Source organism: Eptatretus burgeri, chromosome 6 (genome assembly GCF_056783735.1).
Source record: "Eptatretus burgeri isolate ZD-2024b chromosome 6, Ebu_testis_v1, whole genome shotgun sequence".
NCBI lineage: Eukaryota > Metazoa > Chordata > Myxini > Myxiniformes > Myxinidae > Eptatretus > Eptatretus burgeri.
Genome location: NC_140966.1, coordinates 81,538,381 through 81,610,469, shown reverse-complemented (window position 1 = coordinate 81,610,469; position 72,089 = coordinate 81,538,381). Strand labels below are relative to the sequence as shown.

The window sequence follows — 72,089 nt, the reverse complement described above, 5'->3', positions numbered from 1 at the left end:
TTAGGAGATGCGTCTGATGTATAAACGACGAAAGTGTTCATCATTAGTTAGGTCATCATTCTCAACCCCCACCCTCGCATCCCGATGAAGGCAAATAAGCCTGAAATCTGGATAGGTGGCTCCGTTTGATGTTTAACTGATGTTGACCATGTCATTTTTGTCTGACAGAGTCACCAGGCCGATGCCTCTGAGTTGGAGGTGATGCTTTGGTGTAGGACAATGTGTTCATTGGGGATTGAGGATGTGCTCGTCACACTCTGGCATTGCTGTGTGAAAAGAATAGTTAAGCATTTGCACAGTGAGTTATGGCTATCTTTGTGATGTTGCAATGTTCATCCATTATATTTGGAGCAAAGACGGGCAGTAGTGAATTAGATAGCACATCGAGTGGAAATAGTGAGAAACTACAGGGTTGAGTATTTAGTCATTTTTAGCTCACCTGGAACATAGTTCAGGTGAGGTATTAGTATCATGCGGTGTCTGTCAGTCAATCAGTCAGTCAGTATGTAAACATTCAGATCCTCTCCGAAACTACACTCATGATTTCGATGAAACTTGGCCACAACCTTCATCGCCTGTGATGTACCAACGTTTATTCATGGTATTAAAAAATCAGGGTGTAAGTGAGTTTATGGGGGGGTCAAAGTGGGTCCAGGTTTGCTCCCCAAAAATAGGTATTTGCTTTGTTCTCTGAAACTACACTCATGATTTCGATGAAACTTGATAACATCCTTAATTTCGATGAAACTTAACCACAACTTTAATTTCGATGAAACTTGAGACCACTACCTTCCTCACCGGTGATGCTAAAACGAATCGTCCTATTTTCACCAAACTTTGTAGAACTTCTGAGGAGCAATGCCTCATGCATGATGCCTTGCAAATCCCATCAAAATTGCTTCTTTAGTTGGTTAATTTAAAGGTCAAACGTCATTAGCATTCTGGGATCGCTACTTTTCACTCCTCAAAAAGTATTCACGTGATTTAGACGTAACTTGGTAGCAATCAGATCTGTATGGTGCTTTCGCAAGTTTGTTCAAACCATCGGATAATTTACATATTTTGTGGGTCATCCATGTCCACCAGTGGCTCCTGGATCATACCAGGTGAGCACCCAGGGTCATTGCCCATATTTTCAAAATTAATATACACGATAGAAAATTTAAACTGTCCAATTCCAAGCGAGCTAGCCCACTTTTTCTAACCTGAAGACAGAAGTTGCAAAATCGGTTCAATGTAAACACTGTTATTACTCCTACCACCGAAGGTGAACAGAGGTCATGTTTTCACCCCTGTCTGTCTGTCTGTGATCAGGATATGTCAAAATGTTATAGATGGATTCGGACAAAATTTTGTGGACGTGTTGGGTGTGTGACAAGGACGAATTTATTGGATTTTGGTGAAAATCTGGATCATTCCAGAATATTTTTTTTAATTCTTCAGTTATTCTTCACCATTGAGAAATGGGGCCAAAAGCGATGTATAGTGCACTATCTCAAAAAGTTGTGAATGAGTTTTGACAAAACTTGGTGGATGAGTTGGTTAGGTGACTAGAACAAGCCGTTTCAATTTTGGTTCAGGTCCGGATACAGATCCGGCCTATTGGTGGGAAACAAAATGTACGCTGTTCAGCTTAGCGGAGGTATGAGCTCCACCGAATACTTTGTATTATCATCCCAACATATAATGTATAGCATGTACTGGTGAACAGAGCTATGTTCTGAAAAACATTGAAAGGGCATGTGCTGGGCTCTCTTGTGGTCACTGCTAAATATAGCCAAACATCATCTTGATGGTCTCCAGAGATCAAACTAATCAATGGTAACAGATAGCAGCTTAGATGTACACACATATATTTCATGACTGCAACCCTTTCAATGAGCAATCCATGTTATTTGGGTCAGTGGACGTGGATGAATAACTTGATGTGATGAAGTTGTGACATACACATGATGTATTCCTCAGTAAATCTCAGGTTGTCTGTCACTTTGCTCCTTTGATCTTATGACATCGTTTCATAATGGCCGTTAAGCAATGAATCATTTTTACAGCAAATATACTGTAATGAAGCATTGCAATCCCAATTAAAAAAAGTAGAAAGGATTTCAAAACGCAAGCCTGTCTGTGTCCACTTTGTACTCGAACTAAACTTGACGAAAACAACAGCCAAAAAAAAAAAAGTAAAATTTATTAACTATTGCTCTCCAATATTCTCATAATGGTAAAACAGTTATGGCCAAGACAGACACACTGAAGCTCAAATGGTGAATAAATAAATAAATAAATAAAACTGACCGTCTCGCATTGACGCGTGGCCGACAGGCTGATAAGGCTGAGTTGTACTCACTGTGACTTTTCCCTTTGAAATTTTGACTGAATTATTAGTTAGTGTTACGCATATTATCATAAGAAGAGTTTGTTGAAAATTTGATGACAAAAGCTCAAATGGTTTTAAAAAAAAAAAACAGAAAAGGTTGTGCCCTGTGGTCACACACTGTATCATCAGTGCAGCATGAGGGTATTAATGCTACATGTGAGGTATTTTGCATAAATTATGACAGTACTACTTGGTATATTGATAAACAAGATATTCCACTCAAAAACAATTCCATTCACATCATAATGCAACTGTTGCCGAATTGCAACACAACTATAAATAGGATTGCCTCAAGCTTCCTCTTTCGATTTGATGGTTCAACTTGATGTGAGAACTTGTCTGAAGGTGTGTCATTTTCGGTTTCCATTGAAATCCAGGCAGATGCTGCAGGATATTCTGATAGCTGCTCCAAACTCTGTCGTACAGTGTACCACTACCAGAAACTGCTTGAAAGTTTTTATTGTAGTTCTCCCAGGCAATGCCAGCTTATACACGAGGGAGCTGTGTTTTGCCATCTGGACTTGTGTTGTTCCTTTCTGTGACTGTTATTGCCAAATGCCAAATACATCACTGATGCTTCAGCTACATGGTAGTTCATGCACTGTCCACAAAACGATTGAACATCTTGATTGCCTTTCTCCCACCAGTCACACTCTTGAGGCCCATTCAAATTGTCAAGTGAACTGACTCGATGGCATCGTGATTGGAGCATCTGCTCTGAGTCTGGGAGGTCAGCATCGGTTGGCATCCATGAGGTGGGGGAAATTTCTCCTTCATGGCCCTGCTGAGTGTGAAAAGAAAAGTGATATCATAAAGATGGCATCGCTGGTACCCCAGGAAGTTGCATCACTTCTTCCATGCTTAGTAGCAGTTTGTCTGAAGTCAAGTCTGGTGTTGTTTCGTGTATTTGTTGGTAATCGGCAAGTGTGTGTGTGTGTGTGTGTGTGTGTGTGTGTGTGTGTGTGTGTGTGTGTGTGTGTGTGTGTGTGTTTCAGCTCCCCCATGAGCCTTTCATCCTGATTACCTAGTTCCATCAAGACTAGAAAAGAACACTTTGTAATTGTCACACTAAAATTGCCCAAAACCAGTCCATCGGAGTTCACTTTTCCCCACAATTTCACTTCTTCTCCTGTTCATCTCTTTCTTTATAATACCCAACTTTCCCGGATTCATTGATCTTACATTCCATGGTCCAATTGTGTGAGTGTTGGAGAAGCTCAGAGTTCGACATTCAGTTCTGGCGACCTCAATGACTGGATTTCCTTGCGGGTTTGTACCAGTCCCGTCATAACAGCCAGTCCTACTCATCAAAGAGTATCATAAAGTGTGCAAAATGGGAATGGGACAGTCAGATCAGACAAAGTATGATAAAATGGCCACTGCAATTATAGAGATGAACTCAAGGTCCTTCTGGGTTGAGGTTACAAAGTATAGAAAGAAACCAAATGGGCACCCGAATGCATTGGATTGTATCAATGGTCAATAAAATATTGCGGAAATATGTTCTATGAAATTCGAAAGGTTATATAATAGTGTGGATTTTAACAAGGTAAGTTTGGAGATACTTGTGAAAAGGATTGATTGTGCAGAGTAGGAGTTGCGTCAGTGTATTTGATATGCATAAGATGATAATGTCAATTATGATAGGAAAATAATGAATGTTATTCAAAAGTTAAATTATTTCAAAACATGATGATATGACAAGAATAATGTCCAACCATAATATACATGCAAAGGATAGAATAAGTGAATATTTGGCAATGGTATTTACTTTCATTCTCTGGCATGGGATGTCGTCTGACAGGCTGCTCCAAAACACAGTGGTACTGATTCCAAAAGGCCGCAGGACTAATTTGGGTGTTTCTAGTAATTTTTGTGAAATAACACTAAGTAGTATTGTTACCCCAAGCACGCGAAGCAAAAAGCGGGGTTAAGCAATTGGTTCATGTCGATTCTCTGTCTGTTACCAGTTTATGATAGTCAGTTTGTGATCGAGGAACAACTTATTTAAATCGAATGTGATATTTTTTTAACACAAGTCCGACCATGAATACGACAACAAATTTCTCGTTTTACCATACTCTGGCTCTGAATTAATCCATATCGCACATGCGCAGAGAGGAGAGATCATTGATTTACTATGTCTGCCTGCATGGCAGTCTAACAAAATTGAAAATCACTCCAACCAGGAAACTTACTGTTTTTATGGACGTTATAAAGGACACAAACAACAGGCACGGAGAACTAATGTTATCTGTTAGATTGGGTGGTCTAAGAGACACTGGTTAAAATGGTGGTAAAACCCAGAATGAATTTATTTATACACCTTGAAACATCTTTCAACCTTTATTTTAAATTTAGTTATATACTTGAAGAATGTCGAACACAAATTGCATTCATAATATTACCACGAACCACGCTATATATCGATATATAGCATTAGAGGGAGTGGCATGTGAGAGGGTTAGGGTGAAGATGCTGATTGGCGCTGCATTCTATGGTGATCAATAAAGCCTTCATCTCCGAAACTGCGACTCAACGTCATCTTATTATGGTGTACAAGGGTGATGTATAAAACTGTTTCAGTAGTGCTAAACTTCCTGGATTGTTAAAACGATCTTTAAAATGATTATTTTATTAAAATTGAAATACTAGTCCTGAATACAGCACGTGGTATCGTGTTCTATGAACTCTCTAGTTGCGAAAGTGCTGGAGCTTGTTATTATGAGTAGAGAAAAGTTAAATTCCTCTTAATATTATTTCGTGTTACCTGTTGGTGACTTAATTACCTCAAATAAGGTCTGCTTCCTCAACGCACACCCGAGCGGAACCGTAAGTGCAGCATTGGCTAATCAGCGGAGCCAATCAGTGGGCCAAAACCTCCGGTATATTAATTATGCACAAGGTATGTCGGATCAATTAAAGAAAAAACACAAACATGGCAGATTTGAAAGATAATTATTTATTTACACAAAACCAAGGCAATAATTATGAAACACGTATTTACAAAGCAATGAATCAAGCAGGTATTTAGAAGTAGGCAAAGATACGGAAGAGCAGACTTACCCATAATATGTATTCCCCGTATGCAGACTTACTTAGATAACAGACAAAATATTTGAGGGCATGTTTAACACCAGGGTTTTTTTTTTACAACTAAAATGGCCGCCAGTCAACCAGTCAGCCATCTTTGATCAGATTGCAAAACAAAGTGAGGGGCAGGTGTATGCCATCATACGCTGTGGCTGTGCCAAGTTTGAACAAAATCAGACCATGTATGTTCGAGAAATGGTTGGGGACACATTAAAGTAATAAAATGGCTACCAGTTGGCCATCTTGGATCTGATCTCAAAAAAGAAGACATGCATATGCATGGCATCATTCATTACACTGGTCAACAATTTTTTACTTTCTGAATGTTGTCTAAATTTCTACAAGTGAATTATCTGTGTAGCAAGTTTGAACAACATCAGAAAATGCATGTCCGAGATACGGTTACATGTGTTCAACAGCGGGTTTTTACAACTAAAATTGCCGCCAGTTGGCCATCTTTGATCACATCGCGAAACAAAATGATATCCATATGCATAACCATCATGTGTTGTATTTGTGCCAAGTAGAATAAAATCGGTCCATACATGTCCGAGATACGGTTGCAGACACACGCACGCACGCACAGGCACGAAAATCGAGACCAAATCCATAAGCCCCTGTTTTGGACTAAGTCCAATGGGGGCTAATAAATGAATATCACGTTATAGGGGAAGGAGATCAGGCAGCAAAATAGGTTTGAGTATCTGGGAGGAACGGTGACCAGGTATGGAAGGTACGCGGCAGAGGTGTGGAGAAGGATTCAGGTGTGTGCAAATGCTTGGAGAAGGGTGGAGGGATTAAATGGCAGACACAAAGATATCAAGGAATTTGAAAGGGAAAGTTATGGTGACTTGTGTAATGCCGGCCTACCTTTATGGTCTCAAAAAAAAAATGGTGGATAGAAGTCGGCTGGATGAACTGAGGGAGGAGATTGGTGTGCAGAAGAGTTTGACAGGGAGATTGGTGAAATGCTGGCTGAGATGGGCTAGACAATTGGTGCAGGTGGGGGAAGAGAGATGGCAAAGAGAGCGGATCGGTTGAGGGAGCAAGGAAGGAGGAAAAGACATCTCCATACATACTTGACATCTCCACACATGACACATACATACATACACAACTCCATACATACTTGTATATACATAAATGTAAATACACATCAACAACCACGGTTGAGATGGGAGGATTGTGTGAGGAGGGATATCCGTAAGGTCGGGGTGGATGGAGAGTAGAGATTGTTGGCTGAGAACAGAGGGGGGTGGAGGAGTATCGTGATCAAGGCAGGGCAGAAGTGTGGTGCCAACAGACCTCACCCCTTCTTAAGTGAAGAGGAGGAGAATAATATCACCTCAAATTATTTAATGGACTTTAAAAAGGTTAATCCTGTTGCACTCTTTGTTTCACTCCGAGCCAAAGTTCTGAGCTACTTATACCGCTCACCACAAAATGGTGATGCAACATCGAGTGGCGGTGGTTGTATTTGTCTAAAAAGAGTGTGGAATATTGTGCTTGAGAAATAAAAATGGCATCAACATTATGCATGCCTGTTCACCCGTCATTTCAAAAGTGAATGTTGAGTTTTCTTTCAAAAGTGTGGAAAGATTAACGTTTTAAAAAAGAAATTACATATTTGTTTGAAGCCAAAGCAGCACCACAGGCATGACTCCTTCTCCCTCTCTTTCTCCCCCTCTCTCTACAGCCTGGAAGATGTAGCCTTACTGAACAAAAGTTAAGTGAAGTGAAGTGAACAAAATGGTGGAGTTTTTAATTTTGAAGCCACTCACTGAATGCCAGAAGCCCCATCCTGAACGGACAGACACACTGGAGGAGAGTGTTACCGTGTAGACCAGCAGGGACCGTGGAAATTCCAGGTATTTCAATTTAAAATGTGACTTCAAGATCTCAACCCCCCCTTCTCCTCTCCCCACCACCTCCACTCTCCCCTCCCTCTCCCTCCCTTATCCTCTCTCCTCCCCTCTCACTCTCTCTCTCCCTCGAACCCACCTCCATCCCCTCCCCTCTCCCCCCCAACTCCTCTCCCCCTTGTCCTCCTTCCCGCATTGTGCCCGACCAGAAACGGTTATTAAAATACATTCTCCCTTTTAAAACTTCATTTTACGTCAGATTTTCTTCCTGTTTTTTTATTTTTTGCAGCCAAGTCTTAAACCACCTTCACGACTATGAAAAAAATAAATCAGATATTGAATTGGAGTGAAAATAAAGCAGTGGGAGAGTCATAAAGTGCAAGCTTAACAAAAGAGGCCAATATTGTTGTGGTGCCGGGTTCGGTGGTGAGGACGACCGCTACATGGAGCAGTTGGGCCGTCTCCTACCGGACACCGGAATTGAAGGTTGTAACCTTAAGATAACTCCGAAGGTCACGGGTCCCTTAGTGGACCGTGGACGCCAATATTTCGACGGAGTGGGGTAGGGTTAATTGTCTAATTCCAATTTACCTAAGTACCCACACCCTCTAACTACCGGGGAAGCCACACCCTCGGCCGAATGTCCGAACGGAGTCGCTGTTACCGACTCGGATCCGGCGTAACCGAGCGGGGATTACCAAAGCCTGCCGGACCAAATTAACAATTTACGGCACAAATGGCCTCCCTATTTCTCAAGCCCACACCGTGCTGGGTCAATATAGAAATGACAGGCAACGAGCTGGTACATTTAACACGGGGTTTATTTATAATGGGCAGAGGGAGACAAAGAGCAGAGTTACACCGAATATAATAATCAAATGTACAATGATGCAAGGCACTTAAAGACTGGGTCCACAGACAAACACACACACATACACACATCCAAAAAGAAATGGACCCCACCGGGTCTTTATTCGGTCCTCCAGCCGAGGAGGATAGTTCAGCTGGGGGGGACAGAGTTCCGTGGTGTACTTGGCCGCGTCGTGTGGCTTGCCAGCCTGCCCCTGTGGAGCCCGGGATTCTTGGCGGGGAAGTCGGACGCTCCGACCACCAGCCTGCGCGCTCCAACACAAACCACTACGGAGGGACTCGAACCCGCACGGTCAGCTTTGCACCAAGCGCCGAGGAGAAGACCAGGGACGAAGACCGACAACCATGACAAGGAGCATCCAGCATGGCAGAACACAGGGTGGGGGGGGGGGGTGTCCGACCAACCACCTTTTCCTCGCGCACCACTCGATTCTCTTCTCCCCTCCCCCGTGCGGGGTGGGGGGGGGGGAGAATCCGCTCTCTGGAGACTCGCCTCCAGATTGGATGGGGCGTTTCGGGTCTTGTGGTGGCCAGTCGTGATTGGAGGAGGGTCACGGTAGGCAGGGAAAAACACGCCCCTTATGGGCGGAGTCTCTGTGACTGTTTTGGCGCTTCTCTCTTCTTTGTCGCTTAGTTGAGACATTCTTCTTTCCCTGGGTGTTCTGGCCTCCCATTGGCTGAGGCGTGCGTGCGATGCTCGCGCTTCACTCATTGGGCAGAGGAAACACTCCATGCCCTTTCTTTGGAGTGGGGCTCCGATCTGAGGCGATGGAAGCCCCGCCCACGTCTGTGCTGGGCACGCATGCGTGCGAGGAAGGCCGATGGTGGCAGGAGCGAAGGAGGATGTTGTTGTTGTTGTTGATGGATATTAATTCTAACTAAAAAAATAACTCAGCGCACATACACTTAATCATTCATTAAACATAGGGACGGGACCCTAACTATAAACACATACTTATCGAAATAACTGAACTGCGAGGACTCTGGCTGTTGTGTGCAAATGGCTGTGAGATTAGTAACAATATAGCCTCAGAGCAGTGAAGCGAACAAAATGGTGGCGATTTCACTTTGAAGTCCCTCCCTGAACGGGGGGAGTGCCTTGCTGAGTGGACAGACACACTGAAGGTGACTGTAATGGTGCAGATAAGATGATGTCATTTGTGAATTTTTTTGGGATTTGTATAATGATTTAAATTTGTGTTCTCATTTGAGCGAATGTTTTCATGCTTTTTATGAAGAAAATAACAAAATGAATGAATATTTTGAGGATGGCCATTATTCTGTTTGCAGAGATTTAGATAAATGTAAACACACATAAACATACATTCATATACATACACACATAACAAACATGTAAACACGCATACATACATATGCATACACACATAACAAACATGTAAACACGCATACATACATATACACATAACATACATGTTAACACGCATACATACATATACATACACACATAACAAACATGTAAACATGCATACATACATATACATACACACATAACAAACATGTAAACACGCATACATACATATACATACACACATAACAAACATGTAAACACGCATACATACATATACACACATAACAAACATGTAAACATGCATACATACATATACATACACACATAACAAACATGTAAACATGCATACATACTTATACATACACACATAACAAACATGTTAACACGCATACATACATATACATACACACATAACAAACATGTAAACACGCATACATACATAGACACATAACATACATGTTAACACGCATACATACATATACATACACACATAACATACATGTTAACACGCATACATAAATATACATACACACATAACATACATGTTAACACGCATACATACATATACATACACACATAACATATATGTAAACACGCATACATACATATACATACACACATAACAAACATGTAAACACGCATACATACATAGACACATAACATACATGTTAACACGCATACATACATATACATACACACATAACATACATGTTAACACGCATACATACATATACATACACACATAACATACATGTTAACACGCATACATACATATACATACACACATAACATATATGTAAACACGCATACATACATATACATACACACATAACAAACATGTAAACACACTTACATACATACATACACACAAACATACATGTAAACACACTTACATACATACATACATCCACACATAAACATACATGTACATACAAATCTACACACACACACACACACACACACACACACACACACACACACACACACACACACACACACACACACACACACACTTCCCTTATTTTGGTATGATCTCACGCCATCTCTCTATATTCCATTATACCAAATTTACATTTATCTATTTTTAATTTAGGTTTTATCGGCCACTAGTGATATGGTTGTGGAAAGATATACCCCTGTTAGACAGCCGGCTTAACACCCATTCCCTCCTCCTCCCTCTCCGAAATGGCCAACGATGCAACAACGAACGGCAGTTTTTAGTCGATTTCGAGTGCATTAGGATTTGCCTAAAGTACCCTCCACCCAGGACCGATGTTGCCTCCTGCCGGTTCAAGTTCAACCCCGCACAGTAATCTTACTGTCTTGACCGGGGGGGTGGGGGTGAGGTAGAGAGGGGGGTGAGGTGAAGAGGGGGGTGAGGTGAAGAGGGGGTGAGGTGGAGAGGGGGTGAGGTAGAGAGGGGGTAAGGTAGAGGGGGAGGTAGAGAGGGAGGGTGAGGTAGAGAGGGGGGTAAGGTAGAGAGGGGGAGGTAGAGAGAGGGGAGGTAGAGAGGGGGTGAGGTAGAGAGGGGGAGGTAGAGAGAGGGGGAGGTAGAGAGGGGGGGTGAGGTAGAAAGGGGGTGGCGGGTAAATTTGACCTTCACTGACCACTCGAACAGGCACATCCGATAATTTTTTCTGAAGCACAGACCGGGAATTACAGGATACCACGTGTTCTCCTGTACCATGATGTTAATGGTGATGTTAATCGTGGTGATGGTGGTGATGATGGTGATGATGGTGATGATGGTGATGATGGTGATGATGGTGATGGTGGTGATGATGATGGTGATGATGGTGATGGTGGTGTTAATGGTGATGTTAATGGTGATGATGGTGGTGATGATGGTGGTGATGATGGTCGTGATGGTCATGATGGTGATGATGGTGGTGATGATGGAGGTGATGATGGTAATGGTGGTGATGATGGTGGTGATGATGGTGGTGATGATGTTGATGATGATGGTGGTGGTGATGATGGTGGTGGTGATGGTGGTGGTGATGGTGGTGATGGTGGTGGTGGTGATGATGATGGTGATGATGGTGATGATGGTGATGATGGTGATGATGGTGATGATGGTGGTGATGGTGGTGATGATGGTGATGATGATGGTGATGATGGTGATGATGGTGATGATGGTGATGATGGTGGTGATGATGGTGATGGTGGTGTTTATGGTGATGATGGTGGTGGTGATGATGGTGGTGATGGTGATGGTGGTGATGGTGGTGGTGGTGATGATGATGATGGTGATGATGGTGATGATGGTGATGATGGTGATGATGGTGATGATGATGATGTACCCAAAGTTATACGAATCGCCCAAAGCCGATTCGACCAATCAGCGCTCGCACACCGCATGACGTAGGGTATATTGGACAGGGTTTCCCGGTGATGTTGAACCGCCGAAGCGAATTCGTGCCTCGGAGTGGGAGCGGGTGGACGTGATTTGAAGCCATTTTTTCCCCCGTACAGCACATGGAGCCTCCTCACCTCGGAGTGCCCGATGGTGGCCAGCGCCGGGCCTCGAGCGACTCGGTGCGACACGTGTCGTCGCGACCTCTACATTCCCGGATCGTCACGGATCCAGCCACAGGGAACGGATATTACCGTGGCCGCCTCCTGGGCAAGGTGGGTTCGCCGTTCGCGGTTCGCACCTCCCAGTCCCAGGTGATGTCCCTAATTAAATCATGGCTGCTTGCGGGCTCACCTGCTTGCATTTAATTTCGCTTGAGCGAAGAGCTCTCTCGGTGGCGTGCTCGCCTCAACGCTTTCGTGAATGCTTGCACGGAGTGCTGCATCCTGGAGCACGACGTTGGGGGGGATATCAAGTTTGTTTAGCGATCTGCACAGTGAGATGAATGGATATGTCGCATTGTCGTGTACTACTTGGGCCGCTCCCCGACGGATTGGGATATATCATGGATGTTACTACTTTAACGGCCCCAAGTAATTATTATTCCCACCTCTTGGGAATTGGGATTGTCCAGGGAAAGTTTTTATGCCCCAGTCTTTAACGAACCGGATGGACAGTGAGCATTCGGGAATTGTTCAGAATGCCGGCGATAACTCCCCCCACGCTTTGCGAAAGACACTGTGAGATATTTAACGTTCACCGAGTGATGCTGGTAGATGGGACACCCGGCTTAACTTCCATCTGGTTGGGGGGGGGGGGTGCTTTGGGCGATTTTTGTTTTGTCATCCTGCTCAGTTTTATTGAAGGACTTTGAGGATTTAATTTATTCTTTTTTTAAAAATGAGCTTCGATGCAGGAGGAGGTCATTTGGCTCACCAACGTGTGTGTTCCTCTTGCCAACCTATGGTTGTGTCTTTTTACCCATTTAAAGGTGATCGTCAAGCAAGGAAGCAGCATGAACCATTTTTATAGTCGGTCTGACTCGCCTGGGGTTTGAACCGCCCACCCCCCAGAGCATGAGTGGAGACTGGAGACTCCACCCGTTTCATCACGTCATCGAGTCTGGAAATTGATCCTTTTTATTTTTCTTTTTTTAAATTCTTTTTACCTCCACCACCGAAGGTGAAAGAGCTTGTTTTCTCCCTCTCTGTCTGCTTATTATATGTTGGTCGGTCACGTCTGCCTGTTGGGTCGCCGAAATAGGTGACCCTTATTGTCAGTAATTCTGTCTGTTTGTTTGGATGTTTGTACGTTTGTCATCAGCATAATTGGTAGTAAACGTTGGCGGATTTTGACCAAACTCGGGTGGTAGGTACATCTTCTGACCTCGTGCTTTGGAAATTGTGATGGTTGCTAGGGACGCTTTGGTTCCCCAGCAACAACCGAAAAACCTTCAAAATCGGTACCGTTCGCGCGAAATCAATTCCGAAAGCCATTGTCACACGTAGGGTTATGAAATTTGGCACGAATGATCTACAGGTGATGCTCTATCCAATAGATTCCGGTTTTTGTGATATATGGAATACTTTACCCGCAGCGCCCCCTACAATTAGGGTATGCGCGAAAATTGGCGAATATTGAAGGCCCCATAGCGACCAGGTGAGTGCATCGATACGAATGAAACTTTGCAGGTTCATGGTACTCAATGAGTACTACAACTTTGCCTCAGGACATATTGACCGATTTCGCTTAGGTCAGGGGTCAAAGGTCAATTGGTGCAAAAATCGACAATATGCAAGAGCTGGAGGTGCCTTCGCGCCAAATGCTACTCCTCCTAAGGTTATGGTCGGATGGTCATGAAAATTCGCACTAATCGTCTGGAATACATTGTGCACAAACGATCGAGCCAGATTTTCGATTTCGATCTTTGTTCACCCACAGCACCCCCTCGAACTTTAGGGATTTCAAACCGCATTTTCGGTACTTTTCATTCAAATGGATACCGAGTAGTTATCAGTAGATGGAACTGGATAAGATTTGGTATGCATAATCTTAAGGTGATTCCCTATCCGCTATATGACATCCATTTTGCTCTATATCTTATAGTTTCCATGCTCGGCGACCCATCGCCGTCTACCGGCTTGTTTGTTTGTTTGTTTGTCACATGATTTTTGGCCACAGTTTTCAAGCAATCGTTCTGAAGTTTGTTTTTTTGTGTGTGTAGGAGACTGACCAAGGACACCAATGCTTGATTTTGGTGAAGATCCGAATCTGGATCCAGATCTGAGAATTTTTAAAGTGATTCTTCATCATTGAGAGATCAGGCCAAAAACAATATTTAGCACGATATCTCAAGTTATGGATGGATTCACACGGAACTTGGTGGACAGGTTGGGAGTGCCACCACGAAATATAGATTCAATTTTGGTGAAGATCAAAATCTTGATCTTTTTTGAGAGTTGTTAAATTTTAACTGATTCTTCACCATTGAGAGATGGGGCTAAACATGATATTGCATGATATCTCAGAAAGTTGCAGATGGATTTGGATGAAAATTGGTGGACATGGGTGTGTGACAAGGAAGAATTTATTCAATTTTGGTGAAGATCTGAATCTGAATTCAGATTCAAGAATTTTTTTCCCAAATGATTCTTCACCATTGATAGATTGGGCCAAAAATGATATGTAGCACAATATCTCAAAATGTTACGGATGGATTCACCCAAAACTTTTTGGACCGGTTGGGTGCGTGAAACGGACTAATTGATTCAATTTTGGTGAAGATTCAAATCTGCATCCAGATACGAGAATTTTTATGCCTCCGGCACCCTTGGTGTGGAGGCATTATGTTTCTGGGTTGTCCGTCCGGATTTTCGTTTACGTGATAACTCTAGAAGCAAATTGTAGAATTTCATCAAACTGGGCAAAAAGGTAAAGTAAGATGGGGCAATTAAGTGATTAGATTTTGGGCCAGATGTGATAAAGGTCAAGGTCAAACTCTGAAATTTTACTGTTTACGCCCTAACTCAAGAAATATTGGACAGAATTTCATCAAACTTGGTGCAAAGGTAAAGCTAGACAGGGCAATTAACTGATTAGATTGTGGGCCAGATATGATAAAGGTCAAGGGTCAAATATGTCAGTACTCAAGTGTTTGTGCGGGAGAGCCATCGATTGCGTGTAGTCGAATCACTCTAGTTTGAAGTGATTCGTCACAATTGAGAGATGGGACTAAAACTATGTATCGCATGTTATCTTTAAAAGTTGTGGACGACTTGTAACAAAACAAGGTGGAAGAGTCGGTTAGGTGACAAGAACAGGCTGATTTGATTTTGGCTAGGTCAGATCTGAATCCAGACTTATCAGTGGGACACAAAATTTAAACTGTTCAGCCTGGCGGAGGTATGCACTCTACCGAGTGCCGTTCCGTTTTGCCAAGTATCACTCTGAGTGATTTTTTTTTCCCCTTCTATCATCGAATAATGATGTATGTATGTAATATATATATATATAATCACTATATCTCAAAAAGTTGTGCACCGATTTGGATGAATCTTGGTGGACTCGTTTGGTGTGTGACAAGGAAGAGTTTATTCAATTTTGGTGAACATCCGAATCCGAATTCGGGTACGATAATTTTTTAAGTGATTCTTCACCATTGAGAGATGGAGCTAAACTAATACATATATAGCACGATATCTCAAAACGTTGTGGACTGATTCGGATGAAACTTGGTGGACAGGTTGTGTGTTTGACTGATGAATTGATTTGATTTTGGTGAAGATCCGAATCCGGATCTGGATATGAGAATTATTTAATTTTTTAAGTGATTCTTCACCATTGAGAGATGGGGCCAAAAAAACTATTATATAGCATAAATACTTCTGCTACCGAAGGTGAAGAAGGTTATATTTTCACCCCTTTCTGTCTGTTTGTTACTTGCAAAAGCAAAGATTTTTCAAGTATATTGGTTAGTCAATTTTGTTATTCTGTCTGTCTATTTGTCTATGTCTATCATCTACAGGTCAAAATGTGAAGCTGATCTTCATGAAACTTCATCACATGGGAGAGTTTGTCATAAGGAATCAGCCTATTGTTTTTGAAGTCAAAAGACCAAAAGGTCAACAACTTAGGTCGTATTTCTAAAATCTTCAATTTTCATCCGATTGAATTGAAATTTGAAGAGGAAGGTAATTCGACTGGTCTAAAGGATTAATTGTCTTCGGTGAGGGACAATGAACAGGTGGTTGGTAGTTAATCATCAAGGAGTGAGGGAGATGGATACAGATGGACCGAAGGACGAGAATGAACCGACTGTGAGGTTGAAGGAAAGACTGATGGGATGAAGGAGGGAGGGGTTGTTGAATTGAGGTTTCGTGAAGTGGATTGAGGAGGTTAAAAGTGGAAAGAGAGGGGGAAGATCACATGAGGGATAGTCAGACTAACCTCAATGCATTTCCCCCTCCCAAACCCCTGGACATGGGGCAAAGGTCTACCAACCATCTAAACTAATGAAATTAGAACTCATTCTGGGGAGCTCTACATGTAAATGAATGCTCTCCCCTGAGGTACATCTCCAAAACTGTAACTATTACCCCAGTGTACAAGAATGAAAAGTGAAGTTGTCAGAATTTACAGCTTTGTAAACAAATTTACAACAAAATACAGTCAACTCCTTGAGGAGAACCTGCTTCAGAGTGCAAAAGACCTGAGACTGCAGCGAAGATTTACGTTCCAACAGGATAATGACCCCAAGTATACAGCCGAAGTAACACTGGAATATCTTCAGAACAAGAATGTGAAAGTCCTTGAGTGGCTCAGCCAAAACCCAGACTTGAATCCCATTGAAAAATCAGTGAAAAGACTTAAAGATTTCTGTTAACCGAGACTCCACATGTAACTTGAGCAAATCTACAAGGAAGAATGGGAGAAAATCCCCAAATCTAGATGTGCAAAACTGATACATCATACCCAAGAAGACTCGAAGCTATAATCGCTGCCAAAAGTGCTTCTACAAAGTATTTATACAGGGAGTTGAATACTTATTGACACAAGACATTTCAGCTTTTCATTTTTAATTGATTTAATTTTTTTTCTAAAAACATGTTTTCACTTTGTCATCATGGGGTATTTTGTGTCGATCGGTGACAAAAAATTTAAAATATAATCCATTTTAAATTCAGGCTGCAACACAACAAAATGTGACAAAAGTCGAGGGTTGCGAATACTTTCTGAAGGCACTGCATGCATATTGTAATGGGACCGGTCTTCTCTTTAGTGTCTCGCTCGAGATAAACTCTGCAACACGTCCAAGCGGGAGGTGAAATTGTGAGTCATGAATGTGGGAAAATTGCATTTACAATTTAGCTGTGTGCCAATATTGTCGGACACTTATCCTCAAACAACAATTTGATAACTGTGGAGCGTTTGCGGCCCCATAAACACGGCAAATAAGGGAAAAATTATGGATTTGATAATTTTGGGATGGGGACAGAATAGATTGATGAGTTTGTCGGAAATGATGAAGGAACCTGACAGTACCGCTTACACTAAACAAAGTTTTTATTTTTATTTTTTGTCAAATTGTATATATTTTTTTTGCACAAGATTTGATATCAGCAGGTAAAGGACTTGTTTTTCTCACACCTGACTAAATATTTGAAAATGAATCGAGATAATATATTTTTTATTATTAATAGCTAAGATTTTTATTCTTGAGAAGTCTTTCTTACTCTAATGGAGCAAATGTGGATGTCACCAAAACTCCAAAATTGACATGTGGCGGAAATAGGTATTACAAATCTTCATTGGTAGCCGGTATTACAAATAGTCTTCCTCTATCTTTGATACAAGCAAATACCACCTGTCACTTTGTTGACAGGGAATACAAAGAGGTGGGTGGGGAGAGAGAGGGGGAGGGGAGCAAGGAGTGGAGAGTGGGGAGGGGAGAGCGGAGACTGGAAGGGAGAGTGAGGAATTGTGGGGGGGAGCGACGCTTCACCAAACGTCGCGATGCATATGGGGTTAGGGGGTGTGAAGAAGGTGGTGGTGAAGTGGGGAGGGGGAATGGGATGTTCTGGACTTTAGTTCAGGAGTGGGACTTGAAGGGAAAGGGGGGATGGTCCTGTCTGCTGCCATTAGTACATGATTGAATGAAATGGGGTACGTTAAAACAGCATATTCAAACATTATCGCAAAACCACCCATCACTTTCAAACAGAATGTACCATTTTAAAAGAGATTATAACATGGGCTTCCCTTGAGGTATGTGACTTGAACTGTGGCTGCCACCCTGTTTAGCCACTCTGGAACTGGAACTTTCTGAGGGGGACACACCGCCCGGAGTGCAAAAGAATGCGCAAACAAACGATACCCCTCCATTAGCCGGACCCACCGCCAAGCCCAACCCTGAAAACCAGCTCCGGCCAAGAGACCCTAGAGCTAATCACATCCTAGCTACAATGCTTATAAATGCCCAGAGATGCCATTGCTTGTGCCTTTTATTTAATTTCAACACATGTTTTACAGCCAAAATGTGATAAACACCGGAATCTCTCAACCCGAGCCGAATCCCAAAATTCATACTGTGGAATCGAACCCAGCAGCAGCTCCGACCGCCAAAAAGTGCCCATCCACCCAATTTGCACATCCCCCCACACTCCAGATGCAAAACACAACACAAACACCAGAGCACAACATAACCACCTCCAAACAACAACACAACTACCTTTGGGAACTTGTCACTTCATGAATGTTGGAGACAGACAGAGACAGAGATGAGGTGTAAGGAATGAATGATGAATGAATGAGTTCCCACCTGCTATTCCTTCATCTGCCATTACATTCACCTGCAGCATCTGCACTGAGCTTCAGTTTTGGAAACAACTTTCCCCAAACAGCCTCTTAAAAAAACTTTTGTCAGATTTAACTAATAAAACGGAGCACGTATTTATATACTCACTTCATTTACATCATCACCTAACATTGTCTTGAATGTCAATTTGTAATTTTGTTTTCAGAAACAACAGCCACTGTGATTTAAAAAGTCATTTACACCACCGTCTACTGCAGTGTTTCTCAACCTTTTTTGTCCCACGCCCCACTTTGATTTTCAAAAAAATCGTACGCCCCACCATGAGTGGAGACACTACAGTATATACTACATATGTATTCAAAAGGCTTTATTGCAAATTTTATTCAATTGCCACTCACTTCAATGGGAGCCCTGCCCTTGACGCTGGGTGCAGATTTATTTGATTCGAGGAACCAATTTTGTCAGTTTCAGCCTTAAATCACCATGTTTCGTGATTTCCAGTCGATTTCTCTTGCAGCAAATCGGTAACAACACTAAATCCACATTCGACTAAATAAGATGATGGAAAATTTATCAATACTTCCCTTGCCAAAGTAGTCGAGTTTGGGTATTTATTTTCGCTCTCCAAAGACAGCCACATCATGGTTCCTTTGATCTTGAAAAGAGTTTTCACAGACTCATGTTGTTGCAACTCGCATAACTCCTCTTGGTATTGCTCTGGTACTTCAGATAAATCCTCCAGAAATGGCCGAGTCAACCAAGAAGGGAACTTGTAGCAAAGCTATGAAAGCGATTATATATTGATTCATTAATTCTGAATCCTCATGCCCCACCTAAATATTGCCGCGTTTCCTGAGCGTTTTATTTGTTGTTGTTAAGAAGCTGTTGAGGAATTGTTGAGCAGGCCAAACAAAATAATTAATTGAGACCCCAGGAAGCTGACAAAGGGCTGACCAAGGATGACACCTTAATAAAGGGTCTAATTAAATAAGGCCATTAATCATCTTCAAAAGGGGTATTTAAATTAACTCAAACACCCAATTTCCATTCATGTACTACCTTGGAGTTCCCTTCGTCTGCATGCAAGGTTTGGGGCCGCCAGGTTTCATGGTTTTGCAGTTATGGAGGAGACGGATGGACGCACTGACACACTGACTCACTGAAAAGACGTACACACACACTTATTATTACAGATGAAGTATATGCTGACCAAAAAAAATTCTTTCAAAAATGACATTATTCAGTGCATTTTTACGACCGTCCCACAGCACATTGCCCATGGAAGGTGGGCCGAGAAGGGTACTCCTGCTCGGAGAGCATGAGAGCTCGTTCGTTATTGCAATAAATTTTAAATAAAGGAAGTCCTATCAAGTGCTTCGGAGAAATGTCCAACAGGAATGTAAACTCAGTTGGTACATTTAATTTTGTCAATTTTAGAAAGGTTGTTGGCCTTTGTTTTCCCCTGCCTCTCCAAGGTTTTGCTTTGTTTTTCTTCCAACAGCCCTGTCTGTGAGTCTACCAAAATCCAGGAGAATAAAATGGTTAAAATTATCCACCATAAAATAACTTGGAAGTGCTGATGTTTTGGGCCTTACAGTTCGTCCCTCTTTTGCTCCAATGCAGAGGAAGTCCCGAAACTTCAGCGGTCTGTGTTCTTTCATGGCAAATAACTTTAACCATTTTATTCTTGTGTGTCACCGCCTCAGACCACTTATTCTTTCCTGGAATTATCAACTATTTTTATTCCCAAATCCAGACTCGCTGCTCATCTCCACGCCTTCGTCGCCCTGCCCCCGCCCCCTCTTATCCAGCTTGAGGACCTTTTTCCTTCAGTGTGCCCAATCCCACCCAACCCTCTTCAAATCGGCAGTGCACCACCACCTCAGGTCTTCCTCCAACCCCAGCCATAATCCTTTCTATCCACTATTAAAATTTTAAATCCATCCTTGGATAGTATCTCCCTATTCATTTCCCTCCTCCTGTTCATTTACCCCCTTGTATTCACGTTGTCCCACTACCCCACTCTCAGTGTATTACCACCTCTCGTGAGCTGAGACTTTGCAATTTTTATTTTTATTTCTTATAATAGAATGAAATATTCCTTTAGCAAAATGGCTTTTTCAGTCATTGTAGTTCTATTTACCTTGGGGGAGGGGAGTTCCAAGCTGGGTTTGTGCTTGTGCCAGGCCGAGGCATGCCCCAACAGCAGCACTGGAAATCTATTTTGTTGCTGTTGGCAGAAAAGGTGCACACCAGCCATGTGATGCTCTTTTCACTCAGGTTGAGGAACGGTTTTATTAAAGTTTATCATCTGAACGAGGAGACTGAAGGTCTCATGAACGTCACATGGGCAGGGTGAAGCACTGTACCAATCATGTTGTACTGCCAGAGGTTTTACAATGGTTATTAAAACTACTTGGAATGTGAATAAGCCACTGAAAGCAAAACGAGGTTTGAGTGAGTTTCCAATTCCATTCACATGGTCAAAGGATTGAAATGCCGTAATGGGAGGAGACCGGGGTGTGGAATGAAAGCCTAGTCTTGGTTTAAAGCTAAAAGGATGGCATGGCCAAAGTAAACAGGTCCATACTTGTGCAAATGACGAAGGGGGTGATTTCTGTCCTTAACTCAGGTGTAATCTCGCATATCCTGCATACACAGTCATACTTGGTCAATGAAGAAATATTGGGATTTTCCTTTCCTCCACTGTGGGGTTATTATTGCTGTTGAGTTCCATCCCCTCTCTTCTCTTCCCCCCCCCAACCTTTTTCCACTCCACTCTACTCATTTTTATTACCCAATTATTGTACTCTCCCCCCCCCCCCAATTGTTAAAATTTATTTACTTGGTGATGGTGGTTTTATGCCTAAATCCAAAGTGAAGGCTTGCTTGTTTTTCTACAACTTTGAGCAATCAAGATGAGTTCTGTTTGCTCATCGATGCTTGCCAATGGCAAACAGAAGCCAGTCTGGCACCAATCCTCCTATATTAAATTGCATGTGCGTGTGTACATGCCAGTCATAGAAAAGAAAAAAAACAAAAACAAACAAGGCTGGGCCGATCGCCATCAAATTTTGCATACATGTTGGTCATACCCAGGGACAGGTCGTGGGCACAAAGACCCACCCCTCACGCAAGAGGTGGAGGAGTCTGATTTTCACCTGAACATGTGTCACAGTGCAGTTTTACTGACAGCTGCTGCAAACCGGGTGGGGCGGGAATTATTAGCCATGGCACAAATATATATATATGCCTGGTGTTGGCGCAGTGGTTAGGGCAGCGGCTTGGGATCCAAAAGGTCTGGAGTTCAAGCCCCGTTGGGCCACTGAATTAACACACCAGGGGGTTGACTCAGCCTGTCATCCTTCCGAGGTCAGCGAAATGAGTACCAGCGTACTGGGCCGGTGTATACCCTGGTTAAAATAGGTGTACCATATCCCTGTGTCGCTAGAGGCAACCAGGGTTGCGTCAGGAAGGGCATCCGGTGTAAAACATGTGTCAAATCACTATGCGGATCATATTGATGATCCGCTGTGGCGACCCCTAACAGGAGCAGCCGAAAGAAGAAGAATATATATATATATATATTTACCCCAGTCTCCCCCTCTTCCACTCCCTTTGCAAGCGGCCTGCGGAGTGGGTGTTTCTAGTAACTCAAAACCACCAAAAGTGACGGATAGTCTTGCTTGTTTGTTCTGTGATTTCTGTAAGAGGCTTTTTCCATGACTTGTCTACCTCTTCATCTGTATGTACGTACATCATTTTGAATTTATTTATCTGTCATAACAAGTTGTGCTGTAATGGGATGTTGCCTATTTTAAAAAAACAAACAAAAAAAACATCCTTTTTTCTTTTCGTTTTTTTTCTTTAGATTAAATTTTAAATCTTGTTTATAAATGCATTTCTGTGCAAAACAAACGTTAACCTGGCCCTGTATGCCTTGTATGCCTTTCAGGGTGGGTTTGCTCGCTGTTATGAGTTGATGGAGGTGAGCAGTGGCCGTATGTTTGCTGCGAAGGTCATTTCTCGAGCCAAGCTTACCAAGCCTCAACACAGGGATAAGGTAATTAAATGTTCCAATGATGAGAGTTTGGTTGGACAACACCGTTAAAGCATTTTGGCTGGCCTTGCCCTGACTCTGATAGGCTGAAGATTTTTCTTAATGTCTTGTGCGCACATGGGCTGGGAGGACAAAAGTATGCACACTCACCTTTGAGCTGTCTAGCCTGGTTTTGGGTGGTGGGGTTTCGATACTAGGGTCCTGAGTTCAAATCCCGCTCAGCTGTTGAATTAATACCAGGTGGGGTTAACTCGGCCTGTCATACTTCTGAGGTCAGCAAAATGAGTGCCAGCATGCTGTATCCTGTGGCGGAGTGGCGACCCGTCTAGGATTGTGCCCAATAGCCAAGGAGACTGCTTAGGCAGCACCAACGCTCTGCACAGAGTATGGTCCCAATCTCCTCCTCCTCCTGATGCTGTGTGGACTGTCGGACCTCCCCGCTGATGGACCTCCGGTAGCTTGTACCTGTTGCTGCATTTGAGCCTGGACACCAACTCTTGAAATCTATCTGTCCGGGTTCTTCCTGACATCTTCGTTCTTTGTTCCTTTCACGCTGTCTACTTTTTTTCACAATTCTCTTTCTTCATTCTAATTCTTGCTTTTTGTTTTCTTTTATTTCTTCTACTCTTTATTTCTCTCTTTCTTTGTCTACCTGTCGAAGGAGAAGCAAATTCCAGCAGAATTTCTTTCTGAAAGGCTCATTTGGCTGTGCCCAGATGGGTTTGAGGGTAGTGGAGTAGTGTCTGAAACCCGAATCCTATCCAGGTTCCTCCTGATGACTCCATCTTTGCTCTTTACTTCTTCAGGTTCCTTCTGATGACTCCAATGCAGTATTTAGTCTTCCATTTGAGTACGTACTATAAAAGTATGTGTATCTATAAAATACTCCACCGGTCTAAAGTTTCAGAACACCCCAATTTTTCCAGTTTTTACTGAAATTTAAGCAGTTTAATGTTTCAATGTACTCTGAAATTAAAGCATAGAACAAATAAACAATTGCAGATAAAAAGAAATCATGAAATCGTTTTGTTGAACAAAATTTAATCTAAAATTTTGACTCATCAAAGTAGGCACCTTTTGCAGATATAACAGCCGAATATACTCGTGGCATTCTTTCTACAATGGAAATCAAATATTGTTCAGAAAGTTCTTCCCAATACTGTTGCAGAAGTTCCCACAAATGTGTTGCACTTGTAGGTTGCTTTGCTTTCACCCTTCTGTCCAGTTCATCCCAAACCAGCTCGATGGGGTTTAAGTCTGGAGACTGTGCTGACCATTCCATGATTTGAATCCTACTGTCTTGTTCTTTTCTTCTCAGGTAGTTCTGACATAGCCTGGAGGTATGTTTTGGGTTGTTATCTAGCTGTAGGATGAACCCCTGACCAACTCAGCGTGTACCAGATATCGGCAAAATGGTGCTGCATGGCGCTGCAAAATGCTGTACTAGCTCTTTTGGTTCAGGGTGCAAGTTGCCGACTGAATCCAGCAAAAGAACCCCAGATCATCACGCTTTCTCCTTCATGTTTGACAGTTCATGTCTCACACTGAGGAATCATCTTTTTGCCAACTGGACGGCGTACAAAAACCCTGCGTGATGAACCGAAAATTTCAAATTTTGATTCATCGGTCCATCAGACCTTCTTCCAGTTTTCAGCAGTCCTCTGGTGGTGCTTCATGGCCCAGGTTTTCTTATTTTGCCATCTTATCAATGGCTTTCTTACTGCCACTTGACCTATAAAACTTGCAGCTCGAAGTCTTCTCTTCACTGTTGAAACTGAGCCTTCCTTACTTCGACCAGTGTTAAGCTGTGCTTGAAGCTGCTGTACTGTGAGCTCCCTATCACGCAAGTTGTTCACTCTCAGAAACTTGTCTTCTGATTATGTTCTGGCTTTGGGTCTGCCAGACCTCTTCCTGTCACAGTTTCCTCCAGTTTCCAAGTGCCTTTTGATGGTGTAGGAAACTGTACTCACTGACACCTTGGCTTCTTTGCAATTTCCCTAAAGGAAAGACCTAAACTTTTAAGGGTTATAATGCTCGGTCTGTCTTCCTTTGTTAATTGTCTTTTTCTCGCCATTATGATAGCAATACACTACTTCATGCAGTGAAATATTGTCCAAATAATGCTTCAGAGGGTATAGCAACACAATCTGTTCCAACACTGCTTTTATACAGACAGAGGGTTTGTAACTAATCAACAAAAGTTGGGACACCTGATGGAATTGTTTGCATCAACTTTCAAAGCTTAATTTACTTCCATTGCTGCAGAACAGCTGCAGTTGCTAACCCATTACTTGTTCCCTGAAAAGGGCCTTTATTAACAACTGAAATTTAAATTATTTTTCAGTTTTTGGTTAACTAAACTTTATTTTTAACCTCTGGCAGTTTACCACTTAGCTTTGTACCATTTCAGGTTATTCACTGGACTTGAACTGCTTACATTTCAGCAAAACTGGAAAAATGTGGGTGTTCTAAATCTATCGACTATTAGCGTATATACAATTGGAACGTGGATCTGCACAATAAAACTGAAAAAGTCTGTTTGCGAAATTAACATAAACCTACGTTGTCAATGTATCGTCTGCACACAACACTAAAAAACTCCTGATTAGGGTTTGTAATCTGATTGCTCTTTCTCGTTATGATACATTTTACATCTTACTTGAACTTCCTTACTTTCTGCAATCATCCTCAACTCTGACTTCAGGTTGAGCGGGAGATTTCCGTTCATCGGATGCTGCACCACAAGCACGTTGTCAAGTTTGAGAAGCACTTTGAAACCGAAGACAGCATCTTCATCTTGCTTGAGCTGTGTAACCACCAGGTGAGTGAGGCTTGAGATAAAATGTGATTAAAATTGCTAGTATTGGACCCACAGTCCGGTGTCTGGCATTCTGAGGTTTTACAGACCCTAAGACAATGTCATGTTGCACGGTAATGCAGTGATATTGGAAAATTGTGGTCATTCGGTCTGTCCTGCAGTCATTGGCTCACCTGTTGAGGAAGAGGCACGTGATGCAAGAGGCCGACGCGCGATGCTGCTTGCGACATATTCTGCTTGGCCTGCAATACCTGCATGCTCGAGGCCTTGTGCACAGAGACCTAAAACTCGGTACCGACCTCCACACACAAGTTCATTTGTCGTTTGCAACAGGGCAAACTTCTTGAGAATCTTTTCACTCCATCTGACCTTCTGATTTAAAAGTGGTGCTGATGTTATTAGGAAAGGGGAATGGAAGAATAAAAACCTTGCAATGTAGTGAAAGCAGAACATTTTGCCAATCGAGCATTAATCAAATTACTTTGTTGTAGACCGTGCATTCTGCTGGTGTGGCGCCATAACCAAATAAATTGCCAAACCTGTACCCATGATAACATGTTCCCCATTTTTGGCAGAAGCTTGTAGCTTGTTCTTCCCATTTTTGCACTGCTTTCTCTGGATGACTCTACAGCCAAGTGGTGGCCTTGCCAGTTGAGGAGCACATTTTGTTTGTTCATTTTTTTAAAAATAAACTCTTGTTTGAAAATTAATATGGAATAGGCAAAGCCGAGAAGCGAACGTAGAATTCTTCTTACATTCGCTTCTGACTTTACCTAAAAAATAATTATTACCTCAACATAATACCTTCACAACAACAACTACACCACCTAGAACAGGATATCATCTGAAAAAATAAATATTTCTTCAACATTACCTTCACAACAACAACTACACCGCCTAGAACAGGATCTCATCTAAAAAATTTAATATTACCTCAACATTACCTTCACAACGACAACTACACCGCCTAGAACAGGATCTCATCTAAAAAAAAAATCAATATAACCTCAACATTACCTTCACAACGACAACTACACCGCCTAGAACAGGATCTCATTTGAAAAAATAAATATTACCTCAACATTACCTTCACAACGACAACTACACCGCCTGGAACAGGATCTCATCTCAAAAAAATAAATATTACCTTAACATTACCTTCACAACAACTACACCGCCGAGAACAGGATCTCATCTGAAAAAATAAATATTACCTCAACATTATACCTCAACATTACCTTCACAACGACAACTACACAGCCTAGAACAGGATCTCATCTAAAAAATAATTACCTTCACAACGACAACTGCACCGCCTAGAACAGGATCTCATCGAAAAAAAAAAAAATTATTATTACCTCAACATTACCTTCACAACGACAACTACACCGCCAAGAACAGGATCTCATCTAAAAAAATTAATATTACCTCAACATTACCTTCACAACAACTACACCGCCAAGAACAGGATCTCATCTCAAAAAATAAATACTAGAAGCGAACATAGAATTCTTCTTACATTCGCTTCTGACTTTACCTATAACTTGTTCACAACTGTATACGCAATCTCCGATTACTTCGTCCTGGATTCGGAATCAGCGATAAAATAATGTAAATCGCGATTAAAAATATTTTTTGATGATGCGGGAGATATCTTTATTAAAATCAGTGGAGGAAATATATACCATGTATGATATTTGGGTCTTTCATGTCTCCGACGATGCCTTTATCTCCCAGCATGCATTATTCCCCATGACAAAAACCGGAAGCAAAAGGGTCATAGCCAACGACACGGATTCCAAATTGCCAGGGTATTGTGTTGTTGTTGTTTCCTATTCTCTCATGTGCACGTGTTAAGGATGAAGCTCACTGCGTTCGCTATAAACTGCTGAAAACATTATATATGAGGGCATGTTGAAAAGTAATGCCTCCTATTCCTTCTCTGCGAAACAGGTAAAGATATTTGAATATCCTGTTGTTGGCTTAATGGTTTGGGTGGTGGGCTTGGGATCCTCAGATCCTGAGTTCAAATTCCCCTCAGATGTTCAATTAATATCAGGTGGGGTTGACTCTGCCTGTCATCCTTCCAGGGTTGGCAAAATGAGTGTCAGCTTGCTGGTATCCTGTGTCGGAGTGGCGACCCGTCCAGGATTGTGTCCAATAGCCTAGGAGACTGCTTAGGCAGCACCAATGCTCTGCACAGAGTATGGTCCCAACGGATGGATAGATATTTGAATGAAACAGACAGATTCTACCATCATGCATATTTATTTCTCAACACAATCACCATGGCAGTAAACATATTTCTGCCAATGTTCAAATGGTTTTGTGATGGTCATGATAGAAATGTCCATCTTGCTAACTTAACTTCACAGCGGCCAAGACATCATTGGAAGAAAAATGTTCTCAAAGTTTGGAAAAGACAAAAATCTGATGCAGCAAAGTCATGGCTGGTAATCCTTTGTGACAGTACTCCATTTACAATCTTTTGTCAGGATCAAAATGGTCGTCTCACCCCCTTTATGCTTCACAGCGCTGAGAACATCGTGCTGCTCTCTGCCATCTTGACAAATGTAGCACTGAGACGTCGAGTGTTAGAATCACCAAAGTTCACACCCAGTGGTGGGAAGAACTCGTGTGCAGACTGCACTTTGTTTCATTCAAATATCTTTATCTGTTTTGGATAAAAATTATAGGAGGCATTACTTTTCAACACGGTCTCGTCCATTTGCCAGTATAAGGGCAGCCAACTTGATCGTCATACTTTGGTTCACTAGAAATGGTACCATGGTTTTGTTTTCCCAAGCTGCTGTGTGAACACTGAGAATATCACACAAGGCTTGACATTGATATTTAGAGATTTTATTGGTTGAGCGGTGAACAATAATTCCACATCTATTGAAAAGATATGTGGCATCTATATGGCCTATAGTAATGCAGATGTTTTTTTTTTAATCTTCTACCCTTCCCCACAACTCTGATCAGCGAATTTATTCATCAGTGGCTTGATGGAGGTGAAGATTGGGGACCTGGGTCTGGCCACAAGGCTTCGTCCACCAGAGTCTCGCAGACGGTAGATTATGTCGTCCTCCCTTTAAATGTATTGACAGATAAATACACAAATGCTCCCTTTTAGTTTACTTACTCTGGGCTATGCGAGTTTCCATTTCGTGTTACTCATTTCGGATGTGTCAAATCCTTTCATCAATTAATGTTGTATTAATGTTACCCTCCATCCCCTGCTGTCATGGTGATTATAGAGACCAGGTTATTTGCATTTGTTCTCTTTATCCTCCCTCACTTTTGGGATTTGGGTGGTGCTACTTAAATGGAGCATTAAGGGTACACCCCACGTTGCTCTGAAAAGTTAGTGGTGCTCACCTTTTAAAAGTTTATTTATTTATTTTTGTTTCATTCCCTTTCCAATCCTGATGGTCCAATACCCTTCTTTGATGGCTTGCCCTTTGACTTTTATTTTGATGTTTTTTTTTTCTCTCTCTTTTCGTTTGTTTTTTTTTTTTTTTGGTCGTCAACTGCTAAAATCTGGCAGCACTAATGCTTGATTGCCTTTGATCTATTTCAGCACGGTATGTGGAACTCCCAACTATTTAGCTCCTGAGGTTTTGGAACGACGGGGTCATGGACCTGAGGCAGATGTCTGGTCATTGGGTTGTGTCATGTGAGTTTATCACACGGCATTGGCCGGGATTGGTCCAGCCACTTCAGAGACTGTTTGGATTGCGTTTGTTGGTGCATTGATGAAAAAGTTGTTTCTTCCTTTTTCAAAGTTTAGGGCAGCCTATTATTTGCACACCAGTGCTTGTGATATAAAATCACTTGTATTGCATAGCCTTTCATTATTTGCAGTGTTTCAATGGTCATCAAGGTCTTTGACCACATTCAAGTGGAATGTCTTGCAGCTTGTGCTTTAAGTATGTTTGTGTCCATTTATGGGTAACTTATCCTCTGACTCACCTCCCATAAAATGTTTTATTTATTTTTATTTTTTGCAGATAGGTTCATGAATACAGTCACCCTTCAAGTGGTCACTGATTGCTGATCATTTTGGATGTGCATAGCACCCGAAAGGGTTTCCTGTTAAGCGAGACTTTCACTTGAATGTTCTTTTCCTTTCCACTTCCAGGTACACCTTGCTCATTGGACGACCTCCTTTTGAAAGCCGTGACCTGGAAGAGACTTACCGAGCTATTCGTCATGCTGCATATCCACCGCTACCAATTTTGCTTTCTCCATCGGCACGAAGCCTACTTACCGCCATGTTGACTCAGCAACCAGATGATCGGCCCACCCTCGATGAAATCCTTTCTCACGATTTCCTCACAAAGGTTTGCTTGTACCCACCCATCAAAATGTGAAAAAGGAGCTTTTTGAACCTGTACATGTTCCTTCACTGTAATATCCTGGTTGCATCCCTTTCCCCACATCATGTTCCTTTTCAAATATCTATGGTCTACCTGTTGCTTTGAGTTGTCGATAAAATGTCTGAGTGCTTATCAAACAGTAGAGCAAGTGTATGAGGGACTTGTTCCCCATCGATGCATGCTGTGGATGAGCTACTAGCTCAGGCACTCATGGTCTTTAGCCAAGGAATTCCTGTGAAAAGGGAAGGTGTTGCTTTTAAAAACTCTGGCACACTTGTGGTGACATGTACAGAGGCTTCACCTTTGAAAATACCTTGAGTGGTGTTTTGACTCTCACACCTGCAGACATAATGATGCTATGCTTAAAAGATCCAAACCTTTCCTTGTGCGAATTTTTGTTGTTATTTTTAACCCATTTCCATTTATTTCTCATCACTTCTGGGTAGCCGTCAAACGTACGAGTATTGTTGCATGCCGGGGGATTGGGATAGTCCTAATCGGCTTTCTCAGTAAAATGAACCATTGCCCCAAGGTCCAAACAACATTCTCGCTGTGATGCGATCATAAGGATTTGCCAAGAGATTTCTACTCTCTTCCCCCCAACCTTGCAATTGTTGATCATCCTCAAGTCAACCTTGTCACAAAAATACACTTGTTTAACCACATTGTTTTTTGCAACAGCAATTCCCTTAAATAATCTTCAATTTACTTGGTACTTGTATATTGATCCAAACTTGTTACACAAGTCTTAATTATTACAAACTCACACTGATTAATTATATATGGCTGTACAAGCATGCAGATTATCAACCATACATGGTAGAACGTAGACGTAAAGAGGGCTTTGTTTGATTCCAGATGTGTGTAGAAAATTAGGAACTCTTTTTCTGCAATTTACTTTGTCACCGTGGATAGTTTGTAGGTCTGTACGTGTGATTACAAGCTCACTCCCCCCCCCCCCCCAAGTCCTACTCGACCACCAGCTTACAAGAGTGCAGATTCGGTCGCACATCCTTAACTTTGGTTAGTTCAACACATCTCCAACCAGAAGCTCTCAATCTCATCTCAAACATTCCAAATCTATGTTTAAATGGCAAAAGTGCTCCCTTGACCAGCCCTATCAGCATTAGCCAATCAGAAAGTTCAACCAGGTCTCAAAGGGTATGGTCTTTTGTTATTATTCTCTATCACTTTACAAAGATTGTCATTTTGAATTGATCACACCTATCTTGGAACCCTTGTATCATTTTATTGTCTTGGGTGGGGCACAGACATCGAGGCATGGTAACTTTGATTGCCTGCAGTCAGCTTCATTCGTAGCAGTGTTTGCACAGCTTCCTCCAAGAAATGGATTCTGGTTCTAGTGTGTAAATCTTGAATCCCTTCCATGAAGTGCTTGGTGATATGCATACTAAAGATGAGGACAGAATAAGTAAGAGCATACTATGATCTCTTCCATCAAACGTATGAAGCAAATGCAATATTCCGTATTATATCTACATTGGACGGACGAAATATAAATCTTATAACACTTGATTTGTCACCCTCGAGCTTGCAACAATAACCTTCACTTTCCCTTTCCCCTTCACCTTTAATCTTTGAGGATCTTCCCTTTTTAAAATGCTTTAATCTCCAAAGTCGAAGTTGCCACCTCATTTTGTTTTCTTTCCAAACTGCAGGGTTTCACTCCTGATCGACTCCCTCTTGCCTTCAGTTCTGTTCCTCCAGTACCATCAGCTAAGACTGATCAGAGCTTGCTGAGGCGGGCCTTTGATGCTTTGTTCAAGAGGAAGCAGGATGGGAAAGAGAAAGTCAAACCTGAAGTCGGTGATGTAAAGAGACTTGTGACCGAATTTGGAAAAAACACTTTGACCTGTTCAAGCCAGAGCTCTGCAAGCGACCAACAGGTTCGGCCTCTGGATTTGCCGTTGCACTTGTTCCATTGTATCACCTTAAATATCTCTTGATTGATAACCCTTACCATTAATGTTATCAAATTTTAATTTTTATTTTTAATTGGACTTCTTACTTGTAATGGTTGTAACACCGCAGTAATGTCCTAATTGAATGGTTTCTGTCATGTATGGGATTTTATATTATTATATTTTGAGAAAACAGGTGAGTAGCAAGTATGGTTCCAGAAAATAGGCGTGAGATTGTTGGTGGTGAAATACCATAATAACATTATGTGCACCTCTGTCACAAATGAAGAAGTTTGTGATGAAGTTAACAAGTCTTTCCTGTTTTCAAACGGTCTGATCTCTGATCATCAGTTTTGATTTTGTCCCATTCACTCAACTCTGGACTTCTGTTCCTTTATCAGCAATGGTTGGAAACTCAAAATCTCAAACAAGGCTAAAACCGTCTCTCTGGACATATCTCAGGCACTCGACACAGTCTGGCAACCTGTTTGGCTTGCCAAGCTCTTTTTGCCTGTAGCAGGGAAGACTACCTTCATTGTTGGATTTCTGACTTCTTCCATTCATGCAGTCAACATGTTATCAATGGAACCCTCTTCTCACCTTTCCCAGTGGAGGCTTCGTCAAGGCAGTTTTTTGTGGCTCAGTGTTCCTCATCTCTATAAATGACCAATCCTATGTTCCTTTTTGCATTATCTTGATGCTTTGAGAGCTCCACATTGTGTCATACATTTTTCCCTATGTGCAGCAGACAGCAGCTGCGTGTGTCTGCTGATCTGGGAAGGAATACACTCTGGTCTGATAAATGGAACATCGTCCTTTAATCGGTGAAATATCAGTGTCACCCTGTTGGTCCTGAAGGATCTATCAAATGAACCCACCTATTTCCTTGGTCACCTAATGGAAGAGGTTGTCTGTTGAACTTCTCAGCCTCACCATCAGCCATGACCTTTCCTGGGCTCCATTAACCTTTCCTCAAATACTTGCTCGTGTATTTGTTTCCTCGCTTTTTTTTTTCCTTCCTTGTTCATTTGCTCCCTTGATGTTTGTTTGTCCCAATGTCTGGTCTGCCTTGCCATGAACCTCTCCTCCAAATGCTTTTTTTTTTTTTTAGTAAAGTTTAAGATTCCATCTGCTCCTGTAAAGATATTGGGAAAGAAAGCTGCTGTTGGAAAACGTTGAGTTATGACTTTTTTGTGACTGGATTCATGTGAGTAGGTTCCAGGCAGTACATACTTGTGGAATATGCTGCATGGGTTCTCAAATCATTAAATTTTTTTTCTTCAAAAACCAGTGACCTGGGGGAAGGGAGAGGGGTATTTGGTTAGAGTTAGGGTCTGCCTTGAGCAGGCCAAAGTGCTTTTTGCAAGAAAGGAGTATACCCACCCCCCCCCCCCCCAAGTCTGAATGGTGGTGGATGTTCACCTGATTGGTCATCCCTTGAATGCATCATGTTACTCTTTGTACAACATTAGTAGGTGAAACTGATTTTTGGCCTTCAAGTGTTTCGTGCACTCTCTCTGCCTCGCAGCAGTCCTCGAAACACCTTTCAGTTTTCTCGCTTTTCCACAGCTGGGGCACAATATTTCTGTTAAGAGCTCGGTTTTGAAATTAAAAAAAATAATTTGAATGTGATCACCCTTGTAACGAAAATGATTGTCAGGCTTTTTAAGTTGGTTCGTTGAAATGGTCAACATGTAAAGTTTCCAAAGGTAGTGTGTTTTGTCACCATTCTTCAATTACTGTTCTACTTTGGTGATTTCAATATTTCATCCTTGCTGTGTGAACAATTCTCCTTTTTGAGGAACTTTAAGATATTCCTGTTTTCATTTGTTGAACAACCATGTAGGAGCTGGGTTATTTTTTTTTCTTTCTTTCTTAATAGATGGACCAGCAAATGCTGTAAAAAGTCCAACGTATTCCTTTCTTCATCCTATTCTTAATCTTCATTAATGATTTCAATGACTGGAAAATCCTCTTTATCTCTTTGCTGATGACCACCCATTTCATCCCTCATCCTTCTGACAGACAGATAGGCAACAGCCTCTTCCCTCTCCTCAGACCTTGACAAAATCACAAACTGGTCAAATACTTGGAACAAGTTTTTCAATCCTGAGAACACTCTCTCTTTCTCCTTTCTCCTTTCTCCTTTCTCCTTTCTCCTTTCTCCTTTCTCTTTTCTCTTTTCTCCTTTCTCTTTTCTCCTTTCTCCTTTCTCCTTTCTCTCTCATCTACTTTCTCAACAACCCTCTCAAAGAGGTTCAGTCACCAAAACTCTCGGGTCTCACTCTTAGCCATGATCTTGGGCAAGCCACATTTCAAAATTGTCCTCCGAAGCTAGATGCCGACCTGGGCATCCTCCATCGTGCAAAGTCCTTCCTTGGCACACCTGAGCTCCTACCTACCTACAAGGCCTTCATCCACAGATTGATGGAGTGCTGCTCTCCTCTCTGGGCTGACTCCCCTGCCTCACATCTTGCTCAGCTTGGCGAACATGGAAACCAAGGCTCTTAAGATCATTGGAATCTCTCGTGATGTAGCTGAGTCTATGGGCCTATCACGTCGCCATCACTGACAGGTTGGTGGTCTTTCTTCTTCAACCTCATTTCTGGTCTTGCACCCTCTGCCCTCTCCATGTATTGTCCACCCCCAGGTATCTTCAGGATGCACGCGGTCCACCAGCAAACCTCTCCTCGTGAAACTGCCTAAATCCAGAACCACTGCTCACCTCCACTCGATTATTCCTCTTTTTTTTTTTTTCCCCTGCCTGTGGAACCACCTTCCACATTCTCTTCATTCTCATTTTTCCCTCCAGGTCTTCAAGACAGCTGTTTACCATCATCTCAAGTCATCTCTTATCCAAAACCATGATCTTTTAAACCACCCCCACACCTAGCCCCTCCAAAAATTTTGCTTATGTCTCCATCTTGTCCACCCCTTGCATTTTCCTTTTCCCCTCTTCCCCCCTCTTCCCCTCATCATTACCTGCATCCCTTGTTTGTCCGTCTCCATCTATTTTCTCCCGTTCACTGCCGTTGGCATTTCCCCTTTGTTATATTGTGTCCGAACTCTTCCATAAGCCAAGACCATGCATTTAAAAAAAAAACATACGTGAAATTGAGACGAAGCAAATATTGCAATGGAGCATATGAAGGAATAATTGGACAAGAAGAAAGTGTTGAATGAATCGAAGGCACAAATGGCAAGGAAAGTTGCAATTCTAAGAACAGACGTCAACCAGTCTCGTTTTCTTAATGGTTGTAGCATCCACTCTGAGTCTGAAAGGTCAGCCGTTCAATCCCAGAACGAGTCATCCCATAGACTTTAAAAATGGTACGTGCTGCTTCCATGCTGGATGCTCAGCATTTATAAAGGATAGAGCACGGACAAACAACCATCTGTTGGCATCCATAACACAGGCTTTGATGGGCTGAATGGCATCTTCCTGCATTGCCGTTTCTTGTAAGGGACTCATTGGAAAAGTTATTTGGAGTTTTTTTTTAATGGGTTTTGGCAATGGCTGGTGTGTGGGTGATCTCGTTTAGCAAATTCGATTTCATGTTTGTGTCGCAGGTTTTTTTTTTGTTGATGAAATTCAATTTTCCATTAAGCCCTCCTGTCTCCATCAGGCGAACGTCTGCGACGAGAATGTCCAAGGCCCCAACAAGCCACTGACCTGCCAGTTGATTCCAGTGAAGTTGTCTGGCAGTACCCCAATGCAGATGGAGCAAACGGTACCAATCAGCAAGGGCAAACTGTCAATGTATTTGCTCTTTTCCTGTTCCAGACACCAAATGGTGCATGGGGACAGATGAATGACCTTGCACTTATTCCCTCCCACCATGAATGTAAATTGTCATATTTGTAAATTTGAAATGTTAATAGAAATAAAATATTCTATGAAAGTTTGAAATAAATGTAAAAGCATTGCACATCTGGTCATGTTTGTTTTTTGGACGAGTGCAGGCGTGGGGGTTGTTGCAATTGTTTTTATTTTAAAATCCATTTAGTCTTCATGTAACAATATAGCTTCCTCTGGGAACAAGATCTGGCAGAGGTGCAGTCTTTTGAAACTCCTCAGACTTTTAATCTGCTGTGACCTTTCCTCACTTATCGAAGCTAGTGTCCAGTACACCGAGGCAATTTGGAATCCTCCACCGAACCAAGTTATTCTCAGCTCATTCATTCCTTTGTGTCTCTCAACTGTGGAATGGGATTCTCCAATAATGTTCAATCATGCTCTTCTCAGTATAAAACTTCAAGCCATTGCCATTTTATGTTGTCCCTTCTATTCCTGATATTTTACTATTCTCACTGATTCACCCCTCTTACTCACCCACACTTTTCCACATTTATCCTGTTTAGTCCTTGCTTACTCAGCCCACTCCATTTTGGGGATTTCCGCACTTGAGCTCTGTGTTAGTTCCTTCACCATTTATCCACTCTCCCTTTTATAGTGTTGTGGTTCTGAGAAGCCGGCACTCCCCCAAGGTTAAGGCACAACATATCATGGTTCTGAGACAGTTATTTCATTAGTATCCATTTTAGATAGCCCTTCCTTCATGTCTGATGGGTCTATGGGACAAAATGTGTTGCAAAGGGCTTTTAGGTAGGTCGTGTATCCCATTCTTTATTCTTTTATCTATTTTATTTTACTTCATACAAACGTCCTCTCCTTCCCGCAAGCAGCTCATTGGCATACGTGCACCATTTCCTATTCAAACTTCATGCCATTCTTCAATGACATATCTCAGACCTTTGCTATACTTGAACCCCAATGCTGCAACATTCCTGCAACCACCACAACGCCTTCCCAAAATACCTGACAAACCACAACCCAAACTCACCTATAATTCCGACCACCGCTGCCTCGTCATGAACTCGCCGTCACAACCGCGATGATCCCTCAACCACCTTGCCATAGCTCACCACTACAATGCTGCAACTGCCTCCATCCAAAACTTGCCTGCACTCACTGAAACAAATGCCACAACCATGATATCAACCACCATGCCAAAGCTCACTGTTGACCACCACCACCTTTCCCGACTAGCAAGAACAAGGAGCTGCGCTGATGGACGGTGCACCATTGTGTACCTCGCTCCATGGTTCGTGTGATGACGTGCAGATCAACTGTGGGGTGTTTCCGGTGCCGAATCCTTGTCTGGGCATGGCCTAGGCTGGGGTGAATGTCCGCACACCAATGGCGGCACGAGGATATACCCACGGCCCACCTGCTCCGCCCCCAGGGCTCTACCCTCGTAGGAGGATTATAAATGTACCGAGTTCCACATGCTCGCTCTCTTCATCTGGTCCCAGCCTTCTTCTTGCCTGTCATGCTCGTATCTGGTCCTTCTGTTCCTGGAGACACGAAGCGGAACTGAGTCAAAACAGAACTCGGAGCAGAGCGCTGTACGAGCAGGGAAACCAGACCGAGCGCCGCCTTCGCCCATATACAATTACACTAACAGATTCCTCTGCATTCGCAAATGTCTATTCCCCTCATGGGTTCTTTGCTTCATTTTTGACACCTCCTCCCCCCCCAATCCCTTTTACCTACATCTTTACACCTTCCTCCACCTCATCTGCCAAACACCGCACACCTCATCACACCTCCTCACTCATGCACTTCACCACCTTTTCATTTTCTTCCCCACTTCCCTCTTCCCAACGAGGTTGGGACTGTGCCAGGTACAAAGAGGTCGTTCACACCTCGTACTTTCTCATCTTTCTTTGGGTGTGTCTGATGACACCTGTAATGTCTGCATCAGTTATGAATATTCTTTTTATCGGGTTAGCTCTACACTGTGTCTTCTTTACCTTCGCATTCTGCGAAAGGTTATGTTTTGGTCGGCATGCATTTATTTATTTATTTGTAATCTTGTGATTCGTATAACTCAAACAGTATTAAACCGAATTGCATGAAATTTGGTGGGATGATTGGTTATTAGCCAGGAAGCATTCGATTAGATTTTGGGATCGTTCGGGTCAATGGTCAAGGTCAAGGTCACGAAAAGGTCAAAATCGTCTTTTTACGATAACACGGTCAATTTTTATTCAATTTGCATGCAACTAACGCCAAAATGTTCAGAATTCAATGCCTCATCTTGTGATATGCAATATGACACAATGACGCCCATACTCTTGTTACCGGTTAGGGGTCAAAGGTCAGGGGGGTCACGACCTTGAAAAATATGCGTTTTTTGTCATAACGCGGTCAATTCTTGTCCGCTTTACATGAACCCAGCACCAAAATGTTCAGAATTTAATGCCCAATCTTGTGACACAATGACGTCATAACGCATGTCACCGGTTGGGGTAAAATGTCGGGGGGGGGGTCACGCCCTTGAAAAATATGCGGTTTTCGACATAACTCAGTCTTCTTATTCGATTTGCATGAAACCAGCATCAAACGAGATTACCTTCTCTTGTTGAAACGTTGTATTCACTGAGCTTGCGAGTGAAGACTCGCCAAAACGACGTGAGTTGATTGTTGTTTAGTCCGTAGCCCCCGAAATTCGGGGGGGGGTCATGACATTATAGATATGTGGTTTGTGTCATAAGACCATTCATATGAAACCACTTCCCCACACTCATACCAAGAACAAAAAAGTAGTGGCGGCGAAGGTATGCGCTCTATGAGTGCCCGTTCTAGTTTGTATATACACCAGGAACCCGACATTTGCGGGGGATACATTCTGGGAAAACCCTGCGAATGTTGAAACTGTGAATGGGGTGGATCGGTTCTGGGGATTTCCTGACCCACAAAAAAATCCACGAGTGTTTTGTCATCGTTACAATGAAGACAAGGGGGATAACATTATCGGTTCACGGTGGTTCCTCGTTCATGAAAAAGGCCGTAAATGGTGACACCACCAAAGTTGGGGAATTGGTAAAATGGGGACAAGGGGGATAATGTCTGTTCGCGGTGGGTCCTCGTTCATGAAAAAGCTACAAATGGCGACACCACCAAAGTTGGGGAATTGGTACAATGGGGACAAGGGGGATAACGTTATCAGTTTGGGTGGTTTCTGGTTCAAAAGGGAAAGTTTTTAAAGTTTAAAACGTTTTCCACCATAAATGCATGATTACAGTTTTATTAAAAATGCTTTCAGATAATTAAATGACAACACCAGGCACCATTTGCAATTTATTGAAGAATGCATTTTAGTCGCTTCACCATACCGAACTGTACTGCAATACGAAAAAAAACATCATCATCATCATCATGTACTATTTCAATTTTTTATTAAACAAACACAGCACATGTAACTTTGCAATATGATGAAGATGTGCCGTTCAGGTCCATGGGGTGGTCAGGAGCATTGTCAAGCATCAGGAGTACTTTGAATGAAAGGTTCTTTCCTGCAAGGTACCTTTTGACCAGAGGAACGAAACAGATATGGATCCAGTCCATAAAAAGTATAGACGTCACCCACGTCTTCCTGTTCACCCTCTAGTACATGGGCAGCTCCTGCTTGTGTGTTTTTTATTCAGCGCACACTGGTTAGGGAAGGGTAGAGCATCATGAGCTTTACCATGGAGCCCCCTTCGGCGTTTGCACAGAGGAGAAGGGATACCCGGTACTTTATGGGCTTGCTTTGCTCTTGCGCTGTGAGGTGAACGTTCTGGTCGGCATCTTTTTTCCAAAACAAGCTGGTCTCATCAGCGTTAAAGACCTGCTCTGGCAGGTACCCCTTCTCTTCGATGAGGCTCACAAGTTCTGCTAGGAATGCCTTGGTCGCGTCGTGGTCCCCGGAGGTGTTCGCCCTACAAACTTATCGTATGCAATGTGGGTAACTGCTGGAGGGGTGAGTCATCTGCGTATTGTTTGTGGGGGATTTTTTTATGAGTGATGCTGTATTCGGCAGCTGATAATAGATGTGGTGAGCAATGTCATCGTGTAATTAGTCCACATGTTGCTCGCTGCTAATTACACTAATACATATGCTGAACATTTTTAGTCTCTAAGTCACAGGACATGATGTCTTTCCTATCTGCAGGCAGATTATGCTCAGCGTTTTAAAAATGTAACAGCTTAGATGGTGCTGTTTGTAGCAAGATGGTGATTTACACTAAGATGCGCTGAATGTTTTCATTGTGTAATGTCAGTATATGACGACCAAGTAATTACTGGATACATAAATAGATGCTGTTAGTGTTTTCATTCTGTAAGTAACTCATGGGGATTGGCAATGTGGGGAATGACGTGTTGCACGAGTAAGACATCCCGCGAAACTATGTTTATGCCATGAAGCTACAATACAGTACCGCATGTTTAAAGTGCACTTGGTGAGATGTTCTGCAAAACTATATTTATCCTGTAAAGCTACAATGCACGTACAGGAAACAGGTCATGTTTGTGGCTTGTGGAAGATGTGTTTTTTGCATACGTACAGTAATGTACTGTATGTCTATCCAGCTACTTTGTGCGTGGCTTGTGGAAGATATGTTTTAAAACTGTTATGCTCGCGGCTCGTGGGAAAAAAAATCACCGTGAAAACTGCAAATACGTGGGGCAATTTCCTGTGAATGTAGCAAATTATCAACCAGAAATTCACGGAACACGCGAATGTTGGCACCACGAATGTCGAGGTCCGGGTGTACTTGCATTTCTTTTTCCGCATCCCACAAATCCTTGCTTTCCCAAGCTGTAAATATTGCTTGTAATAAAACCTTTTATTATTTTGCCACATGACCTTCCCCGCCTTAATAAATTGCTTATGTTATAAATGTACCCAGCTCGTTCCGTCTTTTTCCTCCATGGGTCCAGCATGTCCGCATATAGTTAGCCAGGAAGTTCTACCCCACTAATTGGCTCTTATTAGCTGGTGCATACTTGGTAGCGCCATTTGGCTGCACCTAATACGGTAAGTTAATGCAAGTATGCATCGAGGGCACGAGACCTGCCTTGGTATAGCTATCTCGGGTAAAGTATCATGCGGAGTAGTGTAACCCTGCCAGGATTGGCAGTACCAATTGGCATTCATGGTTGCTTAGCAACCCGTCGCGTGCGGGGGGTTATCTGTGCCTGCTGGCCTCAAGACCTGGCGGTCAGGAGAGACCTGAGCGTTTCCCCTCATGGGAAGCCTCGGACCCCAGATCTGCAACAATATCGACTATTGCTGTGTTGTCATTCAGTGCTCTCAAAAGCCATGATGTCCAATAAATGAAACCCTTTTTTAGTTGTTTTTTTATGCCGAAAACCAGTTTGACAAAACAGATTATTAATCTATCTATAATTCCAGCAATGTGTGTGTGTGTGTGTGTGTGTGTGTGTGTGTGTGTGTGTGTGTGTGTGTGTGTGTGTGTGTGTGTGTGTGACCGGTTTCTCAACAACCACTGGTCCGATCTAATTGAAACTTGCCAGGTATATTGCTGGGGACCTGAGTATGTGCCTTTTCAAGGTTTGATATTAATCGGACGAGTGCTTCCCAAGTTATGGCCATTTATTTACCAAACCGATGACAAGACACGTTGCTGCGGCCATTTATTTACCAAACCAATGACAGGACACGTTGCTGCGTAGGCGTGGCCGATGGGGAATGGGCGCCTTCGTTACCATGGCGTAGGAGTGGCAATGGTCAATGGCAGCGAATGTCATGGCTAGCAAAGACAGGGAGGTAAACTTGATTTTAATTAACTCTGTGTGTGTATCACAGCAGTTGTTACTTCAATGAAAGCGATAATTGGTGGAATGCATGTGAACATTCCGTACGGGCATGCACCAATTCCGGATAGTGATGACTTACTGTATTCTAATAATTTCTCGATTTCTTATGCGCATTTATAGATAAACACAATGCCCAAATCCAGTCGTCTTTTATGAGAGCGAAGGAACGGCCTGTGTAGTTGTTTGAAAGTTTTTTTTTTTTTGGGTTTGCACGTACGGCCACGCACGTATAAGCACACACGTACGGCCATGCATGCACAGGCACGCGAGAGCGAAGGAACGGCCTGTGGTTGCTGTTTCTGGCACGCGGTTTGAAAGTTTTTTTTTGTGTTTTTTTTTTGCATGTACGGCCACGCACATACGGGCATGTTCTAATATTTTTTAAACATGACAAGTGCCTCTCTTGGACTGCAACGTTTCTTTTAAAGCTTATGGGTGCAGATGAAACCTCGAGAGTTCATAGAACATGTTACCCCGCACAGTGTTTAAGTGTATGCAGTATTTCAATTTAAATAAAATGAGGATTTTAAAGATCGCTAAAAAAGATTCTGGAAGTTTAACGCTATTGAAGCAATCCATCCGTGTACACCACCTTATTTAATATGTTCAAGTAATGCAAAATTGGAGGTTCTTCGAAGTGATAAGAAGGCCATTTGTGTTCTACACAGTTCTAGTTTATGATTAAATTAAATTTAAAAAAAGATTGTGAAAGTCGTATAAATAAATTAGTTCCGGAATTTACCACCATTGATGCAGTGTTTATTACACCACCATATCAAACATGTTACATTCGTTATTTGTGCCTGTTTGTGTCATTTTGAATGCCCTTAAAAATAGTAAGTTTCCTGTTTGGAATGATTTTCAATTTTGTTTGACCGCCAGGTAGACAGTGAAAATATCTCACTCTTCTCTGCGCATTCAGAAATGCGATCGGGACGAATTCAGAAACAAAGTATGGTAGTCAGATTTGTTTTCCAATTTGTGTTCAAAATATAACAGCAATTTAAGTAAGTTGTTGTTCCACTGGATTTACTCAATTTTGAGACGTAAAGCATAGCTTATGTGCCTCTCTTCATGATGCCATAAACTCTATAGGGGTTAAATTTCAAGAGGTGATCAAACCAATGCTTCTCAATCACAGACTTGAACTGATTTAGACTATCAGATTTAATCACATAACTCGGAAGAGAATTCCAATTATTCACACAATGGATAGAAAAGGCACACTCTCTGATTTTTGTCTTAAAATGAAACTTCTTCATCTTGAGTGAATGCCCTTTTGGCCTGGTCGACTCATCTCATGTAAGAAAAACTTCTTCTACTCCACATTATCCAATCTTCTGAAAATTAAAAAAAAAGTTGAATAATCTCTGCTCTACTTAGTATATATACAAGAGTGGTTCAGACCAAGTGCCTTCCATCTATCTGGATACTCTAGTAGTCTAGTCTATGAAGTTCTGGTAACTGTAGTTGCTCTTTATTGTACTTTCTTGAGGCAATCTTCATCTTTCTTGTAAAAAAGTTAACAAACCTATATTACAATACTCCAGTGTTGGTCATACAATGGCTTTGTATAATAGTACAAGCCCTATTTTATCTAATGATGAAAAAGATCTAATAATTCCAAGCCTTTAGTTGGCTTTCTTAGCAGCATCTCCAACATGGCAACTAAAGAATTATCTTGGATCAAAGAGCACCCCGAAGTCCTTCTCCTCCCTTACTGACACGATTTCCCTGCTTTTCACTCCCCTTGCCCATGGTATAACTAAACTCCTGATTCCTTACATTTTTGCCTCATTACAGGGAAGCTGCCAGCGTCCTGACCAGTTCAAGGCCTCGTCAATATCATTATGGAGTGTTACTGCATCTACCTCCCAATTCACCAGGCTATATCATTTAGTATCGTCTGCGAACAACTTTAAACTGGACTGAACTGATTCAGGAAGATCATTTATGAAGACGATGAACAACGTCAGACCCAGTACACTGCCCTGTGGTATTCCACTTGTCATGGGAACAGAAGTGGATGCAATTCCATTTACTACAACCCTTTAGGAGTGGCCTGACAAATTTTGCTTTGTGTACATGGGGTAATAATCAGAACGGTGAAAGTCACTATGCAGGATTGATAGTATGAGGAAGGGGGAAGGGGTGATGCCTCACCACATGTTGCTATACACTCTGGGAGGTAGGAGTACAGATGGGTGTGGCAGTCAAGGAAAGAAAGAAAGAGTGAGAGGTGTGGGAGGAGAGTGCTGTACTTTATCGGGGAGGGGCAGGGGTGGGGGTAGAAGAGATAGAGGAAAAAAAAAAAGAGAAAGGCAAAGGAGGGGGAGGGGTGGGAGAGTTTGTAAAGACAATGTTATGTTCTGCTTTATGACCACACACACACACAGATATATCTATATACAGGTACTTCCATATTTACATGATAGATGCATTCCTGAAAAACATCATTTACATTGAAATAATGTAAATTGAACTTCAAAATTCCATTGACAATGTGTTCCTTGACAGAAAAAAAAATTGAGTGGAAAATTTTCAGAGTAAATTAGTTAAAATATTCTTACAATAAAATACTGTACTATATACATTAGGGTGTGGTCGTCTTCTATTTTTTTTCCTGTGATGCACAAGGCTGCGAGTCCCATCATTGACTGAGGGTGATGCAGTGCCCCCTGAAGGTTCAGAGCAGGAATTTGGAATTCGGTGAGGATGTCGGGGATAGCTCCCCTACTCCCATGGTGTGGGGATGCATGTTGTTGATAATTAGTCAGAGGCTCAGGGTTGTCTGCCCCTTTCTCCATGTTTGACAACTCCATGAGAGGACATGCTGGCTTCTTCTTTGCACTTATTCTTGGTGAGGGTTAGGGACATCCTTGTCACACACTCAACCTGCCCACCAAATTTCTTCCAAATCCATCCACAATTTTTTTGATATATCCTGTTCATAGACAGGAGTGAAAACACAAGCTCCACCTTTGGTAACGGAGGTAATTAGCAATGTGGACCTTGCTATATTTGTTGGGGAGGTTTGATTGGAAGCAAGAAAGGACTCTATTGTGACGTGTTCCATTACCTTGGGGGATGACCGTTTCACAGAACCAACATATAGCGGTTCCTGAAATAGTTATGTTTATTTTTCGTTTCAGCTAGCCTTTTGCTAATGTGTAATGGGTTTATGGGTCAATATGCATTGTGTGAGATTAGGCAGGTTTATCTTCTCATTCCTTTCCTATTTTGCTTCTGTGCACACGAGCTTCTCCTCCATGCATGCATACATACATGTACACCAAAGCCCACAACAAACAGAGGCAAGTAAGTAGCATACGTGTGCCAATTTCGTGTTTGAATCGCATGTCATAACCTAACGGACACGTCATGTCACCTTTTATTTTATCATATTCAAACAACCAATGCCACAACATTCAAACGACCTCCAAACGCCTTAATAGTAATCACCACACGCTCGAAAAAGCAATCCAAGCTCGCTTACATTCATCATTGAAGCTTCCAACATAACCAACAGCCACGACAGACAGCTGCCACTATCATGGACCACCCCACTATAACCTCACTGCTACGCTGCCATTACCATCTCCTCAACCACAGTCACCACCGATGACCTCCACCGCCTTTTGGACCAACATGGAATAAAGGAGTGCAATGTACCATTTCAGACACTTGGACTCTGGACATTCAGGCATCTAACTTGAAGTGCAAGTGTTCAACAGCGTGTTGATAGCCCGAACACTCTGCTCAGTTATGGCCCCCATTTGGTGTGCGGCATATGTTCAGGCACAGAGAGTGTGACTGAACACCCCAGTGCCACGTTAAGTGCAGAGTTCAGCTGTACGTAACAGCCCAGAGCATAATGAGGCCATCTTCATTGCTGTACTCTCGCGTGGGCAGGGCCAACACCATGTTAATTGTCCGTGCAACAATAGGAGCACTGGGAAATGCCTATTGCTTAGTTTGATCCACCTTTTAAGCCCTTCCCTCGCCAAGTAACTATAAAGAGCCATGCATCCTGTATGGCGGGCTCGCTCAGCTCACTTGTAATTCAGCTTAGATACATGGCTGGCGGTTAATGTCACTTGGCTTGGTGGAGAGAGGCAGAATGGAGCTCATGGAGCAGAGTGCTGGACAAGCAGGAGATTCAGGTGCCAGGCCAAGCGCAGTCATAAGAGCCAATAGCACCAAACACTTCCAGACTTGCTTACACATTAATAGGCTATCTTCTCACATGTTCTTCTTTATTTTCCATCTCGTCTGCTGTGGATGCAGATTCATAAAAGGAGCATCAGCGATCACGCGGGCAAGTAATGTTGGTCCCGCAAAAACCGGCATACGGGTTTGGAATCTCTGGAGGCTGAATGGTAGCAGATAGCTTGTCTGACGGGAGGGGTGAGCCTTCTTAACACTGAAGAATCAAAATGTCGAAGTGTTCTGGTCCCAAGTGAGGGTATTATAAAGAGTGAGGTTGGAGTCCCTGCCGGTCCAAGAGGGGCCGGTGTGCATATGTTCCATGGCAGGCGAAACACCTGTGGCGCTCACGATTAAGAAATTTTAAATTATATAGGTTTGAAATTTTTTCACAGGAGCGGGAGCGGATGTCTGAGGCCTGACGTGCTACAAGAAGTGAGTGGTGCTCACGGGATGCCAGGCACGAGTGGAGGCGGCTGCAGGACTGCCATAGCACAGCTCGTGCGCATGCGTGGAAGGAGTGAGAGCAAGCGTGGGAAAATCTTGTGGTATTGGTCGCAAAATGACAAATATGGGCCTAAAAAGACTTTTAGGGGCATTTTTGTGGGGGAAAAAAAGTGTGGAACCAAGTCTTTTAACGTTGTAAGTGTGCTGATTTTTTAAAAAGTGGTTCCCAGGCTATATTTTGACGTTTTGACCACCTAATTTGCATAAAACAAAATGGCCGTCGAATGCCATTTCAATGAACACGTAACAATCTACAACCACATATAATCACATTTAAACATAATTTTTATTATTTTTTCATATTTTGTGTATCACTCTGGTACATCCATATAATAAGATACAAAAGTGTGTGTGTGTGTGTGTGTGTGTGTGTGTGTGTGTGTGTGTGTGTGTGTGTGTGTGTGTGTGTGTGTGTGTGTGTGTGTGTGTGTGTGTGTGTGTGTGTGTGTGTGTGTGCGTCTCCTCCATAACTCCAAAACCATGAAACCAAGTGGCCCCAAACTTTGCAAGCACACTAAGAGACCTCCAATGAAGTGCATGACTGAAAACTGTGTGTTTAGGTAAATTTTAACACCCCTTTTGAAGATAATTAACGACCTTGTATAATTATCCTTTATCAAGGTTGCATCCTCGACAGTCCCTTGATGATCAGCTCGCTCTCATTCGCTGGGGTCCTTAAAGCTGCCATCTTTTCGGCCTTCTGAAAACGCCTGGGTGAGTTCTGAAACGCTGAGCTCTCATGAATTAATAAGAGTAAATAATCAAAGTATGATTTCGGATTTAAGGATTGAATCTTGTGGATTATAGAAAGTGTTCAAATATGCAGTGGAATCTCAAAATGGTGAGAAATGAGCGATATTTTGGTTTTTGGGGGGTGTGTCCCATTAATACCTTGCTATCGCTTGCCAAGCCAGCCGTTTATTATCAACAGGTTCATCCGTCTGTCTGTGTATATTTTAATGTGTGTGTGTTTGTCAAATAAATTAATTTGAGATTTTAAATTTTTATTTCAGGTAATGATGGATCCTGTGGTTAATCTGAAAAGACCTTCCTCTGTCGACGAGTCACTCTGCATTTTTGTCAGAAGTGTAAGGCTGGAGACTCCTTGAAAACTGCAAGTGAACAAGGTCTGATAACAGTAAGGAATGTCACAAGTATCAGAAAAAAACTGAGGGACAGGAAAAACGTTGAAGTCATAACTCACTTCGAAAATGCATTAAATTTAGCTGACATCCCAACACTGAAGTGGCACAAGACTCGTTACGCACCATATACTGACAGAACTAAAAGAGAAAGACTGCAAAAGTCCTTTGAGAAAGAAATGGACACTACTGCCAGCTGTATTAGCAGCAGCTCCTCTCAGAATGAAGGCACTCGTGTGTTACGAAAAAGTGTGCAGCCACTTAACTGGAACTTGTGCATCTTTTGTCAGAAGACTCATCAACACCAGCGTCTAATATCAATTATGCCAAAGAACACGAGTGCTCAGATCATGCAAGATGCCACTTTCGATTACAAAGTTGGGCTTCGCCAAGCTGGAATCAATGACCTAATAGCAACGGAAGCCAAATACCATTTGATATGTCTGAGAGCATTCACAAGGTCAACCACAAAAATCAGAAAAGCTGCCAATGATTCAGACTTAACCGTGGTGTGGCTCTGCAAAGAACTTCAGAATGCAGCTGAGAACGGACAGGTACAGCAGTTGAAGATCTACATTCAAGGAATATTTGCAGTCCCAAGTTGGCACTTTGTTCAATTTTTTCAAGTCACTTGATAGGAGTGTCAGAGACAGACTCTTTTAATTCCCATCATGTATGTTTACTTCATTTTGTAGGTTAGTGGAGGAAGAAAATGAGGATTTAGATGAAAAAAGTCACAATGTCAAAGTATTTGCCTGGAAGAGAGGACATCTATTTGTCTTTAATTCATGTAACTTTGAAAATCCGCAGTGACATTGTATAAACACCAGGGCACACAGGACTCACAGTGAGTGAAAAGGATGTAATTGCCTGTGTTCCAGATAGCTTGTACATGTTCCAAAGCCTCTTTTTTGGTGGACAGACAATCCTAGAAGATGAAAGTGATGAAGATTCTGTTCGTCACAGAGTGCTGAGCATTGCCCAGTATCTCATCGATTGTATCTCTGGTGGAAAGAAGCAGACCCCAAAACACACAGGTCTGGCCAGTACACTTCATCAAGCCACACGATCCACGGACATTGTCCACCTTTTTAATAAGGCAGGTCATTGTCTAAGCTGCACTGAAGTCATGCAGATGGACATTGCATTAGCAGAAACTACACTGCAATCAATGGATCCAGCGAGCAGTGCAAATATACCACCTAATATCGAGCAAAATAATTTTGTGCACGACACTGCTGACAACATAGATATCCTGGATGAGACTGGATGGAAAAATACATTTCATGCAACACAGGATTTGAAGATGAACTTGAAGTTCAGTCATCAAAAGTGACAACTGATGTTTCTTCTCGAAGGGCAAGACATGAAGAGGCCGACACAAGAATGGTCTTGCATGCCATATGCAAGGGATACAGACGTGCTCCTATTGCTCGTGTCTCATTTCCCCCATATGTAATGCACATCTCTCTGGATGATGTCTGGTACATCAAAGAAGTGGAAGTATATACCTATTGAGGCCGTGTACAACAGCCTGCCTGCAAACTCATCAACTTCGTTTCTGCCTTTTCATGCCCTTATAGGTTGCGACACAACATCATATTTATCAAATCATAGCAAACGGTCAGCATGGAAGATATTCAAGGAATATTCTCCACTGCTCCATGGACTAGGAGAAGGAGAACTGACAAGACGAGACAAGAAAATCAGCAGAGACATTTATGTGCAGGGTCTACAATGCAACCTGCACAGATTCATTTGACATTGTTCACCACCATATGCTTACGCAGTCTGAGCAACCAGAATCACTACCACCAACGAGTGAGGCTCGACAGTTTCATTTGATGAGAGAACACGACCAAGCACTAATTTGGAGAAATGCCCATTGTCCAGAGCCCGACCTTCCTTCACCTGATAGTATGGGATGGGAACGTACTACTGCAGGACTTCAGCCGAGTTAATGTCACGTAGCCCGATCCCAGATGCATGCCTGGAAGTTATTTGCTGTTCATGTCGTACTCAGTGTGGAAGTTTCCATTGCAAGTGTCTGTAAAGCTGAAATGCCTCGCACTACAATGTGCAAATGTAGGAAACAGGAAGAAACTTCGTGTATTAACAGTTTGTAAAGCTTGTGTGTTTGTGCATACATAATGAGGCATACCATACAGAAATGTTTTTAAACATATCAAGAACTAACATTTTTACTTGAAAGGAAATGCTGTACTGCAATAAATACTAATGAAATATTTGAAATTTTATTGTTAGAATGACACCATAGACTGCGAGTTTCAAATAAGGGGGCAATTCATTACAACTCGACGGCCATTTTGTTTTATGCAAATTAGGTGGTCAAAACGTCAAAATCCAGACTGGGAACCACTTTTTTTTCAGAATCAGCACACTTAAATTAGGTTACAAGACTTGATACCCCATTTTTACCCCAAAATGTCCCTAAAAGTGTTATTTCTGGAAAACCGGACGAGTCTAAAAGACTGTGGAGTGGATCGTGAGAGTAAACCGGGTGGGAGGGAATGCAAGGCAGCTCGAGTGTGAGGATAGTGGTGTGATGAAATAAAAGATGAAGTGACGCGCGACCACGTGACGCGTGGCTCGCACACGAGACAGATAAAACCGAGATGCTGCGCGGTCGACGGGATTGTCCCTGGGGCATTGTCATTAACTGCGGTAGTTCACTTGGTGCTCCTTGAATGGTGAGAATTGAGAGTGTACTGGACTTCGTGTTTATGCTGGTTAGTTGTTGTTATACTTTGCGGTGATTGATTGCACATGTATTCCTTTTGTGTTTGTAGAGACGGCTTCAATCAAGTGAAATAAAGCCTTATACTCCGAAGGCATTTCTCTGACATTCATTTCAATTTATTTCACTTGATTCCTTCGACTTCCTCAACCGACTATGGACAAGATCTACAAGCTGGAGAGGTTTGATGCGGACCCGAACGCCACCGACTCGGAAATGAAGTGGTCCCATTGGTACCGCTCCTTCTCACATGATCTGACCATCATTGAAGAGGGAGCCGACAAACTGGCCGCACTTGTAAACCATGTCTCGCCAAGTGTATTCAGGCTCTTCTCGGAGTGTAACACTTATAACGAAGCGATCGACGTGCTGCGGGCGCTCTACGTGAAGCGCTAGAACGAGGTATACACAAGACATCTTCTCACCACACACAGGCAAGAGGCCGGTGAGACAATCGATCAGTACTTGTAAGCTCTGAGGCAGTTGAGCAAAGACTGCAATTTCCGGGCTGTAACCGCCGAGGAACATCGAGATGAAGCGACCCGAGAGGCGTTCATCCAGGGGCTCAGGTCAGCCCCCATCTGGCAACGCTTACTGGAAAAAGCACAACCCAATCTTGAAACGGTTGCCGACCAGGCCCGAGCTATGGACGCGGCCCAGCAGCAATCTGAGTCATATGGGACACCGGTGTTGCTCAGGAATGCTGCTACTGCGGAAACTCAAAGAACTCCCCGGGTTACCTCTGACACTGAGGATGGAGATAATCCCGAGGAATCGGACACCCAGACCTCGTCGAACTCCTCGGCCACCACTTCGGTTGGTAAATGTTTCTTTTGTGGGTATAAAAGACACCCCCGTAGCAAATGCCCCGCCAGGGATGCCACATGTATGAACTGTGACAAGAAAGGGCATTATGCCAGGGTATGCAAATCTACTCTTAGAAGAAATAAACCCACTTCTGCTGCCCTCTACTCTCAAAAGAAAGTAACAGCAGCTTCACCGGGAAATCTATCCAAAGTTATCATCAAAGTACGAATTAACGGGCATATGGCCGAGGCGCTGATCGATACCGGTAGCTCTGAAAGTTTCGTCAACAGCTCACTAGCGAGAGACAGAAAATGGAAGATCTACCCGACAGACAATACAGTATGCATGGCCTCCACATCACTACAGGCCAGCGTACGAGGGTACTGCAATGTTGAGCTGGACGTAAAAGGCTACACGTATCGGGATGTAAGGCTACTGGTGCTTCGTGATTTATGCGCAGATGTAATTTTGGGTCATAATGTCCTCAAGCAGCACACGAGTGTCGAAATACCCTTTGGAGGAAACAAACCTCGTCTAATTCTAAATGCTCTGACCACCCCAGAGGTATCGTCCCCCCTGCCGTTTGCTAACTTGTCGCCGGACTGTAAACCGATTGCAATCAAATCGCGATGATATACCACCGCTAATATGAACTTCATCGCTTCTGAGACTAAGCGATTACTGGAAGAGGGTATTATAAAACCGAACGATTCGCCATGGCGCGCGCAGGTATTGGTGACCACCAACCAGAACCATAAGAAACGAATGGTTGTCGATTACTCTCAAACGGTCAATCGCTTCACCCACCTCGATGCCTACCCTTTGCCGCGCATAGACGAGATGGTCGAACGCGTGGCCAACTACAAAATATTCAGCACCATCGATTTGCGAAGCGCCTATCATCAAATTCCCATTCGAGAGGAAGACAAACCATACACCACGTTCGAGGCAGGTAGGCGACTCTATCAATTTAAGAGGATCCCGTTCGGTATCACTAATGGAGTAGCTTGCTTCCAACGAGTCATGGATGACATCATCTCAGATGAAAACCTCAAAGACACTTTTGTTTACGTGGACAATGTCACGGTGTGCGGTAAGGATCGGGGGGAACATTATGCGAATCTGGACAGATCCTTGAGCATTGCTAGAAAATATAATCTGACACTCAACTACGACAAATGCGTATTCTCGGCAAAGTCAATTGATCTTCTCGGGTACAAATAGCCGACGGCGCGATTAAGCCCGATCCTGAACGATTGCGCCTGCTCCGTGAGCTACCCCCACCTCATGACCTGCAGTCATTGCGCCAGGTGATTGGGATGTTCGCGTACTACGCTAAATGGATTCCCCAATATTCTGAGAAAATACATCCCCTGGTGCATTGCAAAAGCTTTCCGCTAGATGCCACTGTTGTAAAAGCTTTCCACAGCCTCAAAGATGATATCAGCAATTCCGTGGTATTATCGATCGATAGCACGGTGCCGTTTGTGGTGGAAACGGACGCTTCTGATCACGCGATCGCCACGACGCTCAATCAGTCCGGCCGACCCGTCGCGTTCTTCTCGAGAACTCTCTCAGGAAGCGAGCAGAGACACTCGGCGATAGAGAAGGAAGCGTACGCTATTGTCGAAGCCCTACGTAAGTGGAGACATTATTTACTGGGCAACCACTTCACACTCGTCACGGACCAGCGATCCGTTGACTTCACGTTTGATGGGAAAAATAACGGGAAAATTAAGAATGAGAAAATAATGAGATGGCGGATAGACCTATCCTGTTATAGTTACGACATTGTTTATTGGCCCGGGAAGGAAAACCCTGCTGCGGACACCTTCTCTCGGGTCTACTGTTCGGCAACAATCGGTCGGGCTTTGCAAGACCTTCATGTGTCTCTGTGCCACCCAGGGGTAACCAGAATGGCACATTTTGTAGACAAAACCTTCCCTATTCTATGAAAGATATTAAACAAGTGAGTGCTTCTTGCCCTGTCTGTGCTGAACTAAAACCCAGATTCTATGGCGCCGCTCCTGGCAGGTTGATCAAGGCCACTTCACCCTTCGAGAGACTAAATATCGACTTCAAAGGGCCCCTGCCGACTGAGACAGACAACAGATACATACTCACTGTTGTTGATGAATACTCAAGGTTCCCATTTGCATTCCCGTGCTCGGATATGACCTCGGGCACTGTCGTGAAATGTCTCTCTGACCTCTTTGCCATGTTTGGGAAACCTTCGTACATACATTCAGACAGAGGACTGTGTTTCATGTCGGCCGAGCTAAAACAGTTCCTATATGAACAGGGCATAGCAACTAGTCGAACGACGGGTTACAACCCACAGGGTAATGGGCAGGTGGAACGGTATAATGGAGTCATTTGGAAAGCCGTAACCCTGGCGCTGAAATCGAGAGGATTGGGGCCCGAGCGGTGGGAGGTTACCCTTCCCGTTGCCCTGAATTCCATACGCTCTTTGCTCTGTACGTCCATCAATGCTACTCCACATGAACGAATGTTTACTCACCAACGACGATATACCGGCGGCCAATCGGTGCCCAACTGGCTAACCTATCCGGGTACAGTGTTCATGAAGTGCCCGGTACGACAAAGCAAGTATGAACCAATGGTGGAGAAGGTCGAACTCATCGATGCTAATCCTGAGTATGTTCATGTTCGACTTCCTGATGGCAGGGAGACCACTGTGTCGGTTCGCCATCTGGCTCCCACGGGTACTCCTCCCTCTGGTACTCCTCCCTCTGACATTCCCTCCCCAGGTGTTTCTCCCTCAGGAACTTCCTCACCCGAGAATGGTGGCGTCGGGGTTGAGGTAGACGAAGCTACCGCATTCCACCCGAGAGCGATCGTGGAGTCATCCCCGGCACGAATCGAGGCTCCTCAAGGGGATCGGAAGCCTCCCTCAAGTGAAACCACCATTTACTCCCGGAGAGGTCGACGGATAAAACCCCCTCGACGACTCCATCTGTAAAGGGGATTATCGGCAACCCTTGATAACACTTTACTATGCTTCTATAACTCCAAATAATCCTCACTGCTTGAAATGTATGCTTCTGTAGTTTAAATAGTTCTCACTGCTTGAAATGTATGCTCCTATAGCTTTGAAGTAATCATGGTGCGTTAGTTGAATTTCTAGTTACATATTAAAGATGGGGAGAATGTGATGAAATAAAAGATGAAGTGACGCGCGACCACGTGACGCGTGGCTCGCACACGAGACAGATAAAACTGAGATGCTGCGCGGTCGACGGGATTGTCCCTGGGGCATTGTCATTAACTGCGGTAGTTCACTTGGTGCTCCTTGAATGGTGAGAATTGAGAGTGTACCGGACTCCGTGTTTATGCTGGTTAATTGTTGTTATACTTTGCGGTGATTGACTGCACATGTATTCCTTTTGTGTTTGTCGAGATGGCTTCAATCAAGTGAAATAAAGCCTTATACTCCGAAGGCATTTCTCTCACATTCATTTCAAGTGGAAGAGTGAAAGTGATGAGTTTGGCTGGGGGAGGGCCACAAAGCACATGGTGAACAGAAGGCGAGACCTCTCGCAGCACGAGCAGTGGGTGTGGTGGGCATGATGGGGGTTTCCCGTGGGAAATCCTCCAGAACGCCAATGTGAAATTTAAATTGATTGGTAGGTGACAAATGCACTGCTGATCACCTCCAGACTGCTGGGTGGAGGGGGGGGACTGTCACAGGGTAGAGTAGGTAGTATATTACCCAAGTTAGGGTGTGGGTGAACAACCCTCCGATACCAGGGGAAAGGAGCAGTAGTTGAGAAAGGGGGAGGGAGCAGAGGTTAAAGTATCAGAATATGATGCAGTCAGCAGGAATAATTATGCCGATGGGGGGCATGAGAAGTGCCCCCCCTATATTAGGGCAAAGGAGCATTCATGAGCAATAGATCTCAAGATCAATGGGCTTCTTGTTGAGACTACCTCTACAACTTGGGAAAATTTTCATGACGATCAGTTTAGAACTGTGACTTTTGGGGACAAACAGACAGACAAACAGACAGACAGAATAGTAATAAGAAGACGTCGTGCAGAGCACGATACTTGCAATATCCATACAACAAATTTGACCTCAAAAATAATTATTGGTGGTTGAATTCAATCTTCTTCTTCTTGCATATGGCAGTTAGCTGTCAGAGAAGCTATCATTTATTGGAAGCATGACTGTGTCACTAATGCAGTGCCCCTCTTCCAGTACACACTGGTACTCATGTTGCCAACCTTGGAAGGACGACAAGCTGAGTCAACCCCGTGGTGTATTAACTCAGCAGCCAACAGGGCTTGAACTCAGGACCCTTGGATCCCAAGCCACCACCCTAACCACTAAGCCAACACCAAGCTCAGATAAATGCAATGACCAAATATGCAACTATTCTTGAAATGTCAAGTGAATCGGATGAAAATTGAAAATTTTAGAAATTCGACCTTTGTTGACTTTTTGGTCTATGTTGACCTCAAAAATAATTGTTTGGTTGAATTCAGTGACCTGAAATATAAATTATCTTCAAATATCAAAAGGTTAGGGCCGAGCCCACCTTCAGACCGGCCGGCACCGCTACCACCTCCCTCAAGTACATGTGCACCTCAAGGCCGGCCAGCGATCCCTGCTGAGCCTGGTTTGCCATGTTGCCTTGGCATATAGTATGCCTACGTTGACCTCTCCCTTGGAGATTAAATCATACTCCAACTAGAACGGGCACTCATAGAGCGCATACCTTCGCCGCCACTACTTTTTTTGTTCTTGGTATGAGTGTGGGGAACTGGTTTCATATGAATGGTCTTATGACACAAACCACATATCTATAATGTCATGACCCCCCCCGACTTTCGGGGCTACGGACTAAACAACAATCAACTCACGTCATTTTGGCGAGTCTTCACTCACAAGCTCGGTGAATACAACGTTTCAGCAAGAGAAGGTAATCTCGTTTGATGCTGGTTTCATGCAAATTGAATAAGAATTGACTGAGTTATGCCGAAAACTGCATATTTTTCAAGGGCGTGACCCCCCCCCCCCCGACATTTTACCCCAACCGGTGACATGTGTTATGACATCATTGTGTCACAAGATTGGGCATTAAATTCTGAACATTTTGGTGCTGGGTTCATGTAAAGCGGACAAGAATTGACCGCGTTATGACAAAAACCGCATATTTTTCAAGGTCGTGACCCCCCTGACCTTTGACCCCTAACCGGTAACAAGAGTATGGGCGTCATTGTTTCATATTGCATATCACAAGATGAGGCATTGAATTCTGAACATTTTGGCGTTAGTTGCATGCAAATTGAATAAAAATTGACCGCGTTATCGTAAAAAGACGATTTTGACCTTTTCGTGACCTTGACCTTGACCTTTGACCCGAACGATCCCAAAATCTAATCGAATGCTTCCTGGCTAATAACCAATCATCCCACCAAATTTCATGCAATTCGGTTTAATACTGTTTGAGTTATACGAATCGCAAGATTACAAATAAATAAATAAATAAATAAATAAATACACGCTGACCAAAACATAACCTTTCGCAGAATGTGAAGGTAATTATATAATTGATGGTAGAACATCAGTCCTCAACCTGAGCTTCAGGCTAGATCTGGAGATTGCAGAATCCAACTACCACGGCTTTCAGCTTCCCGTGGAACACTAACAACCGAAAAGCAGGTGGACATATCTCTCCAACTCCAACATCATGTCCTCGTTGGAGAGACAGTTGGAGAGTGAGCTGGGTTTCTTTACACTAACAAATCATGTTCTCGAAAGGTTTTGTAATCCTGTCCTATTCTCTCCTATAAAAAGAATTTAACTTCCAAAATACCAAATTGACAACGATACCAAAATCATTTGACGTGCCTCATACCCAGGTAGTCTTGCATTCAGCTTTAGAATAATAAATAAATGCATCCAGTTGTTTTCAGACAGATGATAGATGGACAGACAGACCAAAAATATAAGCCTCGAGGTGGGGTGATGCTGGGTTGGGGACGAACAACATCATTGGTAGAAGAGAGCATGTAACCCATTGGACATGCATGTATGAAGACATCCCCATAACCTCTTGGGTGTGCGTCGCGCACACACGATGTACTGTGTATAAAACTTAGACTTACCATATTAGGGTTGGTACGTGCTATGCCAGATGAAAAGACGATTTCAAATGTCAACTACATGGGATGGTGCTGTTGAAATATTTCCTGCTGCAAGTGCAGAAGAACTATCAGAACTATCCTCATTCAGAATGACGAGGGAAATTAAAGAGTCGACCACACTGAGTGGACTAGCATCACATATCGATATAGGGCAGATATTATTATACCACCCTGAAGGTCATTCATGAGTGATCTGGGTTTTTACTGCTAAATTAATAAAGGCATAACAGTTCTCTTCAAACTAACTTGGCTTCCTGAAACTCGCTGCTTTCAGTGTTGAGCAAATAACTTGTTTTTAAAAAAAAATGACAATCCTACATTGTTAGTGACAGCTAAAAGGAATGATTTAAGGAATGTTCACCTCAACAAGGAGAGAATCTGCATAATAGTGATTTCCTCCAGGGTGGCTCATGAGATGAGGTTTTCATTTGTTGGTTACATTTTGTGAGGCACACTTACATGTGGAGGTTTAAGAGAAAAGGTGGGTGTTTCTCCTGCAGTGTTGTTCAGCTGTGTTCCTGTGCCTGTGACCAAGTGATAACCCTTTGGTGATGTAATCTCGGACTTTCCTCTTGCATTGTACTCCACAGAAACGTTATCTCTCCGGACGGATTGGCAGGAAGACGTGTCAAAATGTTACGGTAACGAAGTTCTCTTTTTTTCTCTCTGTTTTCCCGGGTTCCCGGGTCAGAATTCCCGGGTCAGAGTCGAGGCTCGTGGAAGAGCTAGAACAATGAATGGATCAGGAAGCAACAGAACAAAAGGAACAGCAGATATAGTTGAAGAATAATATAGAGGGAGACTTGGACAAACAATGGGTGTGCAGAGGAATGAGGGGTAGGAAAGGACACGTGGGGTGGACAAGATGGATACAGGAGCATTGCTTGTCTCAGGAAGGAAAAACTGGAAATGTGGAAGAAGGTGAGCTTGGGGTGGAGGGTGGGTTAACGGGAGTAGAAAAGGTCATGGTTTTGGATTGGGGATGATCTGATATGATGGCGAACTGCTATCTTGAATACCTGGAGGGAAATGTGAGATGGAAGGTAATGTGGAATTTGATTCCACAGGTAGGAAAAAAAGAGGAACAAATGAGTGGAGGTGAGTAGTGATCTGGATTTTGGGAGTTTCACCAGAAGGGGGTTGATGAAGTGTGTACTCTGCAGAATCCTGGGAGGGTCAAAGCACGGAAAGAGCAGTGGGTAAAAGACCAGAGAGAAGGCGGTATAAGACAGAGACCACCAACTTGTCAGAGCAGAGACCTCGGATGTTTGAGGTCCACAGAATTCGGACAGGGGAGGAGGAGTTGGGAGGATGCAACCTGAAGGGGAGGCTTTGAGGGGAAGGGTGCAGAAGGTTTGAATGGATGGGATAGGTGGGATGAGTGGGAAGCATTGAGACTGTGGGGGTGAGGAGGGATACAGAAAGGGGGACACGTAACTTTGAGGGGGTGGGGTGATGGATGATGTAAAAAGATAGGGCATGAAGTGGAAGAATGGTGATTCCAAATCCCCAAAATGGACAGAGATTATGATCATGGGATGGGTGTTACGGATTGTCATCAAACTTATGGAGAACGGTGGTGCTGTTGGTGCAGGATGAGGCTGTTGGTGCAGGATGAGGCTATGGGTGCAGGATGAGGCTGTTGGTGCAGGATGAGGCTGTTGGTGCAGGATGAGGGTGTTGGTGCAGGATGAGGCTGTTGGTGCAGGATGAGGCTGTTGGTGCAGGATGAGGCTGTTGGTGCAGGATGAGGCTGTTGGTGCAGGATGAGGGTGTTGGTGCAGGATGAGGCTGTTGGTGCAGGATGAGGCTGTTGGTGCAGGATGAGGCTGTTGGTGCAGGATGAGGCTGTTGGTGCAGGATGAGGCTGTTGGTGCAGGATGAGGCTGTTGGTGCAGGATGAGGCTGTTGGTGCAGGATGAGGCTGTTGGTGCAGGATGAGGCTGTTGGTGCAGGATGAGGCTGTTGGTGCAGGATGAGGCTGTTGGTGCAGGATGAAGCTGTTGGTGCAGGATGAAGCTGTTTGTGCAGGATGAGGCTGTTGGACCAAGCGCTTAGCTGACAGACAGTTTTGGAAAATATATTTTGTGAAGAATAAGAAAAGGAAAATATTTATTTTGAAGTGAAGAGGGGAAATAGCATAACATTGGAAAGGTGGAAAGTACAATATTCGGGAAGAAAGAAGCAAAACTAGGAAGGGACACAGCATTTTCACAGTGGTTATCTGAGGAGTAGGCCTTGAACAAATGAAAAAATAATTTGACAAATACAGCACAAGGTACGATATAACATGGAAAATTGGACAGAAACACAAGGATGAAGATGCAACAGAAAAATATGACAAATCCCGTTCAGAAAACTTACATTTAATGAGGAGGAAGCAGCAGCTGCAGATTCGACCAACATGTGAAAAAAAATTCCCAAAGCTGAAATGATTTATGACATGTTACGAAGCAGTGACATGATTCCCCGAACCGGAAATGATTTGAAGTAACATGATTCCCTGAACCGGAAGTGATTCGCAACAACATGATTCCCTGAACCGGAAGTGATTTACAGCAACACGATTCCCTGAACCGGAAGTGATTTTCAGCAACATGATACCCTGAACCGGAAGTGAGTTACAGCAACATGATTCCCTGAACCGGAAGTGATTTGCAGCAACATGATTCCCTGAACCGGAAGTGATTTACAGCAACACGATTCCCTGAACCGGAAGTAATTTGCAACAATATTCCTATGTCATTTGCAGCAATTTCACCAACATGACCTGATTTCCAGTGAAAAGCAACATAACTGGAATTGACTGTTCATGATGATTGGAGCTCATCATCGATGACCTCAGCTTGATCCTTTTCCCCTCCTTGCTCCCCAAAAGAATTAAATAAGAACAATTAAAATTTCATTCTTCCTTCCAGGTGTTCAAGCCCATGATGCTTTTTGGTGTTCCCCACCATCTCAGATCACCCCATATCCAAAGCCATGATGTTTTCTCAGAGTACCCCTGTTCACTCTCCCCCAGGCCCACTTCTTTCCAACTTTCCTTCCTGAGTTTGCTTTTGTATCCATCTTGTCCATCCCTGTCTCCTCTCCTTGTCCTCACTCTTCCTCAAATCCCTTATCTTTGAAGTCTCTATTTTGTCCCTCAATCCTGCTGTTGTGTATTTCCCCCTCTCCTGCTGTTCGTTTTGTTATGATGCATCCTGATACGTGCTATGTTGTAGCTCCTCCACAAGCCTCGACTGTACATAAGCTCAAATGAGCTAAGATCCTCGTCCTGTTAATGATGACGTCATAAAAACGAATATGACGTCAATGTGATGTATCAGATTTGTGATAAATTATCTGTGCTAATGCCCGGCTTCATTCCCGCAAACAAAATTCAAACAGCTTGCCTAGTTTCGGAGATAATGGTATAGGCGATTTCCATTAGCAGCGATATTATGACGTCAACTTTTTTTGTAGGAAGAATTTCCAAAATCGGAGATGGTTACTGCCTGCGCGTGGGCTTTCTGCATATACATGGCAAGTTTCACGAAGATCCGATGAAAACTCTGGGTTGTGAAACAAAAAATGTCAAAAATTAGGAATGACGTCATAAAAATTGATATGACGTCATAGTGATGTATCATATGTGCGGTAATTCATCTCTGCTAATGCCCTGTTCGATTCCCACAAACAGAATTCAAAAAGTTTGCCTCGTTTCGGAGATAATTTTTTAGGCGATTTCCATTAGCGAAAATATTTTGACGTCATAATTTTTTTCCTTCGGCGGTTTCCTTCGATTAACCTGAGGCGGTCCCTTCGAGTGGGTGCCTGGAATGTCCTATCCCTCAGAGAGGATGATCACCTGTCTCTGTTATCATCTAAGCTCAAACGTTCGGACATCGGGATTGCAGCTCTCTCTGAGGTTCGGAGACCGGATTGCGGCGAGATAATGGTGGGTGGTTACACCTACTATTGGTCTGGTCGCTCTGATGGTTACCATACCCAAGGAGTTGCTGTAGCTGTGTCTAATAAGCTGACTCCAATGATAAATGAGGTAACACCGGTCAACGAGCGTATTATGAGATTAAGGATTCGTCACTCCTTAGGTGTCATTTCCCTGGTCTCTGTTTATGCTCCAACTGAGGCGAGCGATCTCACCGTGAAGGACGCATTCCATTCCATGCCACGCTCAAGTCTCTGGTTGATCAGTGCCCCAGACGAGATACACTTCTAGTCTTGGGGGATTTCAATGCATCGACTGGAACTGAGAGGGACGTTATGAGACATGTGTTGGTCCCCACGGGTCTGGAACTGTGAACTTGAATAGCACTAATTTCCTTGACTTTGCAAGAAGTCATGGACTTAGGGTGGCTGGTATATGGTTTCAGCGACCACAATCGCATCGCTGGACTTGGTATTGAAACGCTGGTAGTATGGCAAAGGAGATTTACCATGTCCTCATTGACGGTCGCTTGAGGATGATCCAGAACTGCAGGGTCTACCGGAGTGCTCAGTTCCTCAATACTGACCACAGGCTTGTTGTAGCAACTCTAAAGCTGCACCTTAAATCCTGGAGAATGGTACCATCCCAGCCTAGGCTGGATGTTGGCAAGCTCAAGGATGAGAGGGTAGTTGAGGAGTTTGCAAACAGGCTGAGTGGAGATTTGGGGGGTTTGGGTGCTTTGGGGGGTCCTGAAGAGTTGTGGAGTGCTTTCAAGCCCACTCTCCTTGATGTTGCTGGTAGATGTCTTGGACCTCACCAAAGGGTGAAGAAGAATTTTCTCTCTCAAGGGACACTGGATACCATTGCCAAGAGACGCAGGACCAGGCCTAATGGCAGAGCTGAGCTGTTCAGGGGAGTTGAGGCGTAAAACTGTACGTGCACTAAGGGTGGACAAGGAGGCCGATGTGTGAGGAATCTGTGAGGGGGTAGAGCATCACCTGTCGTCAATTGATTCTCATCCTGCTTACAGAGGAATTTACACATTGCGTTCCTCCAAGCCTGTCCCTCGGTGTACTGCAGTTATTGTAGAGGGTGGTGGGCTCTTGACAGAGGAGTCAAAAGTGAAGACCCGCTGGGCTGGTTAATTTGAGCGGTTGTGCCAGGCTGATCCACCAGCTGTCGAGTTGGAAGTGAGGGGTGTTACAATCCCTGTTGCTGACCCTCCAATCAACTGTGTTCTACCTTCGCTTGTGGATACACAGGCTGCAGTGAACTGGTTGAAATGCAGTAAAGCTCCAGGGATCTGTGGCATTCATGCTGAACTTCCCAAGGCTGGTGGAAATGCTGCACAAGTGTCGTTGCATTGCCGTTCTGTGCTCTGCCTAGAACACAGGCATCATCCCTACTGATTGGAAGAGGGGCCTTGTTGTTCTTCTCTAGAAAGGGAAGGGTGATCGCCAAGACTGCAACAACTACCGAGGGGGTGACGCTGCTCTCAGTGGTCTTTTCTCTGGCAAGGTCTTTGCTCGGATAATTCTTGATAGGGTTCGCCACCATCTGCTTGAGCACCAGCATCCAGAGCAGTCAGGCTTTACACCAAAGAGGTCAACGATTGACCATATCCTTGCTCTTCGTGTCCTCACCAAACGCAGAGGAGAGTTTCAGAAGGGGCTGCTTGCAGCTCATGTTGATCTCTGCAAAGCGATTGATTCAGTGAATCGGGATGCCCTCTGGAGGATTCTTGGTCTTCGTGGGGTGCCACCAAAACTGATCAAACTGATGTCTGAACTCTACTCTGGTACTGAGAGTGCTGTGAAGTGTGGTGGTACCATCTCTGACTTATTTCCAGTTATTACTGGAGTTCATCAGGGGTGTGTACTGGCCCCAACATGTTTCTGCACTTGTATGGACTGAACTCTGGGGAGGATGTCGGAGAGATCGTTTGGGAATGTCAAGTCTTTATGACCTTGATTTCGCAGATGATGCAGTCATCTTCATGGAGACTCAAGATATCCTTTTGGGGGCCCTCGAGGTGCTGAATGAGGAGTCAGAGCCGCTGGGATTATAGGTTTCCTGGGTCAAAACTAAGCTCCAGGCTTTCAATGACATCTTGGATGCTGTTCTCCTGTCTATATCTGTTTGTGGTGAGGATGTTGAGGTCACGGAGAGATTTACTTACCTTGGCAGTGATATTCATGTCTCGGCAAGCTGTGAGCCAGAGGTCAACAGACGTCTGGATCTGGTCTGCGGAGTCATGGATTCACTGGATCATGGGGTGTGGCGCTGCCAGTACCTGCGCAGGAGGATGAAAGCCTGAGCCTTCAAGTTGTTGGTGCTTCCAGTCTTGCTCTACGGATGTCTCAAAACGTAGTGGACTGATTTGGGTGAAACTTGGGGTGCAGGTTGTGTTGGTGACAAGAACAAGCCAATTCGATTTCGGTTCAGGTTTGGATCCAGATCCGGCCTATCAGTGGATACAAAATGTGAACTGTTCAGCCTGGCGGAGGTATGCGCTTCACTGAGTGCCCTTCTCGTTTCGTTCTGTTATCTACTGATCCGTTCTGTGTTCTCCCTCCTGCACAAACCTTGACACTGTAAAAAAAGAAAAGTTAACCAGACTCGGTGGTGTAATGGTTATATAGCATCTGCTTCGAGTCTGGCTGGGAGATGAGGGGTTTCAAACCCAGGCTGAGTCATACCAAAAACTAAAAATGGTACGTTCTGCTGCCTTGCCTGAAACTCAGTATTTAAGAGGGTAAAACACGTACAAACAACCAGAAGTTGACAACCATGGTGCAGTTTTTGGAAAACTTGGGGATAGAGATGGAAGTCTTGGGGATCTTGAAAACTAAGAGTAATGTGACGATGGTCCTTGTCTGTAACACCATTGCCCAATTATCTGGTCACGACTAACTACCTCCCATTACACTCGGTCACCACCATGAGGAGGGGTTGGTTTAATGACTACACACACACACACACACACACACACACACACACACACACACACACACACACACACACACACACACACACACACACGGTATAGAAATTCAAAGCAGTAGTGACAAGATTTTATAACTGAAATAAAGCTTCTACTCAAAGGGCAACCAATCATTTTTCAGATTAGTGTTTAATTTTGAAATAATATTAATTTATGGGATGGACATATAACATGCGTCGTGCTGTATTCACCAGCAATTATCATCTGTGAGCAATCAAATGAGTCACCAATCCCATGACACTCCATCCCCTCCCCCACTCTCCAACTCACAGATCCAAGGCACAAAAGATAAGCATTTGGGTTTGTATGGCTCTTACTGAACAGTGAAGCCTGGTGTTGGGTTAGTTGTGAGGGTGGTGGCTTGGGATCCTAGGGTCCAGAGAGAGAGAGAGAGAGAGAGAGAGAGAGAGAGAGAGAGAGAGAGAGAGAGAGAGAGAGAGAGAGAGAGAGAGAGAGAGAGAGAGAGAGAGAGAGAGAGAGAGAGAGAGAGAGAGAGAGAGAGAGAGAGAGAGAGAGAGAGAGAGAGAGAGAGAGAGAGAGAGAGAGAGAGAGAGAGAGAGAGAGAGAGAGAGAGAGAGAGAGAGAGAGAGAGAGAGAGAGAGAGAGAGAGAGAGAGAGAGAGAGAGAGAGAGAGAGAGAGAGAGAGAGAGAGAGAGAGAGAGAGAGAGAGAGAGAGAGAGAGAGAGAGAGAGAGAGAGAGAGAGAGAGAGAGAGAGAGAGAGAGAGAGAGAGAGAGAGAGAGAGGAGAGAGAGAGAGAGAGAGAGAGAGAGAGAGAGAGAGAGAGAGAGAGAGAGAGAGAGAGAGAGAGAGAGAGAGAGAGAGAGAGAGAGAGATAGAGATAGAGATAGAGATAGAGATAGAGATATTGAACAGTGGAGCAAAGATGTGTCGTCACAGTAGTTCAGTAATGTGTGCCTTCCATATGTTCTGTAACATCGACCCCTAATGCTTCAACCACCGGACTGATGTGGTCGACCTCTCACTTTTCTCCCAACTAAAGCCATGTCCATACAGAGTCCTCGATGCTGGGCTTCGAGATGAGTGTTATAAAGTGACGAGCTGTTATTGACTTCCTTCCCCCAGAATGCTAAAATGACACCATACGGAGCCCCGGTGGCAGTTGAGAAAGTCCTTAGAGAGTTCCTTTTTTTCCCTCCATTCTATCGAGAAACTCAGATAGACAAGCCGAAGGATACAACTATGTGTTTGTACTTCTCAGCACTCACAGGTAAGGGCCTACGTTGATTCATTTTCAATTTCTTAAAGTTTCTGTCCACTGTGACCTCATAGTTATCGTTATCCCCAGGTGTGCCAAAACAAGTGCAGAAAAGTTCTTCAGCAGAATGGGCAGTGATAGGACCAGAGGCCAAAGCTTGGGAGTTATGGTGGTGGTATAATGCATGGGATTGTCTACCTGGAATGGTAGTGGCAGCAGAAAGAGCAGCTGGCTTTAAATAATTGGAATTAGATAAGTTGTTAGAAATACTGGAGACAGATGGGTACAGGGATCTTGGCAGGACTCGAGGGTAGTTTGAGTATGGAAGGGTGATGGCATATCGGTGTTGTGATTGTGATGTCTGTGAGAAGGTCTTATCAAAGGGTGAATGTGTGGACTTCCACATCAAAATTCCTTGTTATTGCTTATTTGGCTTCCTGTTTGTGTAATCCCTTCGTGAGGAGGGTGGGAGAGGTCAGTTGGTACTACGTTCCCCTTTGATCCTGGCTTTGACCTTGTGGGAATCAAATGCATAAAAAAAAAAAAAACCGTTCTGATGCAATGCTGACACAGTAGGCGCTGCATGTCGGGGCACGCCATCCTTCGGATGGGGACATAAAGCCGGCTGTTCATTCTGCATCTACGTTCATATGGTCGTTAAAATTCGCTGCCTGTTCGGCGCATGCAGATTGAGAATTTCGTTTGAAGTAAGAATGTGGAAGAAAAGTAAATTAATCTTCGTTAATGGTCACCTTGTGGGGTCGACTGGAGAAAGTTCTGGGCTGGTCTTTGACAAACCAGACGTCTGATTAAGTATGACAGACTTTCGACGAAGTAAGTTGGAGCAGAAACTTGTAATTTGTGGCTCCTCTTAGCGAAGGACACCGTGGGATCTTTAATGTCCATCAACTAATGCCGGCAGACAGGACACCCAGTTTAACGTCCATCCAAGGGATGGGACACACATTGATGAATGACCCTCCCTGAGAAACCCTAGGACGACCGTTTATAGCTGGGTCGGGATTTCAACCCAGGAAAGACAGCTTTCGAAGCCAGCGTGCTTACCTCTAACCCATCCTGCCAGCCCAGTGAAGGAATACCTGAGGTTAATGGGAATACAGGTGGTACCCTTAAATGGGATGAAGTGTGCAAAGCGAAAGCGGTCCATTTCTATTGCCATCATGGAGCAAACAAACATGGATGTCACCGAAAATCGAAAATTGACATTTAACAGTTCTTGAGCCTACATCGAGGTTCCAAACCCCGTTCTACATCAGCTTCCAATCCAAATACTGGCCTTGTGACCACCAAGGACCAGCGGACGAGCATGTACTTTATCCTTGCTCTGGTGCACATGCTCCGGCGCGTATTCCGGGCCAAGCTCTCATAAACTCAGGAGGGATTTCAGTAATTTTTAGAAACCACACTTTTTCAGCAGCAGAAGGTTAAGTGTGTAGCATGGCAGAGCTATATGTAAGTGGATATCAGATTCCAGTTCTGGTGTCCAATAAACAGGTCATTACTAATCTTTGCATCGTCTGCCACATAGTCCATGTCCTGTTTGCCAATCTGTCCTCACTCATAACCCTGATGTTGGCTTATAGTGGGGCAACTTAGCATAACAATTGTGCATTTTGTGAGGAAAGCACCAAATTTGGCACACTAGTAGCCTATCATATTATAAACAGATTTGGATATTGGGCCATCTCAAAATTTTTGATGGCAGTGGAAAATGGCTGCCATAGCCATCAGCAGCTGAATTTGAGATGGCCCGATATCCAAATCTGTTCATAATATGTTAGGCTACTAGTGTGCCAAATTTGGTGCTTTCCTCACGAAATGCACAATTGTTATGCTATATTTAGCTAAGTTTCCCCACTATTAATGGTTAAAGTGGCTGGCTTAAGATATTATGGTCTTGAGTTTGAGCCCCTGTTTTTTTAACCGTTGAAGTAACACCAGGTGAGTTGACTCAGCTTGTCATTTTATGAGGTCGGAAAGATGAGTACCAGCTTCTGGTAATAGGGGCACTGCATCAGTGGCACAGCTGTGCATAAATAAATAAAAAATGATGCAACCAGCAGCTACAGGCTGCATATGAAACAACTCCTCACTCAAATAAAAGTACACCCCCAAACCCGGGAGTTTCAGTGATGGAGTTGTGGGAGCGCAGCATCCTGGAGGAAGTACAAAAAGAGCTTAAAATTAATTAATACAGTGCATGCCAAACCAATTAATTATGGCAACTTTTTATTTGTCAGAGAATATAGATCCCCATCAGAGAGTGGAAAAACATTCCATCAAACGTCTTGTGTGCTGTACTTCAGTAAACCTACTCTAAATATTTTAAAACTGTTTATTGCAACAGATATACAAGTTCATAATACCTGACACAATCATTCTAAACAGGTATGAGAGCAAATATTAGCACAAGAATGAAGAACCAGTCTTGCTGGTGAAGGATAGTGTCGGTCTACATCAGCAGACAGGTAGAACATTGGATGGAATCAACAGGACATTGATCGAGGGATGCAAACCTCAGTGTTAAGCAAAGAGAAGTTGAGGTTTTGAGTGTTATTATTTCTTCGTACTATCCTGACAAAGTGGTGGCTGCAATGGGCATGGCATGCCCACCACATGGAAGATGGGTGCATTCCCAATGGTATTCAATCGTGAGCTTTTAGATGTTGCAGTCCTAGTAGGGGCATCCAAAATTGTGATTCAAGAATGTGCTGAAAAGATATCCTCAGCAATTTGACATTGACAATGCTTACATCCATATTGACTCTTGCCTGTAATGCCGTGACTCAGTTTCCTGGTCAGGACGAAGTACCTTCCATTACACCCGGTCAGCACTTTGAGGGGTTGGTTAATCGACCGGACACACACAAACACACACACACACACACACACACACAACATGATTCTGAAACCACAAGTCGCATACGACGTCAGTACAATGTTAAACATCACCCACAAGCATCCTCAGCTGTCAAAGCCTAAGAACCATGTGAACAAATTCATCGATAACATACCAAACTGATATGACAACTGTACGATTGGCTGAATACGTGAAAAGTTCAACAAACCACCAAATCCAATTTGAAAGCAAACACCAAGACAACAAACAAGGAAAAGTATGCCTAACCCACCTCGCAAAATATTTCCAAGGACAGGTGTGAATGGAAGATGTATATGTATGTATAATGGCTAGTGTATATATGTATATATTGTTATGGGCAGTGGGATGGGTAAGAAGACCATCAGGGGGGGAAGCTATCTCGGTTTGCCACCAGACTCCTCGGAATTGCAGGCCGTCGTACACAGATAATTCCGTGACACGGCGGGTCGCTAACCGACCGTGGATGCCAATAACTCAACCGCGTGACTTCGGGTCCTCCCGTCTATGGGTTAATCGGGTTACCTACTTACTCACGTGATTTAATTACCGGGGAACACATCCTCGGTACGCCTTGTCCGAAACGAATCACTTTACCGGACCGGATGCAGCCAAGCGACACTGCCAAGGACATACCGGTTAAAAGGAACGGATCGCCGGGTATAAAGTCCCGCCTTTAAAGTATAAAGCCAGGATTCGGACCATGCTGGATCAACGAACGAACAGACAAAAACGAGCTGGGAACATTTCTAATAATAATAATTTATTTACAAGCAGGTAAGGAACGTTATGTGTCACAGTGAATAGTAGTTTTATTGTTGTGTAATGCAGGGATAGAAAGAAGCATGAGGTGCAACAATTATACAAGCAACTTACAAAAGCAGACACAGAGCAGACTTAACCCGAAATAATAAACTTCTGCAATCTTAACTTATGAGGACAGGCGCCAGGAAAAAAAAATAAAAAAACACACACACACACAACGGGATGAAGAGGGGTTGATGAAGAGAAAAAGGAGAAGAGGAGATGAGGCTAACACTCTCTCAATACCTTGCGCGATTGGGCAATCGTGCCACCAATATGTTTTGGGGGGATGCTCTACTGGGCGATACCTCCCTGACAGCTGGCACGCCGTCTCTTGCTTTGTGGAACTTTGTGCAGCTTGCGTCGGTCCAGAGAATGGGACATGACCGTCGGGTGTGAAGGGAGGGACTTGGGTGGAGAAGGGGGTGGAGAAGACTTGGGTGGAGAACAGGACCAGGTGGGTGGGTGGAGTCAGCGATGTGTGGGTCGAGAAGGGCAGAGAAGTGGAGGCGGAGTTGCAGGTGGTGACGGCAGAAGGGCAAAAGCAGAAGGTAGAATCAAGAGCGAGTGGGCGAAGACAGGCGGGTGAAGAAAGCGGAGTTAGCAGATGGGTGGAGAGATCAATTCCAGGCCGGAAGGAGAATGGGACGAGCCGACAAGAGTGACGGCCAAGACACCGGAACTGGAACTGGAACTGGAACTGGAACTGAAAATGAAACTACGGACGGACTCGCCACCCGTACTTTATAGACCCTGGGGTGCAGGGTGTGGGCATTACCCGGAAGCGATGTATCGTCACCCGAATCGGCCACTCTGATTGGGCCCAGATGACTGCATGGCCTGACCATGATGTCTGGAAGTGGATCCACTCCACTTCCGGCAAGATAACTCCAAGCTGAGGAATCATCTTGCTCCGAGCCCCATTATATGAATCGCTCCACACCGAACTCCGCGACATGAATTGCATTGCACCTATCTCCCAGAGCATGCCCCGGCGACTGCCCGAGGGTCGCGTCGGCTCCACGTGCCCGCCCCGGCACCCCCCATTAGCACTGATCAATGCCTGCTCCGCGATGCGCCACGTGGCCTGGGCGATCTGAACTGCACAGCACGCTCCTGCCTGATCGCGGCTTCACCAGGCGGAGATGCGAGGAGACGTCCGCTGCCTGTGGAGAACACCCGTGGCCACAAGCGAGGACCGACGGTAAAGTATTAGAGTAAACCCATGCACAGACGGTAAGATGTGTGTTACTCGTGCCCTGTTCTGTACAATAACAAGGTGTCACGAGTTAAGCACAGGTCCACCTTTGAGCACGTTCCATACAGTACCTGCGGATCTGCCATGGCCCACGTGGTCAGCGCTCGCATTCGCACGATTCAACTCTCGTGTACGCGGGGCCAACCCCGATCTGTGTCAGGAAATGAGGGGAACGATTGGATATAATAATTAGATGGAGGTTTAGAATGAAAAAGAATATAGATGGAAGTATCAGATGGAGAAATGGAGGGAAAAGAGGATGCTGATATAATTAAATCCAGAAATGGGTTGAAAAGAACGCGCCACCCGTATCTTGCACACTTGTGTCCTGTACAACGTGGTGTGGTTGTTGTTTTTCTATTATCGGCCTCTGACGATGTAGTTATTGGCACCAAGCTGCCAGCCACGCTCTTGCTGATATTGGGTCATTTGCTTCTGTGTTGTGAAAAACAACATCCGTGCAGCTTCTTTAAGAGATATTTGTTCGTACGCCTTTTCAATGCAACCAGCAATCTCATCCCAGATCATTGGAAACGTCAGACGATCATCTCGAGCTTGTGGCAGAGGTTCTTTCGAGGGCATCGCCGTATCCTCACAGCTGCGCTGTCGATGCTCGTGTGGTGTTGTTTCAGCTTTCTATTCCCCTCCCCAAACCGCAGCACGTGCTGCACGTGTTGGCCTCTGTGAGGACGCATACGTTGAGGGTGTGGCTGCAGTTTTTACAGGCTGCTGAAAGATTGCAGTGTCTGCTTTGATTTATTTCAGAAAGAAGAGGAAAAGAGTAGGAATGAAGATCGAGATATAATCAGACCTCACTATGAGATCCACACAACGCACTGTCTCGTTGTCCCGGTAAACAAAGGGAAGGGACTGTCTGAACATATATTAATGGAATAACTGTGGGGAGCGCGCCCTCGGCAAAGCACCAATGTTATTTTGATTAGATTTTAATTCGGGCGGCCGAGCGTTTTAACCGCTGGTGCATGCTGACTATTTTTGGTCAAATCTGTGGTAATTACCTCCCAGTCTATATCAGCTCAACCAATAGCAGGAAAGGACAAACACAGACAGGTTGGAAATCGACAAATGATTAAATAATAATAAAATAAATAAATAAATAAGAAGAACTTTTTATTTTCTGAGGTAAAAGAATGAATTATTTCAAAGCAATCAAAATTAATAATTAGTCAGGCAAAATCAATCAAAATGCCAGGAAAGAGACAGAGATCAGATACTTATCGGGTGTTGACTTACTTACAACTAAACATAGACAAGGGTACCCAGCAGATCATTTGGGGGGTGGGGGGGGGGAGAAGAGTCGTCTCGCTCACCAGAGAATAGTCGTCCGTGAAGTGAAAACGTCCTGAAATGTCTGCGCGCGTGTCACGTCCATCGCCAGCACCCAGCCTTGCCGTGCACCCTCTCGCGAACAGCCTTGAACACCAGTCGACATCTGGGAGGGCACCGAGATCATCTATCGCAATTTAGACCCTGGTGCTGAGACACGGGCAGCTCTTCACACTTCACAAAACTGGTGACGTCCAGTGACCCACACTGTCCGTCGGTGACCGACCCGTGCCTCACTCGTTATCGGCGCTGCTCACACCCACACGCGCACCACACGCTCACTTGCTCAAGCACTGGGAAGGACAAATTGTCTCGTTGGCACTGGTCAGACACCCACATGCACACCACACGCTCGCTTGCTCACTTCTTGCTTGCTTTCTTCCTCCCTTTTTGAGCGCTTACACCCGCTTCTTGTTCGCTTCTCGCGCTTAGTTCTCGGCTCGCTTGCCCGCTTCTTGCTCACTTCCCTCCTCCTTTTCCTCTCTGGCTTTCTTTCTCGTTC

General features: G+C 43.7%; 2 protein-coding genes and 1 long non-coding RNA gene across 4 annotated transcripts in view; 2 read left to right on the top strand and 1 right to left on the bottom strand.

Annotated features, from left to right (window-relative positions):
• Window positions 1-11,889: 11,889 nt before the first annotated feature.
• LOC147025169 (serine/threonine-protein kinase PLK3-like) lies at window positions 11,890-35,792 on the top strand. 2 transcript variants are annotated; one of them, XM_085885847.1, is made up of 9 exons: window positions 11,890-12,142; window positions 22,637-22,744; window positions 25,446-25,562; window positions 25,721-25,850; window positions 28,545-28,632; window positions 29,143-29,238; window positions 29,704-29,905; window positions 31,621-31,848; window positions 35,490-35,792. In XM_085885847.1, the coding sequence occupies exons 1-9, from the start codon at window positions 11,990-11,992 to the stop codon at window positions 35,673-35,675; spliced, it is 1,308 nt and encodes a 435-aa protein (XP_085741973.1). In that variant the 5' UTR covers window positions 11,890-11,989; the 3' UTR covers window positions 35,676-35,792. The 2 variants fall into 2 exon arrangements, with proteins under 2 accessions (XP_085741973.1, XP_085741974.1); XM_085885848.1 differs by lacking the exon at window positions 11,890-12,142 and adding an exon at window positions 22,295-22,430.
• Window positions 30,925-59,623, bottom strand: LOC147025168 (uncharacterized). Its single transcript, XR_015059371.1, has 4 exons — window positions 59,492-59,623; window positions 36,958-37,221; window positions 36,708-36,835; window positions 30,925-31,352 (listed from the first exon to the last, which is right to left on the bottom strand). It is a non-coding gene; the product is annotated as an uncharacterized LOC147025168 (long non-coding RNA).
• A 5,387-nt stretch (window positions 59,624-65,010) lies between these two features.
• Window positions 65,011-72,089, top strand: part of LOC147025167 (uncharacterized) — a 15,509-nt gene continuing 8,430 nt past the window's right edge. The window contains exon 1 of the mRNA XM_085885846.1: window positions 65,011-65,291. Coding sequence (XP_085741972.1) covers window positions 65,156-65,291 — 136 coding nt within the window. The 5' untranslated portion in view covers window positions 65,011-65,155. The remainder of the gene's footprint in view (window positions 65,292-72,089) is intronic.

Bases quoted from the DNA above. Each gene is read 5' to 3' on its own strand.
- LOC147025169 (XM_085885847.1), top strand. From the start codon at position 11,990: ATGGAGCCTCCTCACCTCGGAGTGCCCGATGGTGGCCAGCGCCGGGCC. The intron at 29,239-29,703 runs GTGAGTTTATCA...TTCCACTTCCAG, and splicing joins TGGTCATTGGGTTGTGTCAT to GTACACCTTGCTCATTGGAC. The intron at 31,849-35,489 runs GTTCGGCCTCTG...TGTCTCCATCAG, and splicing joins GCTCTGCAAGCGACCAACAG to GCGAACGTCTGCGACGAGAA.